Raw genomic sequence first — 60,624 nt, 5'->3', positions numbered from 1 at the left:
GACAAGGGAAATAAAAGCAAAAATTAATTATTGGGACTACATCAAAATAAAAAGCTTCTGCACAGCAAAGGAAACTTCCAATAAAACAGAAAGACAACCTACTGAATGGGAGAAGGTATTTGCAAATGACATATTTGATATAGGGTTAGCGTCCAAAATATAGAAAGAACTTACACAACTCAACACCAAAACCAAATAATCCATTTTAAAAAGATAGGGTGGAAGACATGAACAGACACTTCTCCAAAGAAGACAGACCTATAGAAAGCCAACAGACGCATGAAACAAATACTCATCATCACTCATCATCAGGGAAATCATCAGGGAAATGGAAATCAAAACCACCAGGAGATATCACCTCACACCTGTCAGAGTGGTTAAAATACAAGAAACAACAAGTATTGGTGAGGATGTGGGGGAAAAGGAACGCTTGAGTACTATTGGTGGGAATGCAAAGTGGTGCAGCCACTATGGAAAACAGTATGGAGGTTCCTCAAAAAAAAGAAATAGAACTACCATCTGGTCCAGTAATTCCACCACTGGATATTTACCCAAAGAATATGAAAACATAATTCAAAATGATATAGGCACCTCTATATTGACTGCGGCGTTATTTAAGGTAGCCAAACTATGGAAGCAGCCCAAGTGTCCATCCATAGGGATAGGTAGATAGATGTGGAGTATTACTCAGCCATAAAAAGGGAATGAAATCTTGCCATTTGCAACAACATGGATGGATCCAGAGGGCATAATGCTGAGTGAAACAAGTCAGAGAAAGACAAATATCCTATGATTTCACTCATATGTGGAATTTCAGAAACAAAACAAAGAAAAAAAGAGACCAACCAAAACCAGGACTCTTTAGAGAACCAACTGGTGGTTACCAGAGGGGAGGTGGGTAGGGAGATGGGTGAAATAGGTGATGAGCTTGAGAGCACCCTTACCGCGATGAGCCCGGAGTAATGTATGGAATTGTTGACTCACTATCTTGTACACCTGAAACTGATGTAACACCGTGTGTTAACTACATTGACATTGAAGAAAAGACTAATAAAAATGCTAAAAGAGTAAAAAAGAAGTGGTGCTTTAGGGCTGGGAGCGTGGGCTGCAAGACCTGGCCCTCATCCAGCGGCATAGTACAAGTGGGTATCTCTTCAAGTCTTGGGACGTGCAGCTGGAGCCGTGAGGGGACCCACATCCTTTCCATGGTGTGCAGGGGACACCACCAGGGCCTTAACTCCTCAAGCGGCTCCCCAGCTGCTGTCTTGGGAGCAGCCCCACGGGTGTCCACGGATGGTCAGCCATGGTTAGCCTGCCCCAGCTCTGGATGGTCTCCCTCCTCTCTTCACCTTCCCAGCGGTGTCTCCACAGCCCTGGCCTGAGAGCCGCAGAGACCGTGCCACGCGCATTCTTCTCTCACCTCCACGTCCACCATAAGGGAGGCAGTACATGCGAAAAAAGCTCTTTGCGCTTTGGCAGAGTTTAGGAAGTCCTTTACGCTTCTCACGGGTGGAAAGAGGGTGCACGTGCTTTTGTATCAATTTCTAAAGTATTTGATTTTTCAAAATATTTGGCTCAAAATTCTTCCATCCTCCTCGATTGAATTCTCTAGTGATTTTGATTCTCGGACTCAAGGAGCACCACAGGGAAAATGGAAACGTTGTCCACTATTGTCCCCAGGCCTCCCAAACAACAGAGGCCTAGCTAACCTGGCTTTGGTGACCTTTCCCTTCTCCCACTCCTGTTTTGGAGGTGGTGTTGATGTGGGGGAAAAGAAAAAAAGATCAAAATGAAGATACCCAAAGAAAGGCAGCTGGGAACTTTGGGCTGGGTTGCCACCCCAAGGACCAGAGCAGCACAGGCTGCGGAAATGCCTTGCCTAATGTGATGGGGTCATACTGAAAGGACGTGATGCTTTCCAACCAGTTTTGTGGTTTAGCAATTATCAAAAACCTCTGACATGACTGAGATAACATCTCTCGTGTTTTAAAATAAAAACTGCAAGGAAAAGTCTCTATTATATAGATATTAGAGGTGAGCCTTCTATGCCAGTATCTTTTGGGGGATGGGGCAGCCTTGAGGTCCGGCGACTACCAGAAGCTGCCCAGAGCAGCTCCCCAAACCCAGTTTCTGCTTGTCATTCAGGCCAGAAGCAGAGCAGTGAGAAGTCAGGCCCCAGCTGTACCATTCGCTTTGTAGCATCAGAAGATGGAAACGTTGCTCGCGCCCCGGTGGTTCCATGGTGCGCAATGCCAACCATCTGATATTTGTGCTAAGTGGGATTGCTGAGCGAAACATCCGGGGGGCAGCTTACCAACATGACAGGTGGCGGGAAGGGCTCTGGGCTCCAGCAAGTGGGCATCTGGACTCCATCCAGGAAGGGAGATGCGAGCTCACATTCCTCCGAAGCCCGGGATTGCAGCCTTGGTTGCCGCCTCGCTCCACATCTGGTCAAGGCTGTGGGGCGGGCAGGCCACGTTGGTTGGTGGTGGTGACAGCTGTCATTGACAGCCAATAACGAATCACCTTATTTGGAGAAGAGTATTTGCCTGCCCCCCCCACTCCCCCACCCACATTACCTGGTTTCTGAAAGGCTAGAATGTTCTCAGAGAAAGAACTTTTCTTGGCAAATGTTGGCTTCATAAAGGATGAAGTCATGACGAGAAAGAAGACCTTGCAAGGGCACGAGTCTCATTGTTTGCAGGGACAGCGCTGCTTCTTGAACCTTAAAATGCTCATTGGTTTCAAGCCGCAATCGTGCTTCTGCAGTGGGGCCACTCATTCAGAATTTCCATCCCGCGTTCATAGGGTGGTGCTGGCCCTATGGACCCCTGTCCGAGGACCAAAGGCTCATGTCCGTGAGTCTTATGGGGATGCATAGATAAGAACCACCCGGAGTGAATTCTTCCAGGATACACATTCCCCTCTCTCCCCCACAAGGACTGCCATAGAGGGTGATGAGGGGCAGTGCATATTTTTAAACAGGATTTTTGAGGCCTAAGTCACATGCCATAAAATCCACCCATTTTGAGCATACGTACAGTTCAATGGTTGTTAGTATTCGTTGTGCAGCCTTCACCACAATCTGAGATTAGATCATGTCCCTCACCCTCTCCTCGTTCCTGTTCCATCATTCCCCATGCTCATCCCCCAGCTCTCGGCAACCACGAATCTATTCCCTATTTGTATAGATTTGCCTTTTCCAGACCTTTCATGTGGGCAGAATCACCAATATGTGGTCTTTTGTGTCTGGCTTCTTTCACTTAGTGTAATATTTTTGAGATTCATTCATGTTGTAGCCTATGCGCCAGGACTTTGTTCCTTTTTATGGCACATGTGCTTGTGAAAAGCTCAGCGTGATTTTGTGGCTTCCTGGTGGAGAACCACCCCATACAAACTATCAGCTTGGAAAGCATCATTTTTTTTTTTAATTTTCAAAATGAGGAAGCAGAGAGGTCGAATAATTCCTTTGTGCAATTAGTAATTGGAACCAGTGTCTTTTGACTTCAAACCCCAGGTCCTTTCCTTGGTGCAATGTCCATGAACTCAGCAGATAACACATCTGAGGTCACCTCAGGCTATAGTGCTCTCCCAGAGCTTGCTCGCGGGAAGGCAACCGGGATGCCTTTGCAACAGTCTTGGCAAAGGACAACATTCAGGGGAACATTCCCAGCTTCAAGAAGGTCTTGTAGAGCCTTTTGAGTTTTTATTGAAATCATTGGAAGAGACACATTACACGTCATGATACATAGCAAAATCATCCTTTTTGAGTGTCACATCCCCACATTGCACAGTACACCAGCTATCCCCTCCTGGGGTATCCCTCTTTCTTTGTGTTCTCTCTTTCGGGCTATTGGCTGGGTTTTTTTCTGCTTCCTCCACCAGGAAGGAGTTATTTTCTTTGTTGCTTAGTCCTTGCCCTTTAAAGCAGGTCAACTTAGTCATTCTGGGCTGTTCTCTCCTTCTCTGTTTATACCTTTATCTGTTTCTCAGAATGGTGCTCTAAGGACTGGTGAGGTTGGAGAAGGCTATGGCAAGTTTGGAAATATTTTTTTTAAAGATTTATTTCCTTTTTTAAGAGAGAGAGAGAGGGAGTAAGTGTGTGTGAGCACACACAAATTGGGGGAGGGGCAGAACGAGTGACTCCTGTAGACTCCGCTGAGTGTAGAGCCCCACACAGGGCTTGATCCCACAACCCACGAGACCATAACCTGAGCTGACACCAAGACACCAAGAGTCAGATGCTTAACTGAGCCCCCCTCCCTCCCCAGGTGCCCCAGTTTGGAGTATTTTCTGTGCTGTGCTACAGATGTTGGAGGTGGGTCGTGTTCTGGGCTACCACGGCCTGTCTTTGGAGGAGGCGTCCAAGGGCCCAGGCATCAGCCGCCTGGCTGATGTCCGGTCCAAAGAGGGATGAGAAGCCATCCTTCTTCTTAACCTCAGCTTCAGGCCAGAGTCTTCTTGGTAAAGGCCTCATGAAAAACAGCTTCCTTAAGAACTTTGACCCTTTTATCAGTCACTGGTCTTCCTCCCCGCCAGCCTTCTGGTTCCCCTCTAGCTCCGGACAAGCTGAATTGTGTTCAGAGCCTCTTGTAATTGAGGCCGTTACATGCTGGGCTCAGAGCAGGGCAACTTGGCAACTCAACAGCTTTAACGTCCCTGCTCTCGACCTCGCCCGTGCCCCGGTGCCTCTCCCTGCCTCTCCCTGCCTTTGCTCATTGAAAAAGGAAGACCTGCCTGCTTGGGACCTCAGCATCTCGGACAGGCCTGCAAGGGCCCTCGGAGTTTATCTTCTCCAACACGCCCAATTGTCAGGTGGGGAAACTGAGAGCGTCAGGAGCCAAGTGTCTTGCAATCGTTGTCAGGATGTTAGCTCCGAGTGTGTGTGTGGCCGTGTGAGAGTCAGAACAGAAGCAGCAGGAGAGAGTAGATTCTGTAGAAAGCAGAGGGCAGAAGAATATACCGCAAACTGGGAAAACAAGAACATTTGAGTTGGAAGTAAATTCCCGAACTGTCTCCGTTGCCCTCATCGTCCGGGGCAGAGGAGTGATGGGAATATTAATGTGCCATGCCGGCCTTTAGTTGAAGAGTGCGTGAGTTTTAAGGGGGAAAGAGATTCTGGAGAGCTGCTGGAAACCACGTGTCCAGCACAGTTCTGGCACACAGCAGGCGCTCAATAAATATTTGTTGATTGATTCAAAGTAGAACAAGTAGGCATGCTCCACATGTAGCGGCAACCCTGCTAAGTATGTGCTGCTTTTTAAAATATATATATAATTTAATTTAATTATTTTTTCTTCTCTCCCTACCCCCCTGCCCCCGGTAAGTATGTGCTTTATTTAACAGGCTGCAATTTCTGCATTTGGTTTGCAGGTGTCTGTGGGTACCAGCCCCGGTCATGAATGTCACCCTTTCTTCCCACGTACCTTGTACTGGTCTTTGAAGCTGCCCAGGAGTGAAGGGACCATGTCCCTTCACCTGCAGCACATCCAGTTGAATTCGACTTCACAATCAAGACATTCTGAGTGCTCCCTCCTCATTCATCTTTCCTGCAGAATAGGATTCAAAGGGGATAGGAGGGAGGGGCAGGGGACATTATGTCTTGTAGGTCCGATGTATGACTTTTGTTTAATCACAGCGCCTAGAGGTAACAGTGCGTAGTAAAGCTTGCAGGACAGTATCTTATCCATTTTCTCTCTTGGTTCCTTCGATAGCCCGGTCGGGGGCTCCTGGGAACGAAGGTCAGGCTGCCCACCCCAGGTCAGTGCGCGGCTTCCTGTCTGCTCTGAGGTCTTTCAGGCCCCTCCACCCAGTGCGGTTTCCCCGGCACCCTGATCGGTTCACCCCAGCATCTCTGACGGGGCCTTCCCAGGGTGCTTTTGGAGCAGGGCTCCCTTGGGCAGAGCTCCCCTTAGGGCTCGGGGCCCTGCAGCCATTGCTTCCCTCGGGAGATGTTCTGTGCTCAGAGACCGTGACTCACAAGCTACAGGAAGTTCTTGGCAAGCTCCCTGCACGCTGCAATAAAATTAATGGCTCAGAAGGTGTGTTTGGTGAAGAAGAAGGACACAAGCAATGACTGCACAGTTCCTGGCTGGAAAGCACCTGCTGGGACCTGGGGAGGTCGGGCCCTGGTTTGGCAGGACTGCTGCGGCCTCCATGGCATCAGGGGCCAAGCGGTTTGTGTGAGGGTCCCCGGGACGCCTCCATTCCCTTGAGCTTGCCCCTCTCGATCTGAGTCAGGTTCTCTGGACCTTGACACATCTGTTGGGATTCTTGTTTCACCCCGCCCTCCTCGAAAGGCCACCCGCCTCATCAACCCATCCTCGTTCCTCTGGCGCCTTGTCTCAGCTAGCACTGAGGAGGAAGGTAGCCGCCGATGCCAAGCCGCGCGTAGCCCAACGAAGGCCATTCTATGAGGAGGTGATTGCCACTCGTGCATGCAGGGGTCCAGTCATTTTTTTTCCAAACAGTGAATATTTATTAAGGTCCCACCATGTGCTAGATTCCTGGGATACGATGGCAAGCAGAAAATACCTGCTCTTCACACGGATAGGGCTCCTCAGAGGGCCTGGTTCTAGGGCAGGACAGTTACATCGGCAGCAACAAGACGGCATGAAAGGGGAAGGACGGGGGCCTCAGAGCATGTGGCAGGACCCTCCGGTCGCTTACAGGTGCGGAGTCAGGGCTTCTTAATTCAGAAGGGAACTCTGATGGTGGAATGCCAGGCAGTGCGACAGACTCCCATGGGAGAGGCCAGTGCCACGGGCTCTGGGTCCCAGGCCCCGCCTCGGGCCTAACCAACCACGTGGCTTCCGCAAGTCAGCTCACTTCTCGGCCTTGTTCTCCTTCTCAGCACAATCAGGACCCTGGTCTTGAGGGTATCTAAGGTCCCCTTGAATGCTGAAACATCCGGTGAGCCCCGGCTGCATCTGGTGTTTGTTTGGCACATTGATTCTTTTAAAATTTAATGTTCTAATTGAGTAATCGACAAATATAACCATATATTTAAAGTGTGTAACATGGTGATTTTTACCCAGAGACGCCTGATTACTAGGTCAAGATGATTGACACATGCATCACCTTGCAAGTTAACCGCTCCCCCTTTTCTGTGGCGAGAATGCTCACCATCTACTCTCAGCGATTACAAGGTACACAATCCCGTGTTATGAACTATAGTCCCCAAGCATCCGTCAGGTCCTCAGAACGTACCCTTCTTAGGACTGGAAGTCTGCACCCCTTGGCCTCTGTCACACCATTTCCCTCTCTCTCCAGCTCCTGGCAACTGCCATTCTATTCTCTGTTTTAAGGAAATTGGATTGTTTGTTTGTTTAAGGTTCCACATGTAGGTCACATCATGCATTATTGATTTCTCTGTCTGGCTTAGTTCACCGAGCATCATGTCCTCCAAGGTCATCCGCGTTGTAGCAAATGACAGGAGTTCCTTCTTTTGTATGGCTGAATAATATTCCTCTGTGTGTGTGTGTGTGTGTGTGTGTGTGTGTGTGTGTGTATCACATTTTCTTTTTCTAGTCATCCATCGAGGGACATTTGGGTTGTTTCTATATCTTGGTGATTGTGAATAATGCTGCAGTGAATACAGGCATGAGGAGGCTGATTCTTAATCTGTTTGGATGACCAGATCCCCCAGAAAACTGTCGAGTTTCTCCCAATGCCACCCAACATTTTGCATATAAATTCAGGGGACTCCCATGGCGTTTGGCAACCCCTGGTGAATTTCCGATGGCTTGACACCAGGGCAGTGGAAGGCAACGCATTTGACCGTGTTTGCGGAACACCGACACCTCCCTTAAAGCAGAGAGAGGGCATAGGCGTATTCACTTACTTTCAGAAAGTGACCCCCTGGAAAGTGTCTAATAGACTCCCTTCTGCTTCTGTGTTTGGGGAGCTGCTTTGCCTTCCAAGGCTCTTCTAATTCTCTGAGGAGTGGCGTAGAGGAGCTGTGCGAGCGTGGGCTTTGGTGTTACGCCATGGGGTGCAAAGCCTGCCTCTGCCACAAACTGGCTGAATGATTTGGGCAAATTACTCAACTTCTCTGTGCTTCAGTATCCCCATTTGTAAGCTATTGAGGATAATAGCACCACTTACTGATCTCATGGGATTGTTGGGAGAATTAAGTAAGATGAAATCTGTGGCCTGGCCAATAATCAAAGCTCAATATACAAGAGCTCCATAACAAGAGTTTAAAGCAGAACTTTGTATTACTTATTTGTTTTATTTTTAAAATATTTTATTTATTTATTTGACAGAGAGAGAGAGAGAGCGCTGGGCAGGGTGGACAGAGAAGCGGACTCCCCCTAGGAGCAGGGAGCCCCATGCGGGACTTGATCCCAGGACCTGAGATCGTGACCTGAGCCCAACTGAGCCATCCAGGTGCCCCTGTATTACTTATTTGTAAATGGAGAGCCAGTATGACCTGTCTTAGACAATAGGTGCCCATGACAGTAAAGATAGTGAAGAATAGAACATTGAAAAGGTTTAGCTATTGTTATCTGCAGAAATCTCTGAGCTGGAGGCCTGCTCTTTATTAGTATTTGTTAAAAAAGGGAAATTAGCAAATAGTAGAGGCTTATTTAAGGCTACGGCCAAAGGGGAACTTTCTCCTTGATAGAATCCGAAGGCTTGAAAGGGATCTGGAAAGAGATTTCCTCCTTCTCCCTCCGATTGAGTGTCATTTAATCATCGGAGTTCGAAGTGCAAGAGATGTTTTGTACCGTTTGCCTTCCACATATTGGAGAATGCTGCCATCTGTGTAGCTCTGCTATCTGTATCTGTATAATCTAGAAAGGACTGTTTTTACTCATCTTCTGGGACTCAGCGTGGTCAGCGAGCAACAGATAATGTGGGAAGGTAGGAAGGGAAGGAGGGAGGGAGATTCCCTGAGGATGCTCCAGGTGCCTGAATTAGGATCAGAATGTACATCAAGCCCCCGAGCGCTCTCCTGGATCCGTCAAACACTCGAGTTTACAGAGGCGGTCGTGAGGGTTGGTCCTGCTGGGCGTCTCTCCAGCTGTAGGTCTGGTTCCTTCCTCAAGTGGCTCCTGGCACCAGCCAGGTTGTGCCTCCACTGGCCGAGGACTCCGACAGAGCCAGGGAGGACGAGCCCTTAAACAATCGCTTCTTTAAAAACCTCAGAATAATTAACAATGGAGAGGCTACTGCTGGGTTTCCTTGGGGGGGAAGGACAGCAATCCTCCAGGGCTGTGCTTCTACTTGCCCGTCCTTGAAGCCCCACGTCCTTGTGCCAGAAGAATATTGCCGAGACTTGGGACCCAAATCAAGGTAATTAAAATAAAATCTCAGAATCTTCCTAGGGAACAAATGAAACTTTTCATAAGGGACTAATTGTGAGGCCATCTGTAGGTACTTTGCAGAGCTGAGTAGCTGGTTCATATCAGCCGAGGCTATTTTCCCTTATTGCTTCCCTTGCAACAGACTGACTGTTTTCACTTAGGCGCTGCTCTGCCTGCTGCATTTTTCTTCTCTCCAGAAGCTACTGCTGATTCAGTTCATTAAGATCTTACGGGGAATGACTGCTAGGCCCTCTGCAGGGACATGAAATGTAACGTGACAGCCTTGCCCTCCGTGCTATGAGGGTAATAGCAGGTAGCCTGTGGGGTTCCAGGCCACGTGCTGAGCATCCGACACGCGTTATTTCAATTTCCTTCTCACAATGACCCCGGGAAGCAGTCGTCTTACTGGGGCCCCGTCACCCACGCGGAACCTGAAAACAGAGCTTGCCATCGCTGGCCTGGGTCACACAGCCAGGACTCACACCTACATTTTTCTGGCCTCAGAGCTTGAGGTTTCAGCCGCTGCCCTGTCCAGTGGACCCTTGAACAACACAGGTTTGAGTTCTGCGGGTCCACCTACACGCAGATTTTTTTGGATACGGTACAATATTGTAAAAGTATTTTCTGATGACTTTCCTTCTTTTTTTTTTAAGATTTATTTATTTATTCAGAGAAAGAGAGAGAGGCAGAGACACAGGCAGAGGGAGAAGCAGGCTCCCTGCAGGGAGCCCAACGTGGGACTCGATCCCGGGTCTCCAGGATCACACCCTGGGCTGAAGGCTGCACTAAACCACTGCACCACCTGGGCTGCCCTCCTTTCTTTTTTCTTTTAAAAAAATTTTTTTTTTAATTTATTTATGACAGTCACAGAGAGAGAGAGAGAGAGAGAGAGGCAGAGACACAGGCAGAGGGAGAAGCAGGCTCCATGCACCGGGTGCCTGACGTGGGACTCGATCCCGGGTCTCCAGGATCGCGCCCTGGGCCAAAGACTGGCACTAAACCACTGCGCCACCCAGGGATCCCATCCTCCTTTCTTTTTTTAAAAAAAGATTTATTTATTCATTTGGGGGGTGAGGGGGAGAGGGAGAGGGAAAGAAAATCTCAAGTAGACTCCCTGCTGAGCGTGCAGCCCAGTGCAGGGCTTTATCTCACAACCTTGAGATCATGACCTGGGCTGAAATTGAGAGTTGGACGCTTAACCAACTGAGCCACCTGGGTGCCGCCCCCGCCCCCCCCCCCGCCTTCACCTTATGACTTTCTTTATAACATTTTCTTTTCTCTAGCTTACTTTATTGTAAGATTACAGTATACAATACATATAACGTAGAAAATCTGTGTTGGCAACTTATGTTATCGGTAAGGCTTCGTGTCAATAGTAGGCTAGTAGTCGTTACCTCTTTGAGGAATCCAAAGTTATACTTGGATTTTCTGGGAAACCTGGGTGGTTCAGTCGATTCAGTGTCCAACTCTTGGTTTTGGTTCAGGTCATGGTCCTGGGGTTGTGGGACTGGGCCCCAAGATGCTTGGGTTGTCTTCAGCACAGAGTCTGCTTATCCCTCTCTCTCTGCTCCTCTCTCTCTCTCTTATAAATAAATACAATCTTAAAAAAAGTTATACTTGGATTTTTGACTATACAGGGCCAGCTCCCCTCCCCGCCCCCAATGCCTGCATTGTTTAAGATCAACTGTATGCTGTTTAGGGAGCTTAGGGATGCACATTTGGTGATAAAATGATCAGCAGCCAAGGAAATGATCATGTATCATCACAGGGAGGGTCGAGGTGGGGATGGTGAAAATGGGGGAGTTTCTGGGGTGGATGGCGAAGTCCTGTTTGTTGGGCCGAGTGATAATCAAATGACTGTGCTCATGGTAATTCATTAAGCTATACCGTGGTTTTGTGGATTTTCTGTATCTTTCTTTTATAGTAAGCATGGGCCGCTAGTAAGAGGTGTTTATGATATCATGATTCATGTAAATATAATTTCCTGTAGGACACTGACGTGCAACTGGAAAGAAACGTAGTCCAACGTCACAAAAACCGAGTTTCACAAAGTAGACTGTTCCGAACACCAACATCATGTGGATGGTCTTTTCACTTTCAAGATGACGCAAGATCGTGCTGCATTTCAGTTAGCTTCCTGTGTGGGTTGTGACTTTCTTACTTTTGTGCTCCCCCACCCCCACCCTAGAATTTCTGTTTGTCTCTTTTCTCCTGTGGACAAAAGAAGCATATGCCTTCACATCGTCACCAAGACCCTCCGGCTGCCTCATCAGAATACTAACTTGCATTCGTGCCTTCTTGGAGTTCTCTGATTTCTTATTTTAATTGGAACTGATTATTGCTGCACAACTGACGACTGTTATCCTGGGCCTATTTTTTTCTTCCGTTTTTTTTTTCTCTTTTTATTTTTTTTAACAGGTGCCTTATTTACTGGATCCCGTGTTTTCCTTTTCTCTTGGATTCCTTTTTGTTGTTGTTGTTGTTGATTTGCTGGTTACTTTGAAGAGAATTTATTTTCCAAAAAGATGGCATAAGAGGTCTTTTTTTTTTTTTTTTTTGAGTTCTTGAATGGGAAACAATTGTTTTTAACCTCATGTTTCACTGAGAGTTCGGCTACATATGGACTAGTAGGTTGAAAATAATATTTTCCTTAGAAATATTTGAGAACGATTTTCCAGCATCTATTGTTGCTGATGCACATGACACCAGTCTGGTTCTCATTCTTTTATAGTTAGCCTTCACTTTTTTTTTTTGTCTCAGGACAAAAGGATTGTCTCTTTGTCCTCAGTGTTCACAGTGATGTGCCCTTGTGTGGGCTTTTTTTTTTTTTTTTTTTTTTTGTCTTTTGTACTTGCTGAGCCATTGTAGTCTGACACCATATATCTTTCTTCAGCCCTGAGAAATTTTCTTCTGTTATTTATTTCCTCTTTTGCTCTCCTGTATTTGCACTATTTTCTCTTTCTGAGACTCATGTTGGGGATAATTCCTGCACAGGTCCTCTACGTGATGCTTACCATTCTGCTTGTATTTTCCATTTCTTTGACTTAGGCTCTACATTCCATGAGAGCTCTGTGACTTTTTCCTTGTAGCCTTTCTAGTAACTTAAAAATATTTAGTTATTTTTTATTGTTCCTTTTTTACAGAAGTCTGCTCGAAGGGTTTTCTTTTTTTAAGATTTATTTATTTGAGAGACAGAGAGAGTGCATTTGTGCAAGTGGTGAGGGGGAGAGGGAGAGAGAGAATCTCAAGCAGACTCTACGCTGAGTGTGGAGCCATCACAGGGCTCAATCTCACGACCCTGAGATCACAACCTGCTCCAAAACCAAGATGCTTAAGCAAACCAGATGCCCCTGCTCTAGGTTTTCTAGGCATAGTTGTCTTCAGTCGCTCTGTGTATACTGGTGAAAATTCGTTTTAGGTTGTCTTTTTGTCACTTCATTAGCTGTTTCTTTTGGGGTCAGGTATTGGATCATCTAGGGAGGTCCTCCTATTTTGTCTGTTGGCTTTTCTCTATTGTGTATGCCTGCCACTCCTTTGAATGGAAGGTGTCATTGGCAGCCTGGAACGAGTGTGTGTGGCCTGGAAACCTTTCTTACAGGGTAGGTGGGCAAGGAGACAAATGCTAACTGAGAAGGGCTTGACTCTGGGCTTATATATTAGTCATGGTTCTTTGGATGCGAGGGAAACTTACAGGACAGATACGGAGTTATGAAGTCTAGGGTAACTGGAAAGTACTAGGATCAGGGGCAGGACAGGAGCCGGCACCCACAGGAACCAGAACATTTCCAGGGATTTACCTCTAAGCAAAAACCAAGGTTTAGGATAGCTTTTTCTTCAGGGTAACAGAAAGAACTTGAACCATGTGTAGTCTTTGAGTTAATCTATTAGAGAGATGACCTGATTGGCCTCATTTGGATCAGGTGTCCACCCTTGACCAAGAGAAGAAGGCACTTTGGTCCATGGTTTCCTGACTGACCGGACTACAGGCTGTTTAGGCAGTGCAGGATGCCTGGTTCCCCAAAGCAACACCTGGGTTCTACAAGAAAGAGGAATAAACGCAGGACAGGCAACGATTGGTGCCCATTGCAGGTTCTAGCACGTACACCGGTAAGCTTGTTCCTCCCTAGAGAACCATTCACTCTCTTTATAATATTAACTATTATTTCTTTTTTTTCCAAGAAATAATTTCTCTGCTGACTGTTGTTGTCCAGATGTCAAGGTGGGAATGCGCCTTAGTCTGCAGGTGTTCCAGGGACAGACCTTCAGTGCATCAGCCTGATCTACTTCCCACTCCTCCTTGAGCAGGTCTCGAACTCAGAGCCCCCGCCCCACCCCGCATGGCTCTGATCTTAGCTATGGCATTCTCTGCTTTATATTCCTCTCTGCTTTCTCTGCCGGTACAATCTCATGGACTCTCTTTATTCTCAGAAATCTATCAAATTTCTGACCTTCTACAGGCTTCCTTTAGGTGATCTATTCCCTTTTCTTCTTCTTTGTCACATCAGTGTGGTTGTAGGAAGAGGGGCGGTAAAGGCCTGTTCTGCCTGCCATCTTGTATCAGAAGTTTTGGTGGCCAGATTAATCCTTAGAATATTTCCGTGGAGGGTTGATTTTAAGGGCTCCCTTATTCTTGGCAAATAACCCACATCTGTTGGCCATCAGATGAGAAGCCCCTAGCTTTTTCTTTGCTCAAGAGGGAAAGAAGATTTACTATTTATGTAATGCTACGTTCAGATTTTATCAGCCGGCGCTCTGTTGATCCAGGTCCGGGGGCCCTGGCGTCCAGCTGTCCTCTACCAGCCGCGCTGACTTCATTGCCGACAAACGTCTTCCACGTTCATCCTCTCCCGTGACTTTTATGTTTGCTTGGATGCTAAATTTTAAGGAGAACTTCCTTCTCTCATCTCCCAAAAGACACCAAGGAGCATCTGTTAAACTCTCAAAGGCTGAGGTTCCCTCTTTTCTGAGTGACATTTTCATTTTAGGAAAGGGAGGGGACTCAGAATACATGTATTCTCAACATAGAAATGAGGCGACCTGAAATTGTAGCCCTGGCCTTGTCCCTTCCCCGTGTGTGACCTCCGGGAGCCTTCGAGCCTGAGTGTCAACATCTGAAAAACGGGGCTAGGAGCACTGACAGTATTTGAAAAGTACTTCGTAAACTATCACATAAATAAAAGCTATTATTCGGGAGGCTCAGCACTGTGGAAGCAACACTTAAAATTGCCTTAAGCCCATGGCCTCTAGAAAAGCTGATTCTGGAACCCAAGGCAGATTTTAGTGATTAGATCCGCTCTGTGCTACAGGGAGTGTTGGCTCTAAGGTGCATTTATTTGTTCAATGAATATTCACTAAGCACCTTCTCTGGGTCCTTATAGGCATTCCAAGAGGAAGATCAGCTAAGTAACCTGTTTACATCTTTTTTTTGAGAGCGAGCGAGTGAGCGTGGGAGTGCTGGGGGGTGGGCAGAGGGAGAGGGAGGGAGAGAATCTGAAGCAGGCCCCAGGCCCAGCGCAGAGCCCGACCTCACGACCCTGAGGTCAAGACCTGACCTGAAGTCAAGAGTCGGACACTTAACCTACTGAACCACCCACGGGCCTCGACACGCTTGTATCTCATAGGTAGGTTTGTAGATCCCGCTTTCATCAAACAAAATGTGTAAAAATCTGGCTCCCCAAGGCGTTAGGTGATGCTTACTCACTTCACAGAATGTTTCCCTTTGTAACTGATTCCCCACAGTAAGTTCTCCGAGTGTATTTATTTATTTATTTATTCATTTTATTTTATTTTTAATTTTTATTTTATTTTTCTCCTAGCGTATTTAAAACACGATTCTGTTTATGACAACCGTAAACACGATTCCAGGGGCCTCTTATGGGAAGAAGCGAGGTGCGTTTAGATCACGCAGGGCATTATGATTTCTTCTTCTCAGGGGACTGTTGCCTTGTTCTGCCTCCCAGACAACACTTGGAAAGGGCAGGAGATAACTACTGGAAACCGAAAACCGTGCCCCCTGGGCAGGAAGATTGTCAGGATACTCGTTCGGTTGCTGTCGCAGAGGCCAGAGCACCAGTGGCTTGGGCGAGACGGAAGTTTCTGTCGTAGAGAGAGTAGTGGCCTCCCCCAGATATCTAGGTCCTAACCTCTGGCACGTGTGAACGTTACCTTGCACGGAAAAAGGAATATTGCAGCTGCGATTAAGGTTACAGACCTTGAGAGACCTGGGAGGTCATCCTAGAAGATCCAGGTGGGCTCTCACAGGCAGACAAGCGCGATCAGAGGGAGGAAAAGAGCGGTGGTGAAAGAGGGTCAGAGAGACAGTCCCAGAAAGTCTCAGCCGGCGCCGTAGCTGGCCTCGAAAATCGAGGAGGGGGGCCACATGCCAGGGCCAAGGGCTGGGGGGGCCTCGGCAGCTGCGAACGTCCAGGGGGAGCCAGGCCGGGCCGCACCGTGGCTTTAGCCCCGTGAGGCCCCTGCCCCGCTTCTGGGCCGTAGAACCTGGAAATAATGGTCAGCACGTGCTGCCTGAAGCCACGTGCTCCGTGTCGACCGTTACAGCAGCAGGAGGGAACGAACTCGGGAGGATCGCGGCGCCTTGGAAACGGGGAGGTCGCTTCGGAGGTGAGCAGGGGCAGAGGCAGGAGCATCCGGAGGGCTTGACTGCCCTCGACGGACGAGGGTAGGACTTGGGGTGTCCAAGTGTCCGCTGCCGGGGGCTCAGCAGAATCATCCAGAGAACTCCTGCGGCTTGTGAACAGGCTGCTAACAGGAATTGGACGCTCAGGGCCCCTTGGGCGAGGGCCCAGGAGACGCAGGCCGTGCTCTCGGAGCCCCGCGAGCGTGGGCCCTGGGCCCGGGGCAGAGGCTGGGCCGCCGAGGCCCGCGATCCCGTGGGCAGCCGAGCTCGTGGAGGAGGAGCGTGGCTCTCCCGCCGAGGAGGTTGTCGTGCCGTGCCTGGAGCTGGGCCCACGTTCCTCCTGCAGAGTTTAGCCAAGTGCAAGAGGACGGGAGCTCCGTTGTTTGGAGAGAGCTCCCGGGGACAAGCTGAGGGGGTGGCTCCGGGACCTCTGGCTGAGCCTCGGACAGGCACGAGGCTCAGGGTGTCCCCCGTCGCACAGAAGGTGGCTGAAGGGGACGGGCCTTGGCACCTGGGTGGGAGGCCCGCAGACCCGGGACTGGGCAGCCCAGCCTGCGGCCCAGCGTCATGCCCAGGAGGAGTCCCTGCGGCCTGCACCGGAGACTCCCAACGTTCTTGATCATTCTATGCCCGTCTGCGCACCGTGGGCTCGGGCCGGAAGGGACAGAATGGAATGACACAAAGCTGTTGGGCCCCCAAATTGTAGAGCTGGGGAGCAGGCCCTAGAGCTCCCCGGCTGCCGGGGCGCCCGTCAGGCCTGCAAGAGCAGGTCAGGATGTCGGGCTTGAGAGGTGGAGCCCGGCGCGGGGCTCCGAGCTGGGCGTGGGGGCTGCCCGGGGTTCCCCCTCCTTGTCCCTCTGCCCTTCCTCGCCCTCTCTCCCTCTCTACAACGAAACAAAACTACACAGCGGCCAACACGGGCCGAGGCGGGCGCGTCGACGGGGAAGGAAGGGCATGGTCTGCGAGCCCCTTTCCTCCGCAGACCTCGGGCGAGACGCGTGACGGGCTGCAGCCACACCTGCTTCTTCAGGTAACGTGTCGCGGTCCCTCATGCTTCCAGATGGCGTGCAATGGGACGTCGGTTGTATTTACAGGCTGCTCAGGTAATCGTACGGACAACGGTCCGCCTTGTTTTGAAGGAACCAGAAGTGCTCGCTTCGGCAGCACATATACTAAAATTGAAGGAACCAGAAGCTGGTATGGAGAACCAGCACGTTTTTTTCAAGGAGATGTCAAAGTGAGCCTCATCCAAGCTTAGTTATTTGAAGGACACACTTTTTTTTAAAAAAAAAATATTTTATTTATTTATTCATGAGAGACAGAGAGAGAGAGAAAGAGAGAGGCAGAGACACAGGCAGAGGGAGAAGCAGGCTCCATGCAAGGAGCCTGATGTGGGACTCGATCCTGGGTCCCCAGGATCACGCCCTGGGCTGAAGGTGGTGCTAAGCTGCTGGGCCACTGGGGCTGCCCAGGACACACGTTTTTATGCCAATGGAAGGAGAAAGAAGGGAAATATATAATGGCATAAGAACAGAGTTTGTTTGTTTTTTTAATATTTATTTATCCATGAGAGACAGAGAGAGGCAGAGACACGGGCAGAGGGAGAAGCAGGCTCCATGCGGGGAGCCCGACGCAGGACTCAATCCCGGGACCCCGGGGTCACGCCCTGAGCCGAAGGCAGATGCTCTACCCCTGAGCCCCCCAGGTGCCCCTAGCTTTTTCATTCTAAAAGAGTTACCTGGGAACTCTTTATTTAGGTTTGTGGTAGCTCCACTCGTTGAGTTTCTTACGTTCACATATTATAATATGTCTTTTTGTCCTGCGGTCCAGATGGTCCGGATATCATGTGCTACTCTTGGATTTTGTTAACAAGGACTGATTCCATTTTGGATCCTAAGGGAAATTACATCGTGAATGCGTTGGGCTCCTTGGCAGAAGATGTTTTATACCAAACGGGGAGGGAGGGAACTGAGGCAAGGAAGGACTATCCAAACTGGATTTGGGTTCATTGCTAGGAATAGGCCTGTAGCTCTTGGATAAGTCCCCTCTCCTGACTTCTGAGCTGGAGCATTCTAGAATCCTTCCTCGGGGCTGGAGCGTGAGAGTAATTCTGGCCTCCTGATGGAAAGAGCGTAGGAAGCTGGATCTTGCTCTTGGGCTCCACGACCATTTTTTAAAAAAATATTTATGTATTTATTCATGAGACACACAGAGAGAGGCAGAGACACAGGCGGAGGGAGAAGCAGGCTCCATGCAGGGAGCCCGACGCGGGACTCGATCCCGGGACCCCAGGATCACGCCCCACCCGGGCTGCCCTCCACGACCCTTTAAAATAGCATTTTACATTTCCGGGATGCAGCCGAGCCCCTGAAGGAAATCTGAATCTTGTGTGACACAAAGGAGCGATCGCTCTGCTGTGCTTGTCAATGGGATAAAACTCACCACCCTGTCGGCGAGTTCCCCCGGCAGGAGGCCTCATCGGGGCAGCCTGTGAGTTTGTCTCCAGTTGTGGGTGAGGGGCCGTCCCTTGGGAATCCTTTCTTCTCTATAGGGACTGCTCCCCCGTGACTGGGTGCCTTAGGCCATAAAGGAGCCGGAGGCTGCGCTTGTATCTAGGAGATCAAAATATTTAGCATCTTTTGTGTAACATGATGTGTCCTTCCCTTAAATTCCCACCGGTTCCCAATGATATATTCTTTCCTCTTAGAACACGTCTGCGTGTTGCATTTCTCCCTAGTTTATGGCAGGGATCGAGCCGTTGTAACATTTAATATTAATTAGCTCATATTTCTCGGCACAGGGCAGGAGAGAGAAAACACTGTGGGCCTGTACTTGTTTAGAGAAGCCGTTTACAGAGGATTTTACGAGAAGAATCGCGATCCTACCACCAAGATCATGAGGCCTTAGTCACTGAGAAGTTATGTAGCAGTCTTAAATGATTTTGTGATGTGAGCGGAGTTTTTGTTTTTTTTTTTTTTTTTGCTTTAATCTATCAGCTACTCACCCCGTGTCACTTTGAGATTCTCAGAAGAAGGTATCTGAGGAGAATAAGGCTCATTAAGATACCGGTCGAGGGTACGCTAGCGCCCTGCGTGGAAGAGTAGTGATTTTATTAAATATGTTTGAAATGTCAAACTAGTTAGTGTCTGAAAATTTAAAATGCTCACAGAGATTCCCTAGGAGCTAATTTTACGTCCAGAGAGTGTTCGGAGACAGTGCTATGATTTCAGTGCTGGAAGTTTGTGACATTTTTTGAGGAAAACTGCTGGGCCCGGAGCTCTTTTCTGGGAAAAACAGAAGCAGTTTTGGTTTCTTTTTTCTTTTTTTTTTTTTTTAAAGATTTTACTTATTTATTCATGAGACACACAGAGAGAGAGGCAGAGACCCAGGCAGAGGGAGAATGCAGGGAGCCCGACATGGGACTCGACCCCGGGACCCCAGGATCATGCCCTGGGCTGAAGGTGGCACCAAACCACTGAGCCCCCCGGGCTGCCCGCAGTTTTGGTTTCTAATCTGTGGCTTGTAGCCCCACTACCCTGGCCGCTCCGGTGGGCCCGGGGACTGATGGGCTGGTGAGGGGTTGGCGAGTGACCCAAAGGGAGCCTCGCGTCAGCTGGGGTCCAATCCACTTTCCTTTCCGGGAGAGCGAATCCCGTTCGCTCAGACAGATGGTGGCACTAATGTGGCACAGAAGCCAAGAGACGTGGACACAGGCAGTGAGTGGAGCCCCGAGAGGGGAGAAACGTCGGTCCCCGGGTCACTCTACGGAAGTGCCCGGGACAGGGGACAAGGGAAGCCTGTAGGGAGAGGTGACAGGACGGCCCCAGACTAGTAGATGCTCCGTTCAGGGCCCCTTTCACGTGGGAGTGTCCTCCTCTCAGCCACCCACCTGTGCTCCTCAGCGCCCCCCTTCCAGGCCTCGGGGGCACCAGGGCCGGCTCCCATCCAAGCCCAACCAACCCAACGGCCTGTCCTGGGCCTTGAGAATTGGGGCTCGGAGATGTCTGTCTCTGCCTGTGGCTGGAACAAGGGGCACAGAGCTACGAGGTGAGAAGACAAAGCTGGATGTGCAAGGAAAGAGAGTCCCGGCGTAGGGAGGAGCCCATCGGGCCAGGCCCTGGGGAGGGAGCGAGGGAGGGGGGGACGGCGTGAGGGTCTTGGCTCCTGCGGGCTTTCCACGTCCTGGATCGGAGCCCGCAGAGGGGGCCGTGGGGCCCCGAGATCCTTGTCTTTTTTACCACGTGCCACCATTTTCCCCATCAAGGTAGTTCCAGTGTCTCATGTCTCCATGACAACGGACAGCTGGTGTGGTGACCTGTGTGTTACCCGGCAGGGCAGCGGTCAGGTTGGTGTCTTGCGTCTCTTCCATGAGCTCCCGGCGAAGCGTGTCCCATCCTCTGGCCACCTTGCTGGGCCCGTTAGCATACCCGGGGGGGCCTGACACCATCACGGGGTGTGGGGCTCATGGCGTTAGATCTTCAAACACCAAATACTAGTTTCTGTTTGGGGATATTTTCGCTAGTTACCCTTACTCTACAGGTGCTTGTTTTTTTTTTGGGGGGGGGGGCAGGGACTGAGTGCAGTAGGAACGGGGGAGATCTCGGAGATTGCCCCACAGGGGCGGGGGGCTCCCTATGATCCTATTCTGACAGGGCCTGCGATTCTTGTTGAACAGAGACCTCAGTACCGAATGTGGGGTCGTCATTGTGACTCTACCGAGGACAAGGATCCTATTGCTTCCATTTGTGTGCCCTGGGGCCTCCCACTCGCCCCAATACCGAGTAGGCCCTTCATCAAAATGTATTGAGTGAAGGCCTAGATAAATTATTTTTATCAATGGCAAGTTATGATAAAACAGAACATAAAATCCGCAACCGAGCCACTTATTAAATTATGTAACCTGAGCACACAGATGAACAGATGCCTAATAACATTCTGCAGGGTATTAATTAGGATGATGGTATCTTCCCCACGAGGTTTCTTAACCCTCTGGCTATGAATTCCCTCGCGTGCAAACAGAGATAAGAATTTGGGGTCTACGTGCCACTTGCAAGGAGCTTGCTTCTCTCTACCCCAGACTGTGCTTTCGTTTTGAAAGAAAAAAACCGCAAGCCCTGTTGCCACCAAGTCATGCATCATCACCCCTGCTGGATTCCCCGGGGGAGAAGGTTTCAGTGTCTTGGAGGCTTCTACTTATCTCACTCGTCAGAGGAACATTTATAGTTTTCATATACATTTTAATGGGTGGAAACATCCGTGGCCCATCCAACCGTGATGGTCGCATTGGGTATAGAAGAGCGTCTGGCTGAGCGTGTACTGTATTTGCTGTTTATTGGACGCTCAGAAAAATAACATAACCAAGGACAAAGGTACGTGGGGGGAGAGGAGAGGAGAGGAGAGGGGAGCGAAGGAGGAGGGAGGGGGAGGAGGTGGGTGTGTGGGCAGGAAGCCCTTCCCTGTTCCAGTGGGTGGAGCTGTGTGTTGACCTGTCCCTCCTGGGTGCTGTGGGTGGTCCCCGTGGATCCCAGGCCTCCCTCCTTCCTCTGGGAGCACCGTCAATGGGCCCCACGAGCCTCTTAGCTCCATTTTTATGGAGCTGCTCCCTCAACATTGTGGGCGCCTCTTGCCCCTCGTATGGGAAAGGGTGGATGTGCACCCACGTGCCGTGTGTGTCTTTCGTACCCATTGGCCTGCGAAGCTGACCGCGCTGGCGGCTTCCTGCTTGCTCCTGCACCTCGCGAGGCTTCTCTCTGCCTCCCATCACTTGAGCTCCTAGGGTGCACGAAACAGAGCGCTGGGCTTGTCCCTCCATAGCTCAGAATTTGCAGAGGACCCCCCCCCACTACTTCCGGGCCCTATCGCTCATCCCTCCTGCACTTTCCATGTTCTCCAGCCACCCCAAATGACCTGCGGTCCCCCAAATGCCCGTCCTTCTGAGCCTTTGCTTCTGCTATTTAGTCGTGAACCTAGAATGCCTTCCGTTTCCATCCCCTGCTCACTGAGTGTGTGTCTACAGGCACAGAGCACGCCTGTGAGCGCAGACGCCCACCCGCCTGCCCATTTCCCCGCATACCTGAAAACTCAAGACTTGAAGTTTTGTCTGCGAGGTGGTCTCTGGCCTACTGGCCAGCATCCTGCCCCCGTGCTCTGTGACAGTGTCGGTCCTGTCCGTTTGCAAAGCCAGTTGTGGACGGGAGAGCTCTGGCTCTGAGGTCAGGTTGCTTGGCTGCCTATCATAGCTCCGCTGCTGGGCTGTGCGATCCCGGGCAAGCTACCCAATCTCTCTAGGCCTCAGTTTCCTGATTTGTAAAATGGGGATATGATTAATAATACCACATACGGATGTGAGGAGAATTAAGTGAGATGTTATATATAAATCATTTAGCAAAATCTTTGGCTTCACGAAGGGGAGCTATTAATACTATTAACTCATCAGGTTTGTTTTTTCTCCCCCAGCCACGTGCAGGGACTGTCTCTTACTCACCCTGCGTTCCTAGAGACTGGCACATACTAGATCTTTCCAATCTGTTTGTGGAGTTCAATTGTCTCAGTGGTTCCCAATAACTATTGGAGTATGTCCATGTTCCCTGGAGTCAGGAGCTGGGGTTCAAATCTTAATTTTACCAGTTTCTAGCTATGGGTCCTTGTGCAAATTAATTGAACTTCCTGTGTTTCCATTTCTTTGTCCGAAAAATGTTAACTAGGATTGTACCCCTCTCGTAGGGTAATTGGGAGGATGAAAAGAGATAATGCCATACTCACAGGGCCTGGAATACAGACAGATCTCAATACATGTTGGTTGATATTATTCTCCTTAATGTTACGAGCACTACTTCATTTAAAGGCTCCTCTTGAGTATCACTAACTTCAGGCTGATGAAGTCTTTTCCAGCCCCTCTAGCTGGAAGTGATCTCATTCCTTATTCAGACACCCAATGTAATCATTAAATGTCAACCACAAGCCAGGCACCAGGCTAGGCACCAGCTGTGTCGTGGTAAATATATCAGAAGGATCTCCACCTCGGTGTAAGTTCAGGTTTGTGGGAGCGATAAACCTCAACCTGTTCTCGAAGTTCTAAACCCACTGAGCTACTGATTCGGGAGACAGACGGATGGAGACCAAGCTATCGGCTTTACGGCTCATTTTGCTGGATTGGAGAACATGATGTGGCCGGTCACATTTAGTTTTTCTACCACTTTCTTTGTGGAATGAAACCCATTTGTCTATCAAGTTAGTTTTGGCTGCAATGAACAGAAGATGTAACCAACGGTGGCTTATTACCTGATACAAAAGTCTGGAGGAGGGTGACTCCAGGTTTCCTTCCCCTGCAGCTCGGTGGCATCGATAAAGACCCAGGCTCTTGCTTGTCATCATCCATGTGTTGCCTCGCTCCCAGCATCCACGTTACCGTCCGAAGACGGGAAGTCCAGCTCCATGTGTATTCCCAGCGGGGAGGGAGTCCGAGGTGGCCATGAGGACTTCCTGTTCATCAGTGAGGACATCCTTCCTCAGGAGCTTTCAGATAGACCTCCATCTACGTTGTATTGGCCAGGACAGGATCCCATGCCCCGTCCTCCACACAGGGGGTGAGCTTTCCCTGCCCAGCTTAGGCCCCTTCGTTCTCTGATGCAGGGGATGCCCGCCTAGAGGGAGGAGGGGAGGAAGGACTGCTGGCCGGCCATCCCAGTGACTGCCACCCTGTGCACGCAGAGAGCAGCTGCTACGTCCCCTGCCGCGGCCTGTGTGCTGCTCACGGGACAGCAGGAGCAACACGGGGGTGGGCAGCAGGCGGCCTGGCCCCAGGGATCATGGAGTGGAGCCTGCCTCCATGCTCAGTTTCCCCCCTGATCGTACCGGTGAGGAAGGCCATCCCTTCTCTGCTGCAAGGAGTCCAGGGCAGAGGCGCTTCCCAGGGCTGTTTTTCCCAAGGAGGAGGAGACTAAATCAGGCTGGTGTGCGGGAGCCCGGGCAGGCAAGCTGGGAGGGGGAGGGAAGCCTCTCCTGCAACAGAGCCCATGTGGTCTCCGCCTCCATCCTTGGTGCTCGTCCCTCTGGGCCCCTCACCTCTGCATCAGATCACGCTCCTGGCTGCCTCTCCCGGGGGGTCCTGAGCTCCTTGACTGTGTGGCTGTGTGTGCTCGGCTGTGTGAACTGCACAGCATCTCACATGCTCTTGCACATGGTCAGGGCCTGGCACACGGTTGTTGGGTCGCTCAGCCTCATTGCTCTGCATGGTGGCTCATTGCACTCTAGCCTGTTGACGGAGGCCTGGTCGGCCAGTGGGTCGCATGAGATGTCATAATTAGGGAATCTGAACTAACAGACCAGCTGAGACGGTGGTGCCTGGTGGTCATCCATATGCCGTCATTCACCAGGCCGGGTTTGCTCTCGGGAGCTGGGATACAGAGGTGGACCCCATGCTCTCCTGCCTTTGGACAGCTCCCACCTGCATGAAGGTGATGCTTCTGTACCTGCTAATGAGGCATCGTGGCTTCATTCACCTTTTTCAGGCTACCCCGGGAGAGGGAGTGGTGCCAGGGTCCGTCCTTAGGAGCTGTGGAGACTGTCCTCACGTAGGCCAGAGTGGTGGCCGAGACTCCGAAGGATTGAATCTGCCGGTCCCAAGCTGTGCACCCCTTTCCCTCATCCCAGTTGCCATATCTGTTTAATGGGGGTAATAGCGGAATGCACTTTATAGAGTTGCCGTGAGGATTAAGTTAGAGGCTGCACGCCAGAGCCTGGCCCCTGTCGCATTGTCCCACCATTAGCGTCACACCTCCAGCTAAGGAGCATGCTGGGTTAAAAATAATCCAGCATGCTTATTTAGAGAACAAAGCATGTGTTTGTTAGTCAAAGATTTTTGTCAGATTTTTAAAATTGGTTGTGAAGGAATCTTTTAAAAAAATAACAGTAACTTAGACGTACACGTTTTCATCAAATAGGGGCTTGCTTCATTAAAAAAAAAAAATCGGACGATATTCACTGCAGGGGTGAGTCAAATGCATTCTACCAAAGCCAAAACATCTTGCTGGCTTTTAACTGCTGGAGAAACAATCCAATTGTTGAAGATACAGGGAATCAGGAAAATATGCAATTAGGGGGAAAAAAAAAGCTGGAAAATGGGAATGCTTAGTATACCCACGTGTGAAAGGTGTTGACTACGCATGTCCTCAGCCCGACTATTCATTCTTTTGGCTTTTTTAAGGATATCATAAAGAATTCTCGTGTCTCCATAATTGGTTAAATCAAGGCCTTTGCCTTAGGCTGGTTTCGACTCCTCGGATTAAATAGTCTCATTGATTTTTCTGTTGCTGGAGAAAGGAACTCCGGGCAAAACATGCTGTTGGCTGGGAAACCAGATTACTTTGGACCACTCTTGGATGATCCCTTCACGGATTTGGTAGTTGCTAGGGAAGGGAACACCTGACCTTATGCTCTTTGAGGATAGGAACTTGGTCTTATATGACTCTGTGTCCCTGGAGCTTGGCATATTGCTTGTAATAATAACTGCTCAATAAATATTTGCTTAACTCACACTGTTGAACAACAGTTCAGGTCAACAAAAAAAATCCAGGTTGACAGTTTTTGTTTTGTTTTGTTTTGCTAAGCACTTTGATCTTACAAGTAACTGTTTACTGGCTTGTTGTTGCTTTGAGAAGTCTACTGTCCATCTAACTGCAATTCCCCTCTTGCTCAGATGTAATTTTTATTCTGAGGTTGGTGTGTTATTTTTCTCATCCATGCTCTTATACTTTTTTTTAAAAAAGGTTTTATTTATTTATTCATGAGATACACACAGAGAGAGGCAGAGACACAGGCAGAGGGAGAAGCAGGCTCCTTGCGGGGAGCCCAACTCGGGATTCGATCCGGAGACCCCGGGATCATGCCCTGAGCTGAAGGCACTTACTCGACCACTGAGCCCCCCAGGCGTCCATGCTCTTATACTTCTACTAAATGTATTTAACTATCATATATTAGTGTGGAGTTTTAAAAAATCATATAAATTAATACCCTGTAGATAAACTGCAGTTTGCTCTTTCAAATTACTGTCATGATCTTGATATTTATCCATGTTGATGCAAGTAGATCTGTGTCATTCTTTGCACTGCTGCGTAATATTTCACCGGTTGCTTTCACAAACAAGGGTTTGATGAGCGTCCCTGCGTCTGTCTCCTTGTATAGTACAGAAGATGCACAATTATGAGCGGAGTTGCTGGGTTACACAGAGGGTACTACGCATGTCCTGGATGTTGATGGCTGACCTCCGAAGGTGGCCATACCTACTTAAGCTCCCACCAGTAAGGCAAAAGAACCTCCCTTTACATTTTCGTCAGCGTTGGCATCGTCAGACTTCTGAATGGGAATGTGCTGGGCCCCTACTTTACACATCTTCTCCGGGATTATCATTCCCTTTTACAGATGAGAAGACTGAGGCTAAAGTAGGGAGTGCTCCGAGTATGAATGAATGAAGGAATGAATATGGTGATATTTTGTTTGTTTTATTATTTCTCCCACCAGAACTTCAGCTCCATGAGTTATAAGTACCTCTTCCTAGCCCTTAGAACAGGCTCTGGCATCAGGGAGATGCTCAGCACTTACATCTTGTTGAATGAATGAATGAATGAATGAATGGAGGAAGCTGGGCCGAGAACAGAGACCAGGAGCCTCCCCTTGGCTTGCGGAGATACACTCTGCACTTCCTCATTCACGCTGCAGGATCTTAGCAGGAGCCGTAAGGCCTGCAGGCTGCGCTAACAGTGGAGGAAGGGGGAAAGCTAAGAATTTTTCAATGGAAAATTGAATCTGCTCAGCAGGAGTCTGATGAGGCGCTGGGGCCAGCGAGGGAGGATGCAGCTGGAAGGAGTGTCCATCTGGATCCCACAGGCCCCTGGGTGTTGAGAGGTTATTCTTAGCCATCTTTTCTTCGGTCTTTATTTTCTCTTAATCAGGCCTCTCTTGATTTTGCAATTGGAGCCTTTTTCTTCCCCCTTCTGTAAAACTACGATTTTCCATATAGTAATTCTTTCCTTCTTTAGACTTCCTGGAGGGGGTGGGTGGTTCTTTTTGTGCTCAGACACTTTGCACATTGCCTCCCACCCAGCTCCTCCCGAGCGCTTTTGTGGCTGGTGGAGACCTATGATGCGAGCTGAGTATTTGACCCCGGCTCCCTGTTGGTTTCCAGAGAGCTGAACCATCGCATTCTCCTCACTAATTATTTTTTCCCAGTAACATCAGTGTGAGTACATCCCCCGCCTCCCTCCCGGTGCCTCGTGGGTCCTGCATTCTGCTGGATTAATTTAACTTGAGCCTTAAGAGGCAGCAAAGCCGAGGGCAGGTGGCCCAGCTCCAGTCTTTGGTTCCTGCGTCATAATCATAATCACTGGCATTGACATGGTGCTCTGGGGTTGACACAGCACTTCCACACTCAGTAGCTCTTCCAAACGACAGAGGTCAAGGCCTCTGGGGTCTGCTGACATGCCCAGCATCCCGTGCCTTAGAAGAAAAAAGGCCTGGGTTTGAACTTGCTTTTCTTTTTTTTTTCTTTATTGGCGTTCAATTTGCCAACATATAGCATATCACCCAGTGCTCACCCCGCCCGGTGCCCCCCTCAGTGCCCGTCACCCAGTCACCCCAACCCCCCCCACCTCCCTTTCCACCACCCCTTGTTCGTTTCCCAGAGTTAGATGTCTCTCATGTTTTGTCACCCTCACTGATATTTTCACTCATTTTCTAGATTTTCTGATGCTGAATCCCCTCCTTACCTTTTCTTACAGCTCCTACAGGGGTTACAAAGTCAGATCCCCTTGGGCCAGGTATGTAATCTAATGAGAGAAGCTGGCTGGGGTAGAAAACAGTAGGGGCTAGTGAGGACTGTGGGAAATTGGAGAACATGCCTGGCCTAAAGGCGTTGAAACGCAATACATTTAAAAAGCAAATTAAAAATCCATTTATTTTATCACCTCCTCAGTGCCCAGTCTGTGATCTACCTTCTGTTAGTGGGAAAGGGAGAGCATATGGACGGTGTCACCTTTGCCACTGAGTAGCAAGACTTGGTGGCCTGGGTATGCACCCCTTGGTTGCAGTAGGTGTCTAGTGTCGATGAGGCAGTTTGGTATGTTAAAGGCCGAGTGATTCTCTTGCTTTAGGGTCGTGTTACCTACTGAGGATGCACGGATCTTGGGTCTACACATCATCTCACCTCCCCTAGAGTTTTCAAGGGATGAGAGTCTGAGAAATATTAATGGTTGCACTGGTCCCTAGTCTCCAACCCACAGTCCTTGTCAAAGTTCTATCTTCTCCTTCTTTCCCACCTCTTTCCACCTGCTCTCATCCCTTCTTGAAATCATGGGACTCGGGGGCTCAGGTCTCTATTCTAAGAGGAAGAGTGACAGAGACAGAGAGGTCGCTGGGGCCTTAAATGAACCCCAAGTCCCTATTCTCATCCAGGGCATGGAACCCAGAGAAAGGAGAGGAAGAGGATGGCTCATGCCTTTAAGTAGAGAAAGCTGCCCCTTGGTAAAATGTGGCCCAGTGAAGGTCAGGAGCTTTGGCCAATCGGATAAAAACTCCTCTTCCGAGGGGAGTCAGGAGGAAGGTATGGCCTGAGGTGGCAGCGTGGGAACGGCTGACGTGTCTTCCCTACTCTGAGTAGGACGGGTTAAGATCATGGCCCTGGAGGGTGGGCCCTGGACCTTGGACAGATTGTTTCACCTCTTTCCTCATCCCCTTCACCCGTAAACCATGGGGACGTACAGTGGTGATGACGATGAAGATCTCCTTAGTTTGCTTTACAAAAAAGTCTTTAAGTTTTTGTTGATTCATTCACGTCCCCAAATAGTTTGTCTAGGACAGTCACCATTAATAATCTGGGAGACGTGGAAGGCATGCGTATTCAGTAAATGTTAGTGAATTTTGAGCTCTGCCTTCTAGTGACACGGGTCTTCCTGTTAGCTGGGGCCCAAGGGAGCCCTCAAATGCTGCCAGAAGGACTATGGAGAGAATAATTCGTAGAATAAGAAGCTACAATATTCTGCCAATATTTTCCTCTTCGGAACTTGCCACTTGTCCAAATGCCCTGATTCTGCCCTTTTTTTTTCTTTCCCCGGTTCCACACCCTCAGATGGTCCCAGTGAGCTGGAATCCTGGACAAGGTAGCTGGGATTCTGTGGCTAAGCTCTGGCTCTCGAATGTGTTTTTGTGAGGTATAAGTGTGATTTTTGTCCACATACTCCAACCTAACTGTCGTTCAGTTGAAACTTTTGCTGAGTAGTTGTTTTCCCAGCTAGGTTTTGTGGGAAAATAATTTAAGAAGGCAGATTCATTCATTCATTCATTCATTCATTCAAAGATTTTATTTATTCATGAGGGACACAGAGAGAGGCAGAGACACAGGCAGAGGGAGAAGCAGGCTCCCTGTGGGGAGCTTGATGTGGGACTCCAACTCCGGACCCCGGGGTCACACCCTGAGCCGAAGGCAGACGCTCCACCACTGAGTAAGAATTAGGTTCTTATCAAAGGCAGAAGTAGCATTGAGAGGCTATATAAAATGCTTAATAGATTCTGATTTATTCTTAGGTTTTAGCCACATAATGTTTCAGTGGAGACCAGTTGACAGAGTAGGAGGCTCAGCACGGAAAAAGCCTGGTAAATTCTGAAATGCAGATAATCCACAAATGACAGGTGTTGCAGCATGCAGTCAGCTATCGTCTTAGATGATCTCTTTCCCTCCCCCAGGCAATCCCCGCCCTGCGCCCCCATACTAATCTTTCCCCGCATCTGTGGCCATCCCCTCCTGCCTAAGCCCAGAAAAAAAATTCGATGGTAATGAAGGGCACCATCCGGGAAATTATGATACCCGGGTTCTAGTTCCAGCTCCAGTTACTACCAGCCGAGTGGTGGTCATCCCCCCGGGTCTCGAGTTCTTATGTATAAAGTAGGAATTGAGGCCAAGCACCTGGGGTGGAATGAGCTCTAAATTTTCATGACTCTGTGGATCCCACCTTTGCCAGCTCGGGGCCTGGCAGGTCTCAGTAGCTGGTCACTTGGATAGTCCCCAGTGCGGATAACTGCATGCGGGATGACTGAGAATGGGCTGTAATCAGAGCAGAGCCCAGCCACTCGGATGGATGCGGGCCTTTGGCTGCTTCCCGGAGCCGCCAGCCAACCCAGAGATGGAGCTGGCTGGAAAAGCGGATGGATGTGTTGGAAAAGGCCGGTGTCATCTCCAAACCCAGCGTCTGGGAAGTGCCCATGTCCCCAGAAAGAGGTCACCGAAACCCTTCAGCTGGTGGTGCAGTGCAAAGAGTCCCGCAAACCAGGCTTTGGATCCTGACTTTGCCACTTCCAGGAGCTGCGTGACCTTGGGCAAGCTCCCTGGCCCCGGGCACTCTTCTCCACGGAATGGGGGAAGCAATAGTGGCTGCCTTGCAGGCCTGTGGTAGGATGGACCCCACGCTCCCGCCGAGTGGGTCTGGGTACTCCGAGGCCTGAGGTCCGCGGGGCTGGTAGTGGTTAATACTTGCCCCGGAGGGGAGGGTCGGGTGGGGGGACAAGGCCCGGCCGGGCTCAGGGCTCAGGGCTCCTCCCCACGCCCGCGCCCACGGAGGGCCCGCTCCGAGCCTCGGCATCCCTGGCATCCCTCCGCATCTGCATCGGCATCGGGCCGGCCAGCAGCTTGCACCTCTGAGCCAGTGGGTTTTCGCAGCTGCCCTCCCAGGTCCCGTCCCCTCATCACCTCTGCGGCCCCTTCTCTGTGGGTCGTGCGGGAGACGGGAAACAGCGGTGTGGGGCTGGGGCTGTCCTGCCGCGTCCCCCAGGGACCAGGGGGGGGGGAGGGGGGAGAGGGATGGGGGGGAGGGGGTGGGGGATGGGGAAGCAGGGGGATGGGGGAGGAGGGGGCCTGGGGGGGTCGCGGAGGGGACCAGGGGAGGAGGGGGCTGGGGGCTGGGGGCTGGGGCGCGGGGAGGGGGCGCGCGGTGTTTCTCCATCTTCGCGCTCCCACCTGGTAGCAATGGGAGAAAGCGAAATAAAGGAGCCCGGGAAGAACCGTCGTTATTTTTCAAAAGGGAGAGGTTGCGGGGTCACATGACTGCGAGTAACCGTCTGGGCGGCGAGGCCGCGACTCGGGGTTCGCTGCAGAGCCGCCCCTCCCGCGGGGGCGCTGACGTCACGGAAAAGCCCCGGCGAGGACCTGCCGCCGCGGTATAAACTGCGGCCCGCGGCGGCTGCGGGCGGCGGCACGGACGGCGGGCACCCCGCGAGCGCCCCGCGAGCACCCCGGGAGCACCCCAAGAGCGCCCCGGGACCACCCCGCGAGCACTCCGGGGCCACCCCGGGAGCACCCCAGGAGCACCCTGAGAGCACCCCGGGACCACCCCGGGAGCACCCCGCGAGCACTCCACGCGCACTCCAAGAGCACCTTGAGAGCACCCAAGGAATACCCCGCGCGCACCCCGAGAGCACGCACCCCAGGAGCACCCCGAGGGTACCCCGCGCGCATCCCAGGAGCACCCCGCGCGCATCCCCGCGCACCCCGAGAGCACCCCGCGCACCCCAGGAGCACCCCGCGCACCCCGAGAGCACCCCGCGCACCCCAGGAGCACCCCGCGCGCATCCCCGCGCACCCCGAGAGCACCCCGCGCTCACCCCAGGAGCACCCCGCGAGCACCCCGCGCTCGGCGACCCGGGACCGCAGCGCACCCACGCACTCGCGGATTCGGGGCGCCCCCCGGGCCGAGCCAAGTAAGCGGGCGCGTCGGGGCGGGGGGGGGGGTCCTGGGCCGCGGCGGGAGCGCGGGGAGCGGGGAGCGGGAGCCGGCGGGCACGGGGTGGGCGTTCCCAGCGCGCAGAACTTTCTGAGTTGAGCCGGGAGCCCCGGGAACTTGGGTGCGCGCTGTGGCTTTGGGGGCGGGGAGCGGGGGAGCGGGTAGGGGCAGAGCCGAAGGTGCAGACGAGGCCCTTGGTCCCCAGGTTCGTGGGTTCAGGCCCGGAGCAGGGTCACCTCCGCCCGCAGGGGCCGCCCCAGGAGCGCCGGCGTCCCACTGAGGCACGGCGGAGCCGGCCGGCTGGTCATCCCCGGGTGGTGCGTCCCGGAGGGGAGGCGGGTGTGCGTTTCCCACGCTCACCAGGAGTGGCCTGCGGGGACCTCCGCAGAGGAGAACTTGTCCCCAAGATGCTGGGGGCGTTGGGCAGGTCCTTGCGCCTCCGATTCCGCTCAGGAGGGTGGAAATCTGAGCTGGACGTGGGTTAGTGGGAGTGGGGCGTCCTGGCTGCAGAGGTGGTGGGTCCCGGCGCAGCGGTCACCTCCCTGCCCCCGCTCGGCTGGGGGCTGCGGTTTAGGACGCCGTGTCTGTGGGCAAGAGGGCAGAGCTGAGGCAGGAACCTCAAACCGAAATCCTTTCAATCCTTTCATATTTTTTATTTTTTTTGCCCCCCGCACTAGCTCACTCAGGCAGCTGCAGGGCGCCAGGGCAACTTTACTAAACATGGAAGTTCCAATGAGTGCTGGTCCCGGGCAGCCCGGGGGTGATGTCATTGCCACGTGTCTCCCGCCCGGGCACCAAAGCCCTCTGGATGCGGGTGCAGCTAGGAGCCCTGTTTGGACCAGAGCCGCTAACGTGGCCGCCGTCCCCAGCTCCGTCCCCAGCTCCGTCCCCAGCTCCGTCCGCAGCTCCTCCGGCTTGTTGCTCGGCTGGCCTGCGGGGTGCGCTTCCTGAGGACGCTGGGTGATGCTAGCGGCTCTTGCTTCCTCTTGCAAATGAGCTGGTTACTAGTGTGTGTGTGTGTGTGTGTGTGTGTGTCCAGTGGAAAGCCTCTTGGATTTGGGGACAGTTTCCTTGGGGTTCCTTATATCAGGCTTCCTTGGGGCTCAGCCCACCTGCTCGGCTATTGCTGCTGGCTGACGGTGTGCCCCCCCCCCCCCCCAGCTCGCTGTGCTTACTAACGTACCTCTGGGCTCTTTGCTCTCCAGGACCCAGCGATGACTCTGAATAATGTCACCATGCGCCAGGGCCCCGTGGGCATGCAGCCGCAGCAGCAGCGCTGGAGCATCCCAGCTGACGGCAGGCACCTGATGGTCCAGAAAGAGCCCCCGCAGTACAGCCAGCGCCACCGCCAGTCGGCCGCCCCGGAGGACCCCTGTCGCCAGAGCTGGTCCTCAGACTCCACGGACTCAGTCATCTCCTCCGAGTCAGGGAACACCTACTACCGGGTGGTGCTCATAGGGGAGCAGGGGGTGGGCAAGTCCACTCTGGCCAACATCTTTGCAGGCGTACATGACAGCATGGACAGCGACTGCGAGGTGCTGGGAGGTAGGTGGCCCAGCCCCAGTGGGCTTCTGTCTGCGGTGGTGGTCCCGCCTGGAAGAGTGAGGGGGCGGGCCGTGTATCTGCAGAGCAGGGAGCGGCCGGGGTGCGTTCTTGGCGCTGGCTGGGGAAGCCGAGTCCCCAGAAAAGCCCTGGCATGGGTTCTCGGGATGAGAAAATGAAAATGCTCGTAGGTGGAACCCGGGCCAGAAAGGGAATTTCTTAGATTCCAGCACCACAGGGACTAAGGGGTAGACTGAGTCAAGAGGGCAGAGCCAGAGCCTCAGGATCCCACCTCTGCCTTTTGCCAACCCTGACCTGGATTTTTCAGGAGCTCAGTGTAGACACAGCTTTTTTTTTTCCGGGGTTGTACATAAAACCAAACCGATTAGAAAGACTGTTAGGATGGATTCATCAGTTTCCACCCTTGTTAGAGTCTTCTGAGGGTGTAAGATAGTTTGATATCTTTTTTTAATTTTTTATTTATTTATGATAGTCACAGAGAGAGAGAGAGAGAGAGGCAGAGAAACAGGCAGAGGGAGAAGCAGGCTCCATGCACCGGGAGCCCGACGTGGGATTCGATCCCGGGTCTCCAGGATCGCGCCCTGGGCCAAAGGCAGGCGCTAAACCGCTGCGCCACCCGCGGATCCCGATAGTTTGATATCTGAAAGAGTGCAAGATTTAAAAAAAAAAACTTTTTGAAGTATAACATTGGTGATGCATGTTTGTATAGAGTCTTGCAGGTTTCCAAGACACTTTTCCATGTCCAATCTCGCTTAAAATCATGATTATTTAAGACTCACCTATTTCCCAGGCTGATTTGAGGTGATACAGTGACAAAATGCAAGTGATCCTCAAATTCCCCTAAAGCGCAGCACTGTATTCTGCGAAGTAATAGGATTGTGATCATCGATGATATTCATGCGATGACCTTCAGCCACGGCTCCCACCGGAGCGTACGTGACGGGGACAGCTGCAGCTCTTTGTCTGCAGCTACAGAAATGAAGGGAGAACCTTCCAGCCCCGTGCGAGTGGTGGAGTCTATCTGTACTTCTCGTTGCGACTCACCGCTGAGCATGGACTCCCAAGGTAGGCAGATGCCTTGGTGATGAGTGGGTGCCGGAGCCCCGCTCCTCCCTCCATCCTTCCCTCCCTCCCTCCCATCGGCCCCTGTCACCAACATTTCTTTCTGGTTCCCTCCGGCCTCAGGGAGTTCACTGCTTCACGTGACAGCTCTTGTAAGTGATGACTCATGGATAGGACATTGATTCGTCCCCTCACTTCTGGAATCTCAGGGCCTACAGCTAAACAACGAGCATCCAGGAGAAATAGGGTCAGAGGCGCGTTACCTGGTTCTCCGTAAAGGCTGGTGGGTGACCGTCGATCCTGGAGCGAGGGAGGCAGGAATGGATATCTGGGATGAGCGTCTGCCACAGGAGACGTGCTTTGTCGGGTACCTTACGTCTGCTAGTGTCTATCTGAGTGCTTGGAAGATTCCTGTACTCAGGTGGCCAACCGAGTCTCCCGGATGCCGGGGATCAGTAGCTAGGATTGGAACTCAAGGCTTTATGATCTTAGTTTGGTGTCGTTCTCACACTGCCGTTGGCAGGGAACCTGCTCGGTGCCAGGCACTATGCTGAGTACTTCTCATAAGTCATTTTCTGATAATAGAAAAGTCGAACCGAATTCGTGTTACTGTCCCCATTGTACAGGCGAAGACAGGGAGGCTTGCGGCATCAGGTCCCTGTCCCAGGGTGGTAAAACTAGTCCGTGGTGTCACGGACCTAGGGAATCACACCTGGGCGTGTGCATCCAGTGTACCCTGCAGGCCCCGAGGCTGAATCCGGCTCCGCTAGCATCGGGTGCGTGCCCGGCTGTGTAGGCCCCGGGGCACCCCGTGACGCACGCGTGCGACGCCGAGGCCCCTTAGCAAGGAGTGAAGTGCCGGTGGCTCTCATTCAGAGCGGGGTCAAATTAGTAAATCGCTTAAGAAGTAGCAGTCAAGTGTTTCGGGAGGCGGGCAGGAGGGAGAGGTCCCCCAGAGGCTTTCATTTGTTTTTGTGGAGGGAGGTCTTGGAAAATTAGTGGGGGGCAGCCTTTCAAACACGTGTGTCCCCCACCCCTGGAGCGAGTGGCTCTCGCCGGGAGGCGGTATCCCCGCAGGCACGGAGCGTGGGAAGCCCGACTCACCCCTGGACCTGGGAAGGCAGAGGCTTCTCTCTTTGGGAGAGCGCTTTGTGTCACGCGGGGAGGGCGAGGGGGACTCCTTTCCTTCTCCCCTCCAGCAGCGGATCTCTGGAGAGAAGCTTCTCAGGTGACCCGTCCTACAGAACGTGTCCCATTTGAGTGACTTCATTCGTCCTGTCTAGGATTGCATCTCTCTCTCTCTCTCTTTTTTAAGATTATTTATTCATGAGAATACACAGTAACGAGAGAGAGAGAGAGAGAGAGAGAGAGAGAGAGAGAGAGAGAGGCAGAGACACAGGCAGAGGAAGACGCAGGCTCCATGCAGGGTGCCCATGTGGGACTCGATCCTGAGTCTCCAGGATCACGCCCTGGGCTGAAGGTGACGCTAAACTGCTGAGCCACCCGGGCTGCCCTAGGATTACACCTCTTATCCGTAGGCAGCTGTTGGAATCACTAGGGGCTTCGTGTTTCCAAAGAAGAAGGTTTTCCTAGGCATGCCCCCCACATTGTTCCTTTTTCAGCATTAATCATTAAAAAAAAAAACAAAAACAAACCAAAACCCCCTACACGGTACTCTCATCAGAATTTCTTCTAATAAAGATGAATGTGGTTACAGCTATCTTGCAATAATCTTATGACTGTCTCGGCACATTTGATGCCACTCATTCATCCTTCCTTCCTTCCTTCCTTCCTTCCTTCCTTCCTTCCTTCCATTCATCCTTCCATCCATCCATCCATCCATCCTTCCTTCCTTCCATCCATCCATCCTTCCTTCCATCCATCCATCCATCCATCCTTCCATCATCCATCCATCCATCCATCCATCCATCCGTCCATCCATCCATCCATCCATCCAAATAGTTACTGAATGTACACCCTGGAGCTTGGTGAGTCACTGCGGTGACATGCAAGTCTGAGGGCTTCCCCTACAGATGCTTACACATCTATAGGGTGTGTAATGGAGACGGCTTTACACCAATTCTACGCCAGGATAGGGTGTGACGAGCGTCTTGAAGGAGGTACGAGGACAGTGCTAGGGGAAACTGGAGGAGAAAGGATGACTTTTGGCTGCGGAGGTCAGCACAGGGGTCATGGAAGGGGTGGTCTGCAATGTGAACCCTGAGGCTGGCTGGGGTTCGGGAGCGCTGGAGAAGGCCCTGGACTGCAGCACGTTGGGTGGGTCTGGGGCTCAGCTTTGACACGGATGGGCCGAGTGCCATCACACAAGGCCCAGGCCCTCCCCAGACGTGCTCATCAGTGAAACGGGGACAGTACCTTTCCCAGGACGCTAGCGGCCAACAGGACGGGGCATATGTGATGCGTGTAGCATCGTGCCTGGACATCAGTTCCAGCCAATTCCGAATCTACCCCTTCCTGTACCTGGACGCAGGCTCCCAAACCACCGCTTCTGTTCCTTGTGGCCTCGTCCACCTGCGTCCTGCCCTTGCCAGGGGCCCCGTGATACATGCGGAAGACACAGGTGCCGCCAGCGGGGAGGACAGGGCTCGTGGAGCAGCGGCCCCTTCGGAGTTCCGTGGTGTCTCCTGGGGCTGCGAGGGTGGAGAGCAGAGGAGAATTCAGGGGGACGAGGGTGCTGGGGCCTCGCAGCTTTGGAGGGGGCACGGGAGCCTGTGGCAGCGAGAGAGGGCACCGTGTGGGTCCCACGGCCTTGGGGGGGCCCTCCTCCCACAGTGGGGGTCGACTGAACGGTTAAAGTGTGCCAGCCCAGGGAAGGTTGCTGGTGTCACCCCATCATGGAGGCTCCACCCCACCCCTCGGGACAATCTATTGTGATGCACAGCATGTGCCTGTGCCCCACCCCCCGCCCCCCCAGAAAGCCCTGGAAAATGAGGACTGGCCCAGATCCAGAAACCAAAACCCCCACAAGCCAATAGGCCTCAACCCTTTCTCCACATGCCTTAAACCCAGGACTCTTCTAGCATCCCATATTCTTTAATTTCCCTTCTCCTCACCCGATTAGCCCTTGAGAAGGCGTCAAGGTGAGCGACAAGGGGAGAAAGAGAAAGGAGCACGTTGGGTGCGGCAGGTGCTCCCCAGCTTGGCCCAGGGCCCGGAGCCCAGGTGTGGGCGCGGGCAGGGAGGCAGGGCCCAGATACACTGTTTCAGGCTCTTGGATTTGCAGCACGATGATTTTCAGGTGGAGGTGAGTCCAGGAATCTTCCAGAACAGCGGAGCACTCAGGCATCTACTATTTAAGGTGTTGACCCTTAATCCACATTTTCTCTAGGATGTTCCCATATCTCCTGGACCAGGGGACAGTCTGAGCTCGCTCCCCCCCACCCCCACCCTGTGATTATTGTGTAGTGTGTTTCGCTTTGAAGTGCAGGGGACGCATGGGAACCCTGGGGCCTGCTTGTGGGTGGCGCGTGGTGGGCTGAGGGCGCACAAGGTGCTGCTCTGGCGTTTGTGAGCACGGGGAAGACTTTTTTAGAGAAAAGGAAAGAAGTCCGAGGCAGCCACTAGGCCGCCAGCCCGCCCCCCCCCCCGACCCCAGTGCGGCTCAGGTTGTATAAATAGGCCCATTGAGGCACGGGGCCTGCTCTGTGCTAAGCCGGCATGTCCCACCGCGGTCCCGCTTGGCTGCACGTGGTGGATGGCACACGGGCTGCGCGTGACGGATCCACTTACCTTCATCCAGTGTCCTAGATGAGCAAGTATTTAAACCAGGAGCGTTGCTTGCCCTAAACCCCTCACTATTCTAGAACAAGGAGGGCCCCAGTTTCCCCGAGGTGCTTTAAAGCGAGGGCGCGGGTAGGGTAGGAATAATGGCACATGTGGCGTCGGACTCTCTTTCTCCTTGACTCTCGCTTCGCCCAGCCTCCTCCGCCTGGACGAGCGATGACAACAGCTGACATTTGTGGCCTTTCCACTTTGAGCCCAGGCTTAACACGTGTCCTTGTCACGTGGCCTTGAGGCACGAATGCTGTCATCAGTCCCATTTCACAGATGCAGAAAACTGAGGCCCAGGGCACGTAAATGGTCCAGAACTGCGTAGTGCAGAAGGGATGGCATCCAGATCCTAGTTCAGGTTTGCTCGTGCTTGTATCCCCGGGGCCGCGGTCGGCGTTCATTCATTCTCTCGATAAGTTATTTGCTGCCCACCTGCAGCTTGCTGGGCACTGCCCAGGGGTCGGGGGGTAGAGTAGCAAGCAGCACTCATGCAGACCTCTGCCTTAACATTCCAGGGGTAAGAGGGACAGAAAGTAAGAAAATAAGTTAAATGGGACACCTGTGTGGCTCAGTGGTGGAGCGTCTGCCCTCAGCTCAGGGCGTGACTCCGGGGTCCCAGGATCGAGTCCTGCATGGAGCCTGCTTCTCCCTCTGCCTGTGTCTCTGCCTTTCTGTCTGTGTCTCAGGAATAAATAAATAAAATCTCTATAAAAAATAAGTTAAAAAATCTCTAAAAAAATCTCTAAAAAAGTTAAATAAGTTAAAAAATAAATAAAATCTCTATAAAAAATAAGTTAAATAATTGCATGTTAGGTGCCTCGAAGTACGATGAACAAAAACAAAAAACTGGGAGGGAGCAAGAAATACTGGTGGGAGAGGCATGGTGTGGTTCTAAGTAGATGGCGAGGGAGCTTCCCCTGGATGGGGGTAAGGGCACAAACCTTTGGATGTTCCAGGGGACAGATTTAAGGCAAAAAGAGCAGCAAGAAAAATGGCAAACAAAACAAAACAAAAAAAACCCCATCATTATGAAAATCATAATTTTCAAATGATGAAATTCCAAACAGGGAGCCTCACTGTGAAAATAGAGTAGGGGACGGGCTGATTCATGCCGAGCTGATGGGACTCCCTCCTGCAGAAACCCCAGTTCCCTCGCCCCCCACCTGGTCCCTCTGGGCAGGGGCTGCTCCGCCCTCGTTTGCTGCCCCTTCCCCTCCACCTACACTGGGTCTGGGCTGCAGGGCGGGGAGGAAGGTCTCGGGGGTCGTACTGAAGATGGGGAGAGAAGCCTGCTTAGTCCCAGGGAACCGTAATTTTTTTTAAGGACGTGCACGTGAGCCAAAAGAGCGACAGTCCCGGGATTTTTCCTGGCTCGTCTCCCAACAGGAGCGATGCCTCCGAGCCTAGGGCTCCCGAAATTGCCAGTGAGTGTCCAGCAATCAGCCCCCCCACCCGAGAGGTACAGGGCATATTTCCAGGGAAGGCTTAGGAGTGGGGCTTACAGACCCACTGGGCGGCGAGCATGTTCCCTCCCGCAGCATCGTCCACGGAGTCGGAGTCAGAAGCTCAGCGACCGTGTCCCCGTGGATGATTTTCCCGGAGCAAAGGTCTAGGAAGGACGAGGACTTGGGGGGGCTCGTCGGAAGACGTCAGTGTTCTGCTGGGGAAACGCTGGAGGAACGGAGGGACGTGGAGTGTGGCGGGAGGGGTTAGAGATAGCAGCCGGCCCCTGCGGCTGTGTGCCTGGTTGCCGCGCGGAAAGCATTGCCGACCTCCCTGACTCCCGCACCACGGTCCTTTCTTTTCTAGAAGACACCTATGAGCGCACGCTGATTGTTGATGGGGAAAGCGCAACAATTATACTCCTGGACATGTGGGAAAACAAGGTACGCGGAGCCCGTCGCTGGCAGTGGGTGCCTCGCAGGCCTGCCTTCCAGTGGGCTGTCTGGGGCAGGGGCAGAGGTGGGCCTGTCCTTTTCTGTGTTCTAGGTGAGGTGGGCCCATTTGCTTCATTAGATGCTTCTTTTCCCCCCCAAAGTAGGAGCCTGTTCTAAGGAAGAGGCCACTCGCGGACGGGCTCTGAATAATAAGCAAGTTGCCGCGATTTGCCTTTAGTTCTATTTAAAATGAGACAAAAGCATTATGTCTGCTTTAGGGAAAGTGCCAAGTATGGAGGATAATTTAAAACTACATAAAACCAGGTTATATGAAGTTGACATTTTTTTTTAGGATTTTATTTATTTATTTGAAAGGGACAGAGAGAGAGAGAGAGAGAGAGAGAGGACAGAGGGAGAAGGAGAGGGAATCCCAAGCAGGCTCCGTGCTGAGCGTGGAGCCGACGCAGGGCTCGATCTCACGACCCTGACGTCATGACCTGAGCTGAAACCAAGAGCCGGATGCCACCCAGGCGCCCCCGGCATTGACATCCTTAACACCAGTCTCCAACATTTGCCTTTTTAAAAGATTCTGGGCTTCCGAGCACGTAGGCTCGACCTTGTGTTTACGGAGAGTCGTCCTATTCTCACCGAAGGATCCTAAATTTCATCAGCTGGGAAAGGGACAGGGAGTTTCTGGAAATCAGAAAAAAAGCTCATTTTTGGTCGGTTAGATAGAAATTGGAGATGTGGTTTGGCCGAGTCATCGTATAATAATAATTCACCAACCCAAGCTGTATGTGGGAGGAGTGGACGGTAACAACTTTAGGAGGCGCGTATTGTTTCTCTGCGAAGGACGCCTCACTGGCCAGGCCAGCCCGAGCTCAGGGAGGGTCTTCTCGTTGTACCAGGGGGAGAACGAATGGCTCCAGGACCACTGCATGCAAGTCGGGGACGCCTACCTGATTGTCTACTCCATCACGGACCGAGCCAGCTTCGAGAAGGCATCTGAGCTGCGGATCCAGCTCCGCAGGGCCCGGCAGGCAGAGGACATCCCTATAATTTTGGTGGGCAACAAAAGTGACCTGGTTCGGTGCCGGGAAGTGTCTGTGTCAGGTAAGCAGAGCGGCGCCAGGACCGGGGCACAGTCTCGGGGTCGCCTGCCTTTCCTCCAGATGGGTGCCCTTTTCTCTTCTTTCATGAAGTGGGAGCCAGGGAAATGCCCCGTGGAGCGTCATGGGGGAGGCTCCAGCGTTCCCCGTAGATCCTCTCTGTGCCGATGGCCGTGCCCTCGTCCTTCTGACCCATGTGCTGCATTCCCCTGTCCCCACCCTGGAATTCCGTTAGGGAAAAGAGCATGCTCGGGAGAAGGGGGGTGGATTTACTGGCACTCCCCAACCTTTTCTCCTTGTCCTTTTCTCTAGGGAACTCTTAGGAGTTCAGGGAAAGAAACGTAAGATGGGAACTCTGATTGGGGGCAACTATGAGAGTTTCAGTGAGAATAAGAATTCTACTCTGGTTGCCTCTGGTTCCTGGGGCCCCTGGGAACACCCTCCTTCCTGTCCCCTACCTTTTCCTTCCCAGATTTCTGTGAAGGCACCAACCTGATGGACTCACACAGACATTTCCATGCATAGTTCAGGGATATCACCTCTTTCCTTGGGTCCCTTGAGATGTTATTGGCCTAATACAGATCTGGCTCCTAGTACGATGGTAAAAAAATTAAATACTGCATTGTCGGGCCCTACTCAGGAGAAATGAAATCTGATAAGGACGTACCATATACAGCTAGCTTCGGGATGTCTCACTCTTAGGGGACGACTGTCTACGGCAGTCATTTTTTTTCTAACCAAAACGTGGATACAAGGTCAGGGAACACGACGGAGTGTTCGAAATTGAGGCTCCTCCGGAAAAGCCGGTTCATGCGTTTTGCTGGGACCGTGTCGTACATTGGTGAAATCATCGAAAGTTTTTCGAAGTACCTCATCGAAGCTTTAAAATTGTTTTTTTGAGAGAGAGAAGTCAAAGAGTAGGATTCTTGTTCAATTCAGGAAACTGAGTCAGGAGAAAGAGTTCCGAATCTGAGCTTGAGGACAAAGCAGGTCTGGATTCAGACTTAACAGGCTGTGGGAACTCCCTCATGTTTTGATTGATTGATTTTTGGAGATTGTATGTATTTAGTCATGAAAGGCAGAGACACAGGCAGAGGGAGAAGCAGGCGGGGAGCCCGATGCGGGACTTGATCCCAGGACCCGGGGATCACGCCCTGAGCCAAAGGCAGGCAGAGGCTCAACCGCTGAGCCACCCGGGCATCCGTCCCTCATGTTTTTATTTATTTTTATTTTTTAATATTTTATTTATTTATTCATGAGCAGCACAGAGAGAGGCAGAGACACAGGCAGAGGGAGAAGCAGGCTCCGAGGTGGGACTCGATCCCAGGACCCCGGGGTCACGCCTCGAGCCAAAGGCAGGTGCTCCACCGCTGAGCCACCCGGGCGCCCGTCCCTCATGTTTTTAAGAGATCCCCCTCACCCCAGTTTCTTCATCTGTCTGAAAGGGAGAATAGAGTTTTCGGGGTTGTTTTGAACCTGGGCATACGGTTTGTGCAGTGTTCAGCCCGGCGGCGCGGGCAGCGCCGTATCTGCAGGCTGTGGTTTTCCCGTTGGAGTTAAGGTCACGTCTCTGCTGGAGGGGCCCTCCTCCCGGGAGCCTGAGGTGGGCCAGGTGCCAGCCCGGCTCCCCTGCTTCCAGGAAGCTCCCCACCACCCCGCCCGTGCACCCATGGGGGACCCGCGTCGCGGTGGCCTGCGGCCGGTGGCGCCGAGCGGCTCTGACTGTCCCGCCCTCTTCCCTCCGCAGAGGGGAGAGCGTGCGCCGTGGTGTTCGACTGCAAGTTCATCGAGACGTCGGCGGCCGTGCAGCACAACGTGAAGGAGCTGTTCGAGGGCATCGTGCGGCAGGTGCGCCTCCGGCGGGACAGCAAGGAGAAGAACGAGCGGCGGCTGGCCTACCAGAAGAGGCGGGAGAGCATCCCCAGGAAAGCCAGGCGCTTCTGGGGCAAGATCGTGGCCAAAAACAACAAGAATATGGCCTTCAAGCTCAAGTCCAAGTCCTGCCATGACCTCTCTGTGCTCTAGGCCCCCGGGGTCACCCAGATGTCCCCTGACAGACATCGTGAGCACCACCGGGACCGATAATCTATATTAGATTGCATCCTTCGGTACTATTACGTGCGGCTTCCCCCACTGTAGCTGGGAATTCACGTGTTAGCCTCACGGGCAGCCAAGGGCATGGCAGACCACAGGTCCTTGTAAAAATCAGTATTTATTTGCAGGAAAAGCCTGACCTTGCTACTGGAACACTCGAGACTCCTGAGAGGGTGTGTTCGGCGTTCACACGTGTTTCCTCTCCTCCGTATAGTAGAGGATGGAAGCCTGCACCAGAACGCTCAGAACGAGGACTTTTCATTATTAAAATTTGTCCCAGTGTTCCAGGAGAGGAAGCTGAGGCCAGGGGGCCATAAGCAAATATAGGAAAGCCGTCAAAGGATTAATCCACGGGCGGGAAAATGAATCTCTCTGTACCGTATATTCATGGAGCTATGCTTGTAGAACCGGGCTCCTCATAATCGTGACTATTATTGCTCCATCAAGCTGTGAAAAGAAATGGTGGACCTTGCTGGAAACTAAAGCTTAGCAAAGGATTTTTGTGCAATGCCCACAGTTGGGGATCCAGAAATTTATAGCATTGGAACTGATACCGATACCGCTTACGAGATCAAAAATCCTATCTTCGCTTCTGTGTCTTACAATGTTTTGTTTGGGGCAAAATTATTTAAATCACATTCTACGTAGTCGAACCGCCTCTCATGTTTCACGGTTTTTAAAGTCTTGGGGCCATCATGAATATATTTTTCAAATCTGAATTGTTGATAACCTGGAGTGCGAAATGCCAAATTTTGAAATATGATCAAAAGTCTGAGTTTTTATAAAACACGAAAGGCGAATACTTCCAGTGCTTCGGGTTGACCCTTGTATGCCACAGCTCTGCTCTATTTATTGTTATTTTGCAAAATAATAATCATTTTAACATTTGATAAAGCATATTTATGAACATATTTCTTAATAGGAAAAATGTCCATTTTATTACCATTTTCTATCTTTTTCAGAATATGCGAGTTTTTACCTATATGTCTTATAATAAAAAGAAATAAAATCTTTGGGAAAAAAGGCATTCTTAAAATGTTTTTCCTCCCCAAATAAGCCGATTATGATGCTTTCCCTATAGCTTCTAGGGAAGCTGTCTGTCCTCCCCGATCCAACCATCCTATGTCGGACATACGCAAGCGCACCCTATGGAAACATACCTGTTATTTTATATTTTATATTTATTCCTTCTTTTCGTCGGTGGTGGCCCTGTTGTTGTTTGTTTCAAAGACTACCCCTGACACCTCTCCTCTGGAGCCATGGGTCACAGTAACACAAGGTTATTTTTGGCTAATACAGTTGGGAAGTATTTGGGGTCCTCTAAATGCTAAGTTACGGTAAAAGCCAGATTGATCTTTTGGTTTGGCAAATTCCTGACTGAGCAGATGGGCCTTTGCTCCCCGAAGGCTCATGGTCTTAAGCTTGACTAAAGCATTAGAGGAAATTATAAAGGATTAGGGGGAAAAAAAGGAACCTGGTGATTTTCAGCCTGAGATCTAGCCAGGCAAGGAGAACGTGGTTAGCGCCTTGCCCTCCCTGCGTTTCTGAGTCTGTAATGAGACACGCAGCCGTGGGACCTGCGACACCACCTAATGCAACAGTTTTAGGTAACTCAGTTCTGCAGGCCCGTTCTCCTCTTTTCCGAATTGAGCGTGGAGGTACCCATCTCTGTGCACCCCGCCTCCTTGGATCGCTCAAGGGACTGGTACAGGGAGGTGATATTATCAAGAGTGAACCTTCAGCTTTCACAGGTGACATCGGGGCCATTTAACGTCAGCGGGTCTTTAGAGCAAAGGTGAAACCTCTGTGACCATCGGTGTTCTCATCTGCAAAGTGGGCTTGCTGATAATGCCTCTCTGGTAGGATGGTGAGATGAGCATCTTCTAATCAGCTGCACGTGAAGGGTTCAAGACGTGTCTGTTTTCATTGCCCTACGCCTTCCATGGTGTAAATCGTTTCCTGTGTCTGCCTTCCCCTAAGTGGAATTGAAGAACCCCTTAAAGGCAGGGCCTGCTGCATTTCCCTTTTATCCCTCTGCTCTTCAGCACTGTCCCTTGTGAGTGTTGGGCTTTTATAGTGTTTCTTCTTGAAAAGACCTCCCAACGGCCCCGTGGAGTGCGCAGGCCATTTTATAGCAAACAAGGTCAGGGGGATAAGCGGCTTGGCCCAGTTCAGATCTGAAGTGTCTGAGCTACAAGTGGCGTCCAGATGGGACTTGGAGTCCTTGCATCTTCCTGTGTCCCAAACTGTTTCCCGGAGACACAGCTCTTTCCATCCCCAGGTACCACCACACACACCACGGGTGACCCCCCTCATCACCCCCCCCTCCACACACTCCACACAGTACCACCCCCACTATCTCACATACCCCACCATATACACATACTGCACATCCCGTACCCCACTGCACACCTCGCACTCCACTCATTCCACACATACCACACACGCTGTCATCACACACCCCTCCACACAGCACACCCGTACACATGAACATACAGCAAACACAGCATGTATATCCCACACCACGTGCACTGCATCCCACCCACCCACCAGCACATACACACCCTGTACATATGCGTTCTTTACACTATTGTCTGTCCTCCCCGATCCGACCATCCTACTCGTGTATGTTGGACCTTCCCAGCCAAGGGGCCAAGAGCTGCCAAGACTCTCAAGCTTAAGGGCCCCTTTTGGGATTGTCACACTGGGGCTCCCTCAGTTTGAGCCGGGGCAGGACGGTGCGGGGTGTGTTCTGCTCCAAGAGGCTTTCTGGAGTCAGACAGACTTGGGTTTCACTCTGGTTTCATCACTTAGATGTGTGGCTGGGAGGAACCTCTTGGCCTCAGTTTTCCATGTGTCGCATGAGAATGCCGGGTTCACAGGGTTGTGGTGAGGATGGTGGAGACCTGCAGAGGTTATCCTCCCACGAGAACTCCGAGGCCTTCTACTCTAATGCAATGTCTACCCCTTCATTCCTTCATGCACCTCTCAGTGTTATTGGGCACCCAGGCCCTGCTGGGTGCTGGGAATGTAATGACTGAGACCCTATCCTGGTCCCCAGAGCCCTGAAAATAGTGCAGTTGCCTGTCCCAAGAAGCCGAAGATGGTGGCATTGGCGGTAGGAAGAAACCAAAATAACCATGGGAGGAATATACCTGGAAGGGACTGGATGTGCTACCATTAGATGAGATCAAATGAAGGAAAAAATTATTAAAATGATTGGATTTTATGTGGAAAAGTAAATTGGGTTATTTTTAAAAATTCCATTTTGAGGAAGTGGGAACACGGGGGAAACGTTGGTCTTTAAACATCCTACAGTTTTGCTCCTTAATACGTGAGCTCTTCAATACAGGGAGAGGCAGATGGTTATGAGTTCACTTGGCTAAATTTATGGACTCTTGCTGTGCAAGGGGCTGCAGAGAATACACGTTACGAGAAAGAGGTTGTGCCTCTAAGAAGCTTGTGATAGGTTAGTGGGAAGTGGGCACCGTGGTGAACGAGGACAAATGCATAAAAACCTAGAATAGACTGTAGAAGATCAGAAGGCCCAGCAGAGACGTGTGAGGTAAGGCAGTTGGAGCTGGGGTGGGAGAAAGAATTGCTTGCTTGACCGGTGCAAGCATGAATGTCTGCTTGGAGGAAGTGGCATTGAGCTTGATCTCGAAGGCTCTTTAAGATTTCCACAGGTAAGATTGGTTGAAGAAGAGAGAAAGGGAGAGGTTGGTCTATGTAAAGAAAATAGCATGTAGCATGAGCAAGGGCAGAGAGGCAGGAAAGTGAAAAATCTGTTTAGAAAAATGAGAGAGCAGCTCTATTTTTAACTCTTTGAGGAACCTCCACACAGTTTTCCAGAGTGGCTGCACCAGTTCACATTCCCACCAACAGTGTAAGAGGGTTCCCCTTTCTCCACATCCTCTCCAACATTTGTGGTTTCCTGCTTTGCTAATTTTCCCCATTCTCACTGGGGTGAGGTGGGATCTCATTGTGGTTTTGATTTGTATTTCCCTGATGGCAAGTGATGCGGAGCATGTTCTCATGTGCATGTTGGCCATGTCTATGTCTTCCTCTGTGAGATTTCTCTTCATGTCCTTTGCCCATTTCATGATTGGATTGTTTGTTTCTTTGCTGTTGAGTTTAATAAGTTCTTTATAGATCTTGGAAACTAGCCCTTTATCTGATACGTCATCTGCAAATATCTTCTCCCATTCTGTAGGTTGTCTTTGAGTTTTGTTGACTGTATCCTTTGCTGTGCAAAAGCTTCTTACCTTGATGAAGTCCCAATAGTTCATTTTTGCTTTTGTTTCTTTTGCCTTCGTGGATGTATCTTGCAAGAAGTTACTGTGGCCGAGTTCAAAAAGGGTGTTGCCTGTGTTCTCCTCTAGGATTTTGGTGGAATCTTGTCTCACATTTAGATCTTTCATCCATTTTGAGTTTATCTTTGTGTCTGGTGCAAGAGAGTGGTCTAGTTTCATTCTTCGGCATGTGGATGTCCAATGTTCCCAGGACCATTTATTGAAGAGACTGTCTTTCTTCCAGTGGATCGTCTTTTCTGCTTCGTCAAATATTAGTTGACCATAAAATTGAGGGTCCACTTCTGGATTCTCTATTCTGTTCCATTGATCTGTGGTGTCTGTTTTTGTGCCACGTGGATGGAACTGGAGGGCATTACGCTGAGTAAAATAAGTCAATCGGAGAAGAACAAACATTATATGGTCTCATTCATTTGGGGAATATAAATAATAGTGAAAGGGAAGAGAAGGGAAGGGAGAAGAAATGGGTAGGAAATATCAGAAAGGGAGACAGAACATAAAGACTCCTAACTCTGGGAAACTAACTAGGGGTGGTGGAAGGGGAGGTGGGCGGGGAGTGGGGGTGAATGGGTGACGGGCACTGAGGGGGGCACTTGATGGGATGAGCACTGGGTGTTATGCTATATGTTGGCAAATTGAACACCAATAAAAAATAAATTTATTATTAAAAAAAAGAAAAATGAGAGAAATTCACTATGGCCAGGAGTGTTCTAGAAGGTGGATAAGTGATGTCATTAGTTAAGGATCTCAAGATGAAATCATTCTGGAGTCCAGGTGGGCCCTAATTCCAATGAGTGCACAAAGGAGAGAGAGACAGAGACTGAGACCGAGACCTGGACGCAGAAGAGACAGACAGGGAAGAAGCCCCCGGGAAGATGGGACCGACACAGGAGGGATGCAGCCACAAGGCGACAAATACCGGGGAATGCCCAGGACCTCCAGGAGCTGGAAAGGGAAGGAGGGACTCTCCCCTAACGTCTTCCCAGTGACTACGGCCCTGCCTACACCAGTGTTTTAGGTTTCTAGCCCCCAGAGCTGCAAGAGGATACATTTCTGTGGTTTTGAAGCCACCAAGTTTGTGATAAGCTCAGGGGCCCTAGGAAACCCGGGGCTTCGGGTTATTTAGGGCAACTTACTTGGCATCTCTAAGCCTCAATTACTTCATCTGAAAAACAAGGATAATACCCATCTCAAAGGATTATTGTGAGGATTAAGTATAAAGTGCTTCATTTATTGCCTGGGGGAGGTGGGAGGTGAGCAATCTGCCGGGGAACTCAGCCACGCTGGCCTAGTCGGTCGGTTTCCAGGCCGAGAGGTTCTGCTTGGTTCGGAGGCGAGGCTGGCGCTTGAATGTTTCCATCAAAGATGGGACAAGGCCACGTGGCCGTGCGGGGACAGCCCGGGAGCCGGAGGCCTGAGATGCCTGCGCGGAGGCCAGGGAGGAGGCCCTGGGATGTCCGGCCTGGGCCCCGGGGTGTGTGCAGGCACAGGCAGGGCGTCATGCATGGGGAGGGCGGCCCCCCAGTCCGCGGGGCACAGTCATGCATGGAGCGGGGCAGCCCCCCATCCACAGGGCACAGTTGTGCATGGGGAGGTGTGGCCCCCCAGTTCACAAGGCACAGTTGTGCATGGGGAGGGGCAGCCCCCCAGTCCGTGGGGCACAGTCATGCACGGGGAGGGGTGGCCCCCCAGTCCACAAGGCACAGTCATGCACGGGGAAGGCGCGGGCAGGCCATGGGCTACTGGGGATTCAGCGCAAGCCGCCGGCCGGCTTTTATTTGGCTAAGAACACGCCACCATCCGATGTACCTGAAAGCAGTAATTTCTCTCTTTCTTTTTCGTTAACATCAGGCTGCGCAGGCCAAGGGGCCGGGGTGGAAATCCTACTAAAAACACCCGGAGGTGATGCAGAGCATTTTCTCATGTGCATGTTGGCCATGTCTATGTCTTCCTCTGTGAGATTTCTCTTCATGTCTTTTGCCCATTTCATGATTGGATTGTTTGTTTCTTTGCTGTTGAGTTTAATAAGTTCTTTATAGATCTTGGAAAATTAACAAGGCAGGAAACCACAAATGTTGGAGAGGATGTAGAGAAAGGGGGACCCTCCTGCACTGTTGGTGGGAATGTGAACTGGTGCAGCCACTCTGGAAAACTGTGTGGAGGTTCCTCAAAGAGTTAAAAATAGACCTTCCCTACGACCCAGCAATTGGACTGCTGGGGATTTACCCCAAAGATACAGATGCAGTGAAACTCCGGGACACCTGCACCCCGATGTTTCTAGCAGAAATGTCCACAATAGCCAAACTGTGGAAGGAGCTTCGGTGCCCATCGAAAGATGATGGATAGAGAAGATGTGGTCTATGTATACAATGGGATATTCCTCAGCCATTAGAAACCACAAATACCCACCATTTGCTTCAACGTGGATGGAACTGGAGAGTATGATGCTGAGTGAAATAAGTCAATAGGAGAGGGACAAACAGTGTATGTTCTCATTCATTTGGGGAATATAAATAATAGTGAAAGGGATTATAGGGGAAGGGAGAAGAAATGTGTGGGAAATATCAGAAAGGGAGATAGAACATAAAGACTCCTAACTCTGGGAAATGAACTAGGGGTGGTGGAAGGGGAGGAGGGCGGGGGGTGGGGGTGACTGGGTGACGGGCACTGAGGGGGGCACTTGATGGGATGAGCACTGGGTGTTATTCTGTATGTTGGCAAATTGAACACCAATAAAAAAAAATTATTATTAAAAAAAAAAAAAGAATCTAATCAGAAAAAAAAAAAAAGACCCGGAGGAAGTCGCCCTGCGGTTCATCTATTTGATGAAAAGCTGGAGCTGGTGGCTTAGGACGCAGCGGTGCGAGGGGCTGGGGGATCCGCGGGGTGACTGCGCACAGAGGCGCCGAGTGGGGGCAGGAGAGAGTGGGGATGGGCCCCCCCGCCCCCCCAGGTCTTCTGGATGAGCCCGCCCCCCCCCACCAGGCACGGAGAGCAGCGAAGGAGCGGCCTGGGACCTGCCATCTGTGGGGGGAGGTGGGGGGCGCCCCGATATAGGTAGTGAGCCCCAGGTACCTTCCCTCAGCCCCGGGGGCCCTGATATAGGTAGTGACCCCCGGGCACCTGCCCTCAGCCCCGGGAGGATGGGGGATCCTGATACTAGGTTGTGGGCCTGGGAACCTTCCCTCAGCCCCAGGGGGGCCCCAGCACTAGGTAGTGACCCCTGGACACCTTCCCTCAGCCCTGGGGGGCCTGATATAGGCCATGGGCCCGGGACCTTCCCTCGCCCTGGGGGGCCCCGACACTGTTGCCATCGGTGATGGGTCGCCTGAGTCCCGGCTGGGAGGATGGTCGATGGGGAGGGCAGTGTCCCGCAGTCCGACTGTCGAGGCTGACATTTGTCGCGGGGAGCAGGGTGCCAGGCGGGGAGTCAGTGCACAATCAGGCCTCCAGAGCAGTGGAAATAGGGTTTGGCCCACGTCCTGGGCCTGGGGGGCCGCGGGGGGCCGCGGAGGCAGCCGGCAGGTGCAGGTGGCAGGGGAGCAGGCCCGGGCCGGGCAGGGGGGATGCGGGGCTCAGGCCGCGCTGCCCTCCCGCACACTCGGGCTCAGGCTGCCGCGGGAGGGGACAGAGGGAGGCCGCAGGTGGGAGCGACCCCCGCGCCCTGGAGGTACAGGCTTACGGCTTGCCTGCAGCGCCGAGGCCGAGGGGCCTTCAAAATCCCCGCGTGTGAAATGAGAAACGCGGTTCCAGCCGCACGGACAAAGTGCTAAGCAGCAGAAGGGAGGCTTCATCCTGAGGAACATCCAAGTCCCTACAGGGTTTAAAGGGTCGGGCATGCGGGCGGCGGTGCTGGGCCTGTGTGCCCATCAGGCCCAACCGCCACGTCGAAGGGGGTTACGGGGTGCCCCCCCCCCCCCCCGCCACCTCTGGGAGTCCAGCATGCAGACCCTCTCCCACCCGGCTGCCCCGACCGACCGCCGCCTCCTGGAGGGTGTAAAGCCGGTTGAAAGACCCCAGCCGTTGGGGAAGTGCCAATGTGCTCTCTCCTGGCAGCGAGGGAAGGGAACCGTTAATTCGATTTCCTTAATCGTGTCTTTGAGACTCTCTGTGCGGACAACCGACGGGACACGCTATTTTGGGTGTCGAAGATGAGGAAGCTTGACTCCTAAAAAATCAGGTTGATCGTGACCTTGGGCCCTGCCCCGCCTCCATCCCTCAGATGAATGCGACCTGAGGGGTTCACAGGCAGGTGCCTCGGGCGGTGCGGGGCACGTGGGAGGAAGTGCCCACTTCCCTGGTGCCGGGCGGGGAGGTGGGGACAGTGGGTGTAGCCGGGTGCACGGGCGGCTGGAGAGGTGGGACCGTGGGGCCGAGGAAGGGGTCGGCTCTGGAGCCCAGTGGCCAGGGTCTAAATCCGGGCTCCCCTAATTCCCAGCTGGGTAACCTGGACAAGTGATCCCGTCTTCTGTAAGCTCAGGTTTCTCATCTGAATGAAGAAATCGAATAAATGAATTAAAACATTATCTCCCTATTATTATTTTTTTATAGGAAATGGGAAAATGCACACAAAGCCCTGTCACCGGCACGTGATGAAAGCCCCAAAGCGTTCAGCTACGGTTCATTTTCTGTACTTGAACCAAGGGCCAGGAGCTTTCAGAACTTAGTTTTGGGGGGGCTGGAGCCAGGGAGAGGCCAGCCCGGGGCTCGTCTGTAGGGTCCTCCTCACCCGCGGTCTTTCCCGGGGGCAGGCCCGACTCAGCCCGCCTGCGCTGGCCCACGGGCGGCCCACACTTGCCGCCGGGGCTGCACGCAGGGGCTGAGAAGAGGCTAAATAGTTCAAAAAGCTTTTTCAAGTTTTTTTTTTAAAGTTTTGAGGTTGCTAAGCAACCTGCCTTCCGCCCCTAAACAGTCTGTGAAGTGGGGTGGCGGTGTCAGCAGGGCGGGGATGCACCTCTTGAGGCCTCTCTGGTTTCTGACCTTCCATGACCTTCCACGTGGGGAGAGGGCTCTGGGAGCAGTGGAGTGTGCCCCCCCTCCGCCCCTGTCCCCCCGGCACCGGGGGAGAGCCTGACCCCCATGCCCCATGGGGCCTCATCCTCGAAGGCCCAGCCATGGCCCCAAGTGCCCTAAGTGTGTTCTGTGGGACCCTTGCCTTGTGGGTTTTCACGGGCCGGTGGAAGGGGAGGTCAGCCCAGGGCCAGATGCGTCCAGGGCAGGTCTCTTTCACTGTGATAAAACATCCGTACGCCGAACTGGCCATTGGGACCGTTTGTGAGTGCAGTTCAGTGGCCTTGCAGACGCGGCCGAGGTTGTGCAACCATCAGGCCACCACCTCCAGAGCCTTCCATCCACGTTGTGCAATACCCTGCCGGGCCCCCCTCCCGCCCTGTGGGTCGCCTTTTCACGTGGCTTCCGGGGTTGTCTGCTGCACGAGCATTTTTAGTTCTGATGAAGTCTCTCTCTCTCTCTCTCTCTCTCTCTTTTTTTTTTCTTCTTTGCTTGTACTTTTGGGTTTGTGGCTAAGAAAGAAACCATGGCTGGATCCCAATGCTCTGGAAGTGTTTTCTTCTAGAGTGTTGCTCTTTTCACTTTTATGTTCAGGCCTCGGGTCTATTTCATTTTTGTCCCTGGTGTAAGGTGAGGGTCCAGCTTCACGTTCCTGCGTGGGGAAGACAGGTGTCTCGCCTCATCTAGAGTTCCTCGGCGGCAAGCCACGGAAAGTGAGCTGGGCCACTAATTGGGACACGTCCAGCTAGTTGGTAGGAGTCGGGGGGAAATGTGAACTGGAGAATCTCTGCAAGTACAGGGTATGACTCAGCTCCAGTAACCGTGTGTGTGTGTGTGTGTGTGTGTGTGTATGTGTGTGCGCTCGCAAACGTGGCAATGAGGCAGCAGAGTCACTGGAAGGTCTCGATAAGCAAGACCACATGCAATGCAGGGTCGGGGTGGGGTGAGTGGGAGGGACGGAGTGTTTCCCCAAAGGGAAACCAGAAGGGTGTCATGAAGGTGGAGCAGGGCCACCGGGCAGGCCCAACGGTAAACGCCCAGCGCCTTCTTCCGGGGAACTCCCTCCGAGCGGTGGCCGGGGCTCCGCGGGGCTCAGGTCGGGGCATCGCGGTGTGTGGCGTTTCTCACCCCCGTCCGCCCAGGTCCACTCCTGGTGCGTCTTACAGGATTATGGATCTGCAGACCGTGTCCCGGGAGATGCTCTCCTATGCGAATAGAGAATTGTGTGCTCGTGCGAGAGCAGGTTCAGTCCCGGTTGGCTCCGTCCTTCAGCGTTTAAATTGTGCAAGAGGCCAGGACCTGCATTGCACCCGCATCTGTGCGGGCGCTGGGCCACGCAGGGTTTGGAGCTCCAAGCTCGCGCTGGGGAGCGAGGGGTCAGGTTTGGGTGATCCTGCCGTGGGCTCACGGCCTGAGCGACGGCCTCACAGGAGCCAAGCAGGGATCCAGCTGACGGGTGGCCACGCTATCTGTGCAATGGGTACAAATTTCTCTGTGACACGGAGGTAGAAGGAATGACACGTTTCTTCATTTTCTTTTTTTTTTTTTAATTTTTATTTATTTATGATAGTCACAGAGAGAGACATAGGCAGAGGGAGAAGCAGGCTCCATGCACCGGGAGCCCGATGTGGGATTCGATTCCAGGTCTCCAGGATCGTGCCCTGGGCCAAAGGCGGGCACTAAACTGCTGCGCCACCCAGGGATCCCCGTTTCTTCATTTTCTAAAGGACAATTAAGTCTTAGCCCAGCCCCTCCTCAGCAGGGCCGGTGTTTTGGGGGGAGACTTGCACACCTTTGGACTATTCGTGACACCATGGGGTTTATTTCAGGCCAAGGAGGGTCACCTTTACCTCTGTGCTTCCTTGGGAGACTCAGCACCCCGCTGGGTGCGGACACCCTGGTGGGTTCCTGAGCTCCCCTCCCCTGCATCCTCCTCCCCTGACCTCGGGCTGGGCACAGGGCTCCTCGGGGGCTCCCTGGATCTCTAGTGCCCGTGATGCCAGGCCCCACCTGAAGTCCGCCGGGGTGGGGTGGCGCAGTGGGGGCCTGCAGTCACCCTGCAGTCGCCCTGGCTCCTCCACAGATTCCATCTACATCCAGAGATTTCTGCTTCGTACCGCCAGGCTCTGTCAGCGGCCCCACGGCTCCCGTGGAAGGTGGCGATCCAGCCCCGACACTCAGGGGCCCGGGGGCTGCGGACTGGTGATCAAACTTCAGTTTGGGGGGGCGTTTAGAGACCCCAGGGCCCCGTGTCTGGAGGCTCTGCTTCCCCACAGGAACGGGCGCCCCAGCAGAGGCTGGCCCAGCAGGTCCCGACCTGGGCACCAAGGCCTGAGCAGCCTCCTGGGGGTGCCGAGAGCTCAGGTCTGCAGCGTGGGCCCCCGGCGTCCAAAGCGGACGGCTGCTTTCTCCGGCCGTGGCAACAGTCCGATGGCTCAGGCTTCCTGCTCTGCCCCGACGTGCCCGCACTCGGGCCCTGGGGCTCTGGGGACACAGACGACACTCCGGCCGTCGTGGCCTGGCCGCTGTTGGCGGGACCTTCGCCAGGTTCGAGCTTGTGGGGTTGGTGGCCTGTGTTCCCAGGCGGAGCTGGGAGTCCCGCCACCGGCCTGACACTCTTGGGTGACTTTCGGAACCCGCGCCCTTTCCTCTCGGCGTCATCTCTATTCCACGCGGGTGTCAGTGCTTCAGCGGGTGCTGGAGGGTGATGGCCGCTCCTGGAGCACAGCGACCTCCTGGCCTCAGAGAAGGGGGCGATGGCTGGTTTTCATTCCAGACCTTTGGGCCGGTTGGCAGGGCGATTTGGGGGCGTCTGAAGACGGCCTCCGGGGAGTGACTGGGCTCGGGAGGGGCCTCTCGTCCCGCAGGCTCGGGTCTGGGAGCCAAGGACCCGCAGGCTGAGGCCCATAAGCTAGAGGGTGAGCATGAGCACGGGCGGTGGGAATGCTCCTGCCGCTGAGATCGGTGTTTTCTAGAATGTGAACGGGGGATGGGGGCGGGAAACCGGAGACACGGGACCTGCCTCGGTTCTTCCACAAATGTCTGGTCACCTCTGTGCTTCAGGATCTTTCCTTTGGTGGAGCGAGGAGGTTGGGCTACATCCATTCATTCAAAAAGAGACGTTTCCTGAGCTTCGACTGGGCGCCGGGCTCCGCGCTGGAGGGATGGACGTGAAGTAAGGCAGGCGCCGCGCCTCGGGACTGCGGTTTCCAAGGGCTCTCGTCTGATCCATAAAACAATGCCTCGCCCACGGCGGCCCCCACGCACTGCTTCCACACGTGCGGGCGCGGCTGCCCTGGGACGTGTGTTGCCCTCCGCCCTCCCGTGGGGGTCAAGTGACCTGTCTGAGGTCACACCACTGTTAAGCAGCCGAAGTGGATCTGAATCCAGATCTTCTGACTCTCGGTCCCGTGCTCTCGGCTCTGCAGCCTGCTGTCTATGACTTTCCCCACTGTCTGCGTCGCTCCCACCTCCCAGATTTTTCCACCCAGTGGAAACAGCTCTCACCTGCCAAGCGCTTCCTTTAGGTCCTGCTACGCGCCTTCCCGCGGACATCTCACAGCAACCTCATTAGGTTCTATTATTATTATTGTCATCTTACAGAGGACAAAGCGGGGCTCAGACAGGCTGAGGGCCTTGTGCAGTCATGCAGCTTGTCAGCGGCGTTTGAGCCCAGGTCTGTTCTGGGGCTGCTATGCTACGCCACCTTCTGGAATCATTGAGAGAGATGACAGGGAGCCCAGTGGGCTGACAGGTGATGGGGTCCTTCCTGGGCTCCCCCCTCCCCCCCCCCCGCCGAGGATGGGGAGAGAGCCAGAAGACTCCAGCGAGCTGGCTGTGATGAGGCCTTGGCCAGGGCCTGCTCTTGGGGGCTTCATGGGGGAGACCTCAAAGGCCTCAGACACATCCCGGGCCCCACAGACCCAGATGTCCTAATAGGACTCAGGACAGGCAGGAGCACCCTGGCCTTTTGCAGGAGAGATGCTGTGCCCTGGCTGGGGAAGCCGCTCATCGGGGCGGAGACCATCCCTCGCCCGGGTTCCCTGCTCCCCCAGTCAGGCCAAGCACAAGGCCTTCCCTCCTCCTGAAGCCTGCCTGTGCACCCCCTGACCCAGCGCTCAGAAGTCTGAAAACAAGTTAACCTGTGGCTGGGCGGTGCCATCCCCTCGGGGCCTCTGTTCAGCCTCTCGCCTCTGTGGGAAGGCCCAAACTGAGCAGGGTGCACCCCTAATGTGCACAGGGGAGCATAGGTTTAAAGGGGAGAGAGCCCGGCCCCCTGACCCACCACTGATGGAGGGAGCTGGGCCCGAGGCCCTGACCTTGCTGCTCCCCAGGGCAGCGCGGAGCTGGCCCAGCCACACGGGGAAGCACTGCTCGCACCCGCGGTTTGCTTTTCGCCCCTTTCTGTCTTCCCCACGGCAGCCCCGTGAGGCAGTAGTCGTGTCTCCACTGTACAAAGCAGGAGCCTCAAGCTTGGGGCGACTGAATAACTTGCCCAAGGCCTGTGGGTCAGAGGGCCACAGGGCAGGACTCGAACTCAAGCCCTCTTGCTCCCCAACCTGCATCTCGCTCCGCCTTCTCCCCCTCCTCCCACCTGTGCTCCTCTCGGCTTGTAGGGATCAGAGTTCGATTGAGTTCACTGGATGTGAGTGAGGCGCAGACAGACGGTCCTTTATGGTGGGTGGCTGGTCACCGGGGTCGCCGTTGCCCACCGATCGCTGACCCTCCAGCCCTAGGTCTGAATTCTCTTGCAGGCTGCTCCGATCCGCTTACACTCAGTTGTTAGCAACAGGAGGTGCGGGGATGTGCAGAGGCCCCGGGGACCTTTCGTAAGGTGGCCGGTGGCTTGGGAACAGCCTCGGGCAGCGGAAGCACAGGTGAATCCACAGGCCGCAGGGCCCCGGGGGGGCTCCGAAGGCTGATGAGGTCACCCCCAGGTGACAGATGCTGACAGACCAAAGTCACGGGCTCCTAGAGAGGAGTGTGTGGCGTGGGAGTGACCGCAGGGGAGGCCCAGGCACGTCCTGAACCCCGGGGACCCCGAGCGGGCCCGCTCCACCGCTGCCCTCCCATGACACACTCGGGTGATGATGGTGAAAGCTTCTTACCATCCATGGGGTGTGCAAACCAGGCAGATGGGGGTCCCGCAGGCTTAACGGCCCCCGTGCCCACCCCCCAGGCACCGGGGAGGTAAGAGCAAACCCATCCTTTCGGATTCTGAAAGAGAAATCAGGGGGCACAGGTTTTTTTTTCTTTTTCTCATAAAGGCATAATTCTTAAAGGGGGGCAGCTTCAAGTGTATGCCACGGGGTTGACCCTGCGCTGGGGAGGCTCGAGCCGCGGGGGGGCTCTGTCTGGGAGCCGGGCCCGTGAGCGGGCGGTGCCACCTGCCTCGGTTTCTCCTCCCAGTAGCACAGGCCCTGGGGCACCAGGCCACACCTCGGGATGGATCACTGGGGGGAGCGGAGCCTCCCAGCCCCCCGGGTGGGGGAGGGCAGGGTGGTCACAGGGACCCTGAGCACTGGTGCTTGCTTTATTATTATTATTTTTTAAAAGATTTTATCTATTTATTCATGAGAGACTCAGAGAGAGAGAGAGAGAGACAGAGGCAGAGGCAGAGGGAGAAGCAGGCTCCAAGCAGGGAGCCTGACGTGGGACTCGATCCCAGGACCCCGGGGTCATGACCTGAGCCGAAGGCAGATGCTCCACCACTGAGCCACCCGGGTGTCCCTGGCCCTTGCTTTACACGGGGTGGGGGTGGGGGGAAGCCAATGGGGAACAATTCACTGGAGTAAAAAGTCCCAGGTGAGTGGTCAGGGTGGCGTCTGGGTGGGTTGGGAGGATTTGAATCTGGAGTTTGGAGTCGCTTTACCCCATCTTCAAATAAGGCCAGTGGGCCACGTCCCCGGTGGGCTGAGGCTTGGAGTTTCCGGAATGAGCATTCAGGGTTCTCACCGCCTGATTACCCGGAGAGCTCTCCAGGCAGGCAGACCTGGTTCCCCCTCCCCTGAGTCATCGTGGGGAGGCTATGGAACCTTGTAATCCTTGCCCTTAGGATAGAAGCTCAGAACTGTCCCCGGTTAGGGCTGATGGGACGGAATGGCACCTGCCACAGGTGTGCGCCGGAGCCCACCAGCCCAACAGACTCACCTTTCCTCTTCTATCCCCGAAGGCTCACCTGAGCCCGTTCCACATTGTCCCATCTTCCTCCTGCACGGCTCTGAGCTTTTAGTGGTGGCGGCCGGGGTGGGTGTGTTCCTCCTAGGGTCCGCCACTCAGATTTCCCACTTCTGCAGCATTCTCAAGCCCCTCCACCCCTCTCCTGCTGTCACTGTCCTCCTGTTACTCACCACCTGCCCCCCGGCCCTTTAACCGAGGAGGTCGTGTTTCCTTCAGATTTGGGCCTTGCTGGGGGTGGTGCAAGAGGGTTTACAGCACAGACCAGACAACAAAGTGAAACTGGGGATGAGGCATCAACCGTCTAGTGGCCCTCTGCCCTTCCATGGGCCATCCCCTAGTCCCCTGTGTTAGTTAGCTATTGCCACGTAACAAATCATCCCAAAGCATAGCGGTCACGATGCTGTCCACTAGCAGGCGAGGATCGATGATGTGGTTCTCCTGGTTCCAGCTGGATTCTCACGTGGAGCTTGAGTTAGCTGTGGGTCATGTGGCCGATCTCAGCTGAGCTCTCATGTGTCTGGGGGCTGGGCTGGGGGCACGCAGGCCCCCTTTCATGTGGGCTCGTGCACATGGTGGTGAGCAGAAGGATACAAGGTCTCTGAGATCTAGGCTCTCAACTGGCATCACTCCTGCTGCAGGTCAGTGCAAACTACTGGACTAGCTCAGAATCAGGAGCACGGGAAAAGGACTCTACTTTGGAATGAAGGATGTTGCCAAGTCATATTGCAAAGGGGGAAGAGTGCATCCGGGGGAGAGTGAAGTGTTGCATCCATGTTTTGTAACCCAGCCTGCCACCTTCCCCTGGGGTCTTGCCTGTTGTCTTTTCGGTGGATCTTTAGTCTTTGCTGTGGCCTGTCTAGGTCTCTTTCCAAATATTCTCCTCCTTGTTCAAGGGTTCCCAACTCTTCCCCCCACCTGAAGAAGACTCCAAAGTCTCCTAAGAATGTGTTTCCTCTCTGTTGACATCTTTTTCCTTCCCAGTCATGTTCACACCAAAAATGGTCCTAAGTGTGTTGATGAAAGTAAACCAGTGGATGAAATCAGAGAGGGAGACAAACCATAAGAGACTCTTCATCATGGGGCACAAACTGAGGGTTGCCGGAGGGGAGGGGGGCTGGGGGCGGGGGTATAACTGAGTGATGGACTTGAAGGAGGGCACGTGATGGGATGAGCACTGGGTGTTATGTGAGACCGCTGAATCACTGACCTCTACCTCTGAAACCAACAAGACATCATATGTTAATAATTGAATTAAAAAAATAAAAATAAAAATAAAAATAAAAATAAAAATAAATCAGTGGTTCTCAACCTGCCTGGGCATCAGACTCACTGGCAAAGCTCTAAAAAATTACTAATGCCTGGATGTGAGGGTGATCTGGCTATGACATCTGTCGCCCCGTTGCCCACCATTGTGGCTTTGGCTGATCTGGCTGGCAAGGTGGGTGTCCCCTTCCTCCCTCACCACTCCTCGTGCATCCCTCATGAAGCTGCACGCTTGGTCCGAAAGGATGACCTTTCCCAATAGAGGAGGATCATTATTTGGTCAATGGTATACCAGTAGCTCCACTCCCCTCCCACAAACTGGAAACAAGATCTCCGGGTCCATTTGTAGGAGAATGTAGGGTCGTCAAGCTTCCAAGACTCCAGAAATAAGGTGTTTGATGTGGCAGTCTACCTCTCTTAAAAAAAAAAAAAAGAGTAATGCCTGAGTCCCATCTCCAGGACTGGGGATAGGTTTTGGATATTGTGAGGTTTCTTCCTTTTTAAATTTTAAGTAGGCTCCATACCCATCGTAGTACTTGAACTAACAACCCTGAGGTCGATCATCACGTGCTTTACCAACTGAGCCAGCCGGGTACCTTTGGATATTGGTATTTAAAAAAAACTTCCAGGTGGTTCTAACACATAACTAGGG

The 60,624-nt window shown here is 52.7% G+C and overlaps 1 protein-coding gene across 2 annotated transcripts; it reads left to right on the top strand.

Annotated features, from left to right (window-relative positions):
* Positions 1-31,193: 31,193 nt before the first annotated feature.
* On the top strand, positions 31,194-44,220 carry GEM (GTP binding protein overexpressed in skeletal muscle). 2 transcript variants are annotated; one of them, XM_055303486.1, is made up of 5 exons: positions 31,194-31,689; positions 32,918-33,257; positions 39,939-40,015; positions 40,915-41,119; positions 42,863-44,220. In XM_055303486.1, exons 2-5 carry the CDS (start codon positions 32,927-32,929, stop codon positions 43,138-43,140), a joined length of 891 nt encoding a protein of 296 aa, XP_055159461.1. In that variant the 5' UTR covers positions 31,194-31,689; positions 32,918-32,926; the 3' UTR covers positions 43,141-44,220. The 2 variants fall into 2 exon arrangements, with proteins under 2 accessions (XP_055159461.1, XP_055159462.1); XM_055303487.1 differs by lacking the exon at positions 31,194-31,689 and adding an exon at positions 32,231-32,650.
* Positions 44,221-60,624: the final 16,404 nt, after the last annotated feature.

Source organism: Nyctereutes procyonoides, unplaced genomic scaffold (genome assembly GCF_905146905.1).
Source record: "Nyctereutes procyonoides isolate TBG_1078 unplaced genomic scaffold, NYPRO_anot_genome, whole genome shotgun sequence".
NCBI classification, from domain to species: domain Eukaryota; kingdom Metazoa; phylum Chordata; class Mammalia; order Carnivora; family Canidae; genus Nyctereutes; species Nyctereutes procyonoides.
This window is presented reverse-complemented; position numbering and strand designations above follow the sequence as displayed.

What these genes read in the sequence shown, in the direction of transcription:
- GEM (XM_055303486.1), top strand. Translation starts at nt 32,927, where the DNA reads ATGACTCTGAATAATGTCACCATGCGCCAGGGCCCCGTGGGCATGCAG. An exon ending in TGGACATGTGGGAAAACAAG is followed by an intron (nt 40,016 to 40,914) that starts GTACGCGGAGCC and finishes TCGTTGTACCAG; the next exon opens with GGGGAGAACGAATGGCTCCA. An exon ending in CCGGGAAGTGTCTGTGTCAG is followed by an intron (nt 41,120 to 42,862) that starts GTAAGCAGAGCG and finishes TTCCCTCCGCAG; the next exon opens with AGGGGAGAGCGTGCGCCGTG.